Source organism: Sinohyriopsis cumingii, chromosome 7, assembly GCF_028554795.1.
Source record: "Sinohyriopsis cumingii isolate HCF-2022 chromosome 7, ASM2855479v2, whole genome shotgun sequence".
Taxonomy (NCBI): domain Eukaryota; kingdom Metazoa; phylum Mollusca; class Bivalvia; order Unionida; family Unionidae; genus Sinohyriopsis; species Sinohyriopsis cumingii.
In genome coordinates this window covers 107702273-107774361 of record NC_142967.1, presented here as the reverse complement: position 1 = coordinate 107774361, position 72089 = coordinate 107702273, and the positions used below count along the sequence as shown (strand labels likewise).

The 72089-nt window shown below is 35.7% G+C and overlaps 1 protein-coding gene across 3 annotated transcripts; it reads right to left on the bottom strand.

Annotated features, from left to right (window-relative positions):
- Positions 1-16091: 16091 nt before the first annotated feature.
- Positions 16092-56469, bottom strand: LOC149795906 (uncharacterized). 3 transcript variants are annotated; one of them, XM_089965821.1, is made up of 9 exons: positions 56313-56469; positions 49432-49490; positions 38607-38909; positions 37279-37581; positions 35889-36191; positions 34561-34863; positions 24516-24551; positions 19950-20060; positions 16092-19656 (listed from the first exon to the last, which is right to left on the bottom strand). In XM_089965821.1, exons 2-8 carry the CDS (start codon positions 49475-49477, stop codon positions 19954-19956), a joined length of 1401 nt encoding a protein of 466 aa, XP_089821947.1. In that variant the 5' UTR covers positions 49478-49490; positions 56313-56469; the 3' UTR covers positions 16092-19656; positions 19950-19953. The 3 variants fall into 3 exon arrangements, with proteins under 3 accessions (XP_089821947.1, XP_089821948.1, XP_089821950.1); XM_089965822.1 differs by lacking the exon at positions 56313-56469 and adding an exon at positions 56229-56299; XM_089965824.1 differs by lacking the exon at positions 24516-24551 and having other exon boundaries at positions 56313-56466.
- Between the last annotated feature and the right edge of the window lie 15620 nt (positions 56470-72089).

Genomic DNA, 72089 nt, shown 5'->3' with positions numbered 1-72089 from the left:
GGAGTTAATGAAGTTTCCTTACGGATAAATGGACATCAAGAACCAACAGAAAATATACAACTAAATTTTGATCAAAATCATGTAGCGCGCGCATATCATCGTTTAATGTCATTCATGGGACGTGATCAAAATATAGATACCGGTTTGCAAATATCACAATTAGATTTTACAGGTCTATATCCGATTTATTATTTTTCACTAGAACATCTTGATTTATCCAAACAATCTGTTGTTGATATACACTTTCGAGCTCATGTTACTAACCCACCACCTGGTGGTGCCTTTTACAGAGCGATCGCGGTCGTACTTAGCGACAAGGCCATGTTACTTGAAGGTGGTAGTGGTCGAATGAGGGTCGTTGATGCACCGGTGGAAAATATTTAATCGTGTTATTTAGAAAAATATTATTTATATAAAAATGTCGTATAGTCATGTTAATGTTACTCTGACCCCCGGTCAGGTAAAAAAGCTTCAATCAAAAACCGCCAACAAATGCGGAACTAAAATATCACTAAAACGAGATCATATTAGTGGTGGTCCAAACAAATTATCGTTGACAAATAATCAGATTAAACATTTCAATAAAGCTCTGGAATCAAAAACTGGAGTTCAATTCCATCTCTCCCCGAGCGCCATCAAAGACATGTTTAAAACCGGTGGTATATTTCCACTACTCGCGGCCATTCCGGCATTAATAGCTGCTGCTGCTCCAGCCGTAGCAAAAGCAGCCGCGTTAGGTGCTGTTGGAACAGCTGCTGGAATGGCACTAAAGAAAGCAACAGGGCAAGGATACAAATAAAAGGGACGCGGCTTAAGATTGCCAGGATCTCGTTGGGGGAGAGGCCTAAGGCTTCCAGGATCATTTCGTTAGACGTTCCAGCATCAAATTTTGATTTACTTAATGCCGCTAAAAAATTAAAAATATCTGCCTTTAGAGGTGTTTTTTTATGCTAGATCAATTACCGAAACAGCCAAACAAACTAGAAACAGGTATTATTAATCTCGATGAACGTTCTGGACCTGGTACTCATTGGGTATCATACGCGGTTGATCCACGTGGAATTGTTTATTTTGATTCGTACGGGTTAGCTCCACCTGTTGAATTTATCAAGTATGTCGCACCACTTCACGCAGGAACCTCTGGTTCCAGAGTTTGGTATTCAACGCTACCCACACAAACAATGACAGATCCGCCAATATGCGGTCGTGAAGTAATTAATGTACTCGATGCTATATCAAAATCATCCAGGCCGCCACATAAAGTCGTGCACGATTATACAAGCAACCGATATGTTGCGCGTAAGGCGTTTTAAACAACGGGTCTTATTATAATGGTTGATATTTACGGAAGATCTTCTACTAGTAAGAAAATAAAATCCGACGTTGATCTGTCGAAGTATGCGACTAAGGATGACCTTGCTGATATCATGAACCTGGCTGGAGTTGACCCAGATGAAGTTGTTATTTTTCAAGATCGATATGGTAAACTAAAAACCAGCAATATCAAATGGAATGATATAGTTCGACGAGTACTTGGTGCAGTTACGGATAATATTCCCGTGTTTACTGACGGTGGTAGAATCAGAGATTCAAGTATGTCACTTAAAACCATCAGAGATGAAATTGCAAAAAGTGTTGCTAATCGCGTGAGAAACACCGGTGACACAATGACAGGTGAACTTAGCATGAACGGGAACAAAATAGTAGCTGTAACAACTCCAAAATCTGACAACGACGTCGCAAACAAACTATATGTCGACGACGTGGATGGAAAACTATCCACGCTGCGGGCCGAATATGATGTTCACGTAACCGGTTTTACAAGACTTCGAAGAAATTTTCAAAAAATCGATGATGCCATAAATAAGTTCTTTGGAACTCCTTCCGTCATCGATATAAAACTTTCTGATATCAAAACTGACCTCGACACGATCAAACGAACACAGCAAGACATCGTAGCGGGAATTCCTGAGATTGTTAACAAAACAAATTTGATTAAAATTCCAGCTGGAATAACTCCCGGGCACATCACAAACATCGTATGCACGGTATCATCGGGATTTGCAACATGGTCGCAGCAAAATAATACTATCAAACATACCGCAACAGTCACTGGCGTGTACAGGCTGTCTGTGTTTAGTGCTGCAAAATTTGAAATATTTACAACGTTTCCATGGCGTCATTCCACCGACAGGTTTTCCGGGGTTGTATCTGTTGTATGAAATAGCGGAACCGAAGAAATATTTATTCTGGAAGCAGCTGATAAGACATTAACCGCAACGTCTTACTGGTGGTGTTTGGAATTTGTAGCTGAAACACCTCAATTGGTTACTGCATAAAAATATATATGGACGGTGCACAATACAGATACAATCAAGCACGTGAATGGCAGGCGGCGCTAAAAGATCAAGTTGATCAATATACAGTAAAAGTAAAAAAATATCGACGACGATTGGTTATCGTTGATGTGATTGTTTATTCAGTATCCGCTGTTGTTGCTGGAACCGGTGTCATATTATCAGCGTTGACAACGATGGCACCAGTAGCTGTAACTATTTGTATTTCAGCAGCAACAACTATTGCAGGTGTGCTTAATATCATCACAAAAAAAATATGTACTTGCACGAACGAAAAATTATCCGATTACAAAATAAAATTACATACATCGCCGGTAGCATACTCGAAATTATCCTCCTTGTTATCAGCGAGTCTCAGTGATGGAATTATATCTGATTTCGAATTTTCAATGATAACCAAAATATACGACGAAGGTATTAAAGATACAAGTATCAATAATGACAGAATTACTCCAGCAGATCGTGACCAACACAACTCCGCCAAAGATAACGATGATCTCGGTAAGTTCAATTAATCCTGAATTTAGTGTTAATTTTCCCACTGCAATTCCAGTAAAAGAAATAGCACTAGCACAATTACGAGTATATTACAGCTGGCCAAACATCAGATCAAAATCATTTAATGGTACACCAGCAAATAATTCGCTTATATTTGCTAACAACAACAAACCCGATGGAACACCTGACTGGGTTGTTGTTGGAATACCAACTGCCAGTTATGAGATTGAAGAGATCAGCGAGGAATTTGCGCGTAGAATAAAATCAATAACGGGAAAAGAAGCAAAAATATCAATTAATGTTCATGAACCCACCCTGTCCTCGACGATTGAAATAAACTCGCCTGATTATGCCGTTGATATTTATCAATCCACGATAAGATCCGTACTAGGTTGGCCTGAAATATCACCACCGATAACACCGATACCACCAGAACCGAAAAAGTCTGATTATGTCACGGATAGGCAATCATATCATGAAATTAATCCATCATACGGGGAAGAACTACGTATTTTAAAAAATAAATCAATGCTCAGCAAGGTTTTAATTCACGATTTTGATGAGTTATGGGCTTTTAACAATTCCGGGGAAAGAGCAAATAGTTTTGCTATTTATCGTAGTGATATTATTGAATATTTTCAGGAAATCAATCAAGAATGTAAAAAACAACTAGATCAACTAAATCAATATTTTAACGAACATATTTTTGACATATCAGCGTCATCGCGTGAAAAAATCATCACGCGTGTGGAAATATTAAATCAGCTTATATCAGATATGGAATATTTTAATAACCGAATAGTTCAAGCGATGCTTAGTTTAGAATTTTCTGAAGGAACTCATGCAAAAATATGGTTAGATAAATATAAATTAACAGAAGCCGATGTACCAAATTTTAAATTTCCCGGGTATAGTGTAACCGAGTTAAGAAAATCTGTCAGTGATGTCATTGATGAGTTTTTTCCTAAAATACTTGATTCATGGAGAAAATTAATTCCACCAGCAGCTGTTCTTAGACATGATAATGATCCACATGGCGGCGGAAGACACATATCTCCGGGAATCGTTAATATAACACCGACGGTCGCGTTCAATCTGGTTTGTGACGTAATCGATGACAGCTATCAAATAGATCTCGGAAGATCAAGTCAAGCTCAACAAGGATACATCCTGTACACGTTCACACCACAAGTTCTCCCTGGAAGTTTAATCGTGCAAGAACCAACTAATCCTGTGTATCTGCGGTGTCACAATAATATGTTAACACGAATCAATTTTAAACTCACAGACCACCTTAATCGCTTAATTGACATACGTGAAGAAGAGCTTGTAATAAATCTGTATGTAAAGTCGTAAGACTTTATCGTAGATCTTTATGTAATGGAGGGTTTTTACACACGAGGATTTCTTAACAGTTAGAAGAACATTTGTAACAGAGATCAGACTCAAATTCGATCAACTTAAAAAAAATAAATAAAAAAATATTTTATTATTACTGGCACAAATTTGTGTTTGATACAAATTAATCGGCCTAGGCAACTAAAAAAGCTGGTCGATGAAAGTAAAAATTAAAATTTCTATCACAAAAAAAATAAGATTTATTAATTTTCCTGATTTTTATTATTTTTTTACTGAAATTGTACGAATTACTTGATTTTGACTACCAACTACCCCATCAGAAACATAAAAATGCACGAATTACTTGATTTTGACTACCAACTACCCCCTCAGAAACATAAAAATGTACGAATTACTTGATTTTGACTACCAACTACCCGGTCAGAAATAAGAAATTCTAACTTTGTCAAATTGTTCCTAATAAATTTTATTTATTATAAATTAATTTTATTTATTAATAATATTATTTTTACTGAGATTTTTATTTTTTTTTACTAAAATACAACGAAATTGCTCAATTTTTCTGATTTTGACTACCAACTACCCCGTCAGAAATCAAGTAATTCGTGCATTTTTCTTTGATTTTGACTACCAACTACCCCGTCAGAATCAAGTAATTCGTGCATTTTTCTTGATTTTAGTATAAAAAAAAATAAATCTTCAGTAAAAATAATATTATTAATAAATAAAATTAATTTATAATAAATAAAATTTATTAGGAACAATTTGACAAAGTTAGAATTTTCTTGATTTTGACTACCAACTACCCCGTCAGGATCAAGTAATTCGTGCATTTTTCTTGTATTTTGTAAAATAAATATCAATTTTTTCTTATTTCTGAGGGGTAGTTGGTAGTCAAAATCGCGTATTTGTGAAAAAATATTATTTTTCCCCGATTTTTATTTATTTTTTTTTCTGAAAATTTGATCATTTTACACCACACGTGGTCAGCGTTGACATGGACCCCAGTTACCAAAACTTTCATTTTCATCATCACCAGTAACGAAGTTACTTTGGATCGTTTCACCAGTAACGAAGTTACTCTGGATCGTTTCACCAGTAACGAAGTTACTCTGGATCGTTTCACCAGTAACGAAGTTACTCTCTGACATAATTTTTCTTAATAGTCTTATGCGAGTACTAATCGTTTTCTTTGCCTCATACTCGTGGGATAATAACGATTTAATTCTTTCTACGGCGGCAGAGAGAAGAACGAACTCCTTCACATGATCATCTTCTACGGTAGCTAGCGACTGAAACATTGCCGCCTGAATCCGCTTCATGAGCCTGTATTCAGATGATAGTGTGTGTGTCCCCTGGGTTTTACGTTCTTGTAAAATCTCAAAGTCAGAAACTATTTTTTCAGGATTAAGTTCATCAGATATATTAATTCCATCTTTTTTCAATTTTTTAATAGCAACAATTACATCATTGATATTTTCATGGTTCATTATATAATATATAAATCTTTAAAATAAAAAAAATATCCCTAGAACCCCTATCGAGTGTTTAGCGAGTTCGTCGGGATGTTTCAGGGACAGCACAACCAAGAACTCGTAGCTTGCCACCGCAATCTACCAAGTTCATTAGGCAAATATTCCCTCTACGAGAGCCCCTAACCCGCCAAACAACGGTCTAGAAGGCCCAAGAGGGAGGACGGCACAATCCTCATTAAACTCGTAGCTTGCCACCGCAATCTACCAAGTTTAGAGGATATACACATAACATATAACTAACTAAGGACGGCACAAGGACAGCACAATCCTCATTAAACTCGTAGCTTGCCACCGCAATCTACCAAGCTTAGAGGATATACACATAACATATAACTAACTAAGGACGGCACAATCCTCATTAAACTCGTAGCTTGCCACCGCAATCTACCAAGTTTAGAGGATATACACATAACATATAACTAATTAAGGACGGCACAATCCTCATTAAACTCGTAGCTTGCCACCGCAATCTACCAAGTTTAGAGGATATACACATAACATATATACAATGAAATGGATATATGCAATGAATGAAGAGCCCCTATCGAGTGTATTAGCGAGCTCAGATTATAAATGAAGAGCCCCTATCGAGTGCATTAGCGAGCTCGGATTATGCATTGGACGGCACAAACATATAACTAACTAAGGACAGTACAAACATATACGCTCAGCAAAATCCCACCCACAATAATTAATCCAGTGGGTGATACGAAAATATGTATCAACCACAAGTCAATATTGTGGTTGAATTTTGCTGAGCGGGGGGGGGGGGTTTGCGGTTCCCCCACTATTATAAAAATCGCAATTATGCGCACACCACCGACAAATTGTCAGCCATGGGGGTTCGATCCTGGACCGCGAGCGTCACAGTCCAATACCATACTGATTGAGCTATCAAACCTTGTTACGAACATGTTTCGGAAGTTAGTATATAGTTAAGCTATATAGCTAAGGAACCAATATTTACACTAAAACAGCGGTTTCTGAACAATAACAGTTTCTGTATTTAACAACAGTTTCTGAATAATAACAGTTTCTGAATAATAACAGTTTCTGAATATAAAACAACAGTTTCTGAATAACAACAGTTTCTGAATATAAAACAGTATTTTTCCTAAGCAGACTGCGAATCAATAATAACAGTGGCATGAACACACCTGCAGATCGATTACCATGACAACGGTTTCTGTTCTGTACCTACACAGCTTCCTTGCGGATCAATAACATTATCATGATCTCTCGTAATGTTGTATGATGGGAAATATTTAAAAACCATAAATAATACTTCTACGAGTAATTAATTACGATGTAATTAGTTAAACTGACTAATTACGATCATAAAAAATCAAAAATCTACGAAGAAAACTATATATTACAAAGTAATCTCCCTTTTATATAATCAAAAATTCAGTAGTGTATGGAGGACCTACTGTGACATAAATTAAAAAAATTAATTCAATGTGGTGATGATAGTTAATAATGTGGTGATGATAATTATTGATACTGAAAGGTAATTTTCTGTTTATATTTTTTCGAGAAGGCGGTTTTATATATATTTTCTGCCACTCTTTGTACTGATTGCGAGTGAATATCAAAATATTTCGCAGCTGAATGCATTGAACGAAATATTATTTCTTCACCAGTTTCTATGTTTGTGGACTTTACTACCCTTCTAGAAACTGTTTTACATCTTCCTGTATTTCCACGTGTATTATTCTCGCTGTGAGAGATAGCTTGTAAATTGGATAAATTATTGTTTTGAGTATCCCCGTCAATATGATCAATAACAAGACCGTCATTGATCATCCCATTATGACATTCATACGTAAATCTATGACATAGATAATGTTTTCTCCCCCCAACAGTAAACATTAGATAACCAAAATTATTAATATAACCAACTGATCTCTTCAACTTGCAGTGTCTGATGATACCATTAATATTTGATTCATAGTTTGTTATGACAGGATGTGGGACAAATATATTTTGCTCCATTATAATAATATTATTCGTTTAAATCATTGTTTGTCTGAAATCTTGATATATAATCCTCTACGGATTTTATAGCGTTTTCACCGCTATTATTTTTTTTGTCATAATATCTTTTAAGTTCTCTGAACCGTTTTCCGCCGCACTTTCCACATAATTCTGTTTTTCCTCGCACTCCAATACCACACCACAGACATGATATTGGTCCTAGACTTCCTCGTCGTATGTTTTGTGAGTGCATCCAACAAAATTGATTTCTGCAGGATTTGTTGCATCGATTTACTGAGCCGATCATCAACCATCTGCATTGAGACATTGTATATATATATATATATATATATATATATATATATATATATATATATATATATATATATATATATATAATTTTCTTTATTTAAATATTTGTTTTAATTATATGAACGAGTTTGAGAGATTATCCCAAACTAGGCCTGTTAAATATAAATTCAACCTTGACAGATTATCTTCTGACTTGCCAGTACGAGATTTGGTTGATCCGAAAAATAAAAGTTTGATCTCGAAAATTCACGACGCCAAGAAAGAATTTTACACGGATGGTGCATCTCATACATGGTCAACGTTCAAGATTATACGCCTTGACAAAGTCACGGACGCCACAATGAACGACAAGCGAGCGGCAACTATCATTAACTACATCGCTGAATACGAGGGCAATCAAAAATATTTCTTCAGAGTAAAATTTATTGTATTAACAGAAACAGGTAGTTGGATTATCCGTGACAAATATGATCCTGTCCTTGGCAATAATAAAACTGTCATATTAAGTAAAAATTCCAGTCCGGGTCTACTGACGGGTATTGACAAACCGTATTATGAACGAGCGTATCCTGTAACAGCGGTTATTTATGGAATCTATGAGATAAATAAAAAACCCAACGTTGATAAACTAGCGCCGATGAAATTTTCAAGGTTAAATTGTGTAGCCGAACGAGTAATAGAACACTTTACAAACGCGATGCGTGGAAATGGATTAACTGATTTAAGGCGTGAAAAAATAAACTCGTGGGCTGATTCAGTTAAGGATACCGGTGCTACAATAAAAGATGTTGCTGAGTTAGGAAAAATATTAAAATTTCCAATAACCGTAGCAACAATAACGGGAGAAGTACTGTACCAATCGAAATATAAATCGAAAGGAGCTCCAATAAATATTATCGATCATAACGCGCACGCATGGACTAACGCAGTAACAATATTTCCACGTGATCGAACTGTTAGATTTTACCCCACAGATATGTTTGATTTTATCAACGAAATAAGTAAAACCGATCCTGTATCGGTATGGTTATTTAAAATTAATGAAGAAGGTGAATTTGATCAGTTTGTCACACCAAACGGTGAAATATATCGAACAGAATCCCTCCATGACGAGATGAAAAATCTCGCGAAGTTTTTACAGTGCAAGCACGCGGAAAATACTGACAAATTACTAACTAATTGTTTTACCGTTCCAGCTGTTGCGGCTCATTTCGCCAGAGAACGAAATTCATGGAAACCAACACGATTTGATTTACTCGAGGACGTACGCGCAAGTTGCGTCGAATATGGACATGGCGGATTATGGAATACCAAATATAATTACAATGATGTTATTTCGGTTGATATGGTTGCATGTTATCCAGGAAGTTTTCTGGGATACGGAGATTGTTCTGTGTACTTTGAAAGATTTGGTCACCCAACAAACGAGATGACGCGAGTGGCAATTCATGGACCATTACCTGATTTTGATCTGACTGGATTCGCCTGTATTGAATCGTTCGAGTTTAACGAAAATCTTCACAAGATTTGTTATGTTTGGTTTGGTAGACATTTTTGTGAAAAACGTTGGGCACCTATAGTTTTCTTGCGATATATGCTAGATTGTATGATACTGACATCGTTGGTGGTCAGTGAGGCAATTATATCATATCATGCACAGACCAAAGTTTGGTTGCCCATGTCAGATTCTGAAGTTATCAGCGAGTTTAAGGAAAAATGTCCTGATGTTTCCGAAGATGATATTCCTAATAAACTCAAAACCGCAAAAGATCTCGGTAGAAAAATTATAGGTAAATTTACTCAAGGTGGTGCATATGATTATAAAAGACATCACGCACGATTAATTCTAGATGATGCCGAGTACGATTTTATAATCGCTGACACAACAGCGAAAAATATATTTGTAAATCGAGAAAGTGTTTATTTATCCGACGGAACAAAATTGGGTACGATCGTTAGTTACATAAATGATGTATCCCCGCAATATACTCATCTAAGATCTTCCATGTTGGCTTATGTTTCTATAAATTTATTATCGATGATTAATAGATTTCCTGAGACCGCAGTCAGAGTCGCAACCGATTCGTTTTATATTTCGAGTAAATATTTAGAACCTGTTATGAAATTTACAAGTAATGATGAACGATGGGGTGCGTGGAGAATAAAAAAGGAACTATTACACAATTACACAGAATCAGCAGATGTTCCAATGAGAGATTTTTATCGTAGGGGTAATAAAATATCAGAAATGTCGAAAGCACCATCGTTGAGTGATCCAATAACTAGATATAAGACAGTATATCTCAATGGACCTGGTGGATGCGGCAAAACAACTCGAACGATTAATGTTTTTAGAAATTCAGATATAATCGTGCTGACACCCACACATAGACTCGCACGTGAGATGAAACAGCGGCAAGTACAATCGTGTACGTATCATAGTTTCTTTCGGTGGCGCGGAGATACATGGACTCCTGAACGGATGGGAGAAAAATATATACCTAAAATAATTATTTGGGATGAGATATGCACGGTGTCATTGGATACATTAAAAATGTTTCTTGATTGGTTGTTGACGAAAAATACCGCTATAATAATGTGTGGCGATCATGGTCAACCGCCGCCCTTTGTTGGACCATCTCCACATGATTGGTTAAAAAATTTCGTTGATTATTACGAAGAAATAGATGATGATCATAGAGCTCTTGATGCAAATTTGAGGGAGTTTAAAAAATTAATCAGATTACAATCAAACAAAATTCAGTGTGAAATAATACGTGGAGTGATCTCGGAGACATCAATAAGTGATTTTTTGAAATTATGGAGACCCACCGATTTGATCGTAGCAAGTAGAAAAATAATCAGAGACGCTTTACAACAACAGTTATTTCAGCTGCATAAAGAAAAACACTCAGAATTACCCGTACCGTTGTGTTATAGACCATCAGATACACGAAAACAGAATATTAATGTTGATATTCTAGGACAGACTGAGAATCAAAATCTCGTATTAAATGATATTGTCGCCGTTGATATCAGTGTGGTCGAAGATGCAATACACGCTGACAAATCTCCATGGGTGTTGGGATACGCCATGACAATCCACTCGTCTCAGGGATTAACTATTTCTGACACACGAGTCTGGATTGTAGACGATCGCATCGAGTGGTCAAATTTAGTTTATTTGGCGGTATCGAGGGTCAGAAATATATCTCAATTACGTAGAATTATAATTCCTGAAATCGTTGATAAATTTAACATCATCGATGATGATATAATAAGAAAAAATTAATCGGATACAAACAATCTGATAAAAAAAATAAACACGACTTTGATCTTGATGTTGAATTTATTATTGAGTTAAAACAGCAGCAGAATAATCATTGCGCCAGTTGTAATTGTATAATGTTATGGCGGTATTCGAGTAATGATTCAAGATAATTTACCGTAGATAGAAAAGATAATAGTCGCGGTCATACACGAGAAAATACCATGTTAACCTGTCTTGAGTGGAATCCACGTAGAGGCGCTAGCGCCTTGAGTGCAGGCACCCTTGGCGCTAGTGCTAGTTAAGTGATCGAAATCACTGAAGTGATCGCGGTGGTAGTTGTGTATCCGCGGGAATTATTTGTAGTTGTTCACGTGTAAATCCACGCTGAGGAGCAGCTGAATCTAATCTGTAGATTGCAGGTCTGGAAACGCCTACGTTTCTCCCAGTGGATCTTGTCACGGTAGATATTTTGTGTGTGGTAACACTCCAAATAGGATCAGTTGCTCTCGCTTTACCACCTTCAAGTTCACCAGGCTCATATAAATATCTGACTGTAACATCACCTAATATTTTTTGTTTTCCAACATCTTTTCGTTGTGTTGGTATATTTTTTTTTGTGACCGCGCTAATGGGTTTCATGTTGGTTGTTCGTGTGATCTCATTATTTAATGCAGCTATCACGCCTGGTAATCTTGCAACCCATTCGCGAGATCTTTTATCCTGAATAAATTCCCTCGCGTATTGATATCCAAATAACCGCTCAGCAAGTGTTCGATTAAATCGTTCAACAATTGCTTGATCACGGTGAATTGCAGTATGACCTCGTCATATTTTGGTATTATGTCGTTTCATCAGCGATGATACTGGACCAAGAAATTCCTTACCAGGATCAACCTGTAGTAGCTGTGGCCATCGCAGACCACCTTGTGGTCCGAGTCCTCGTTGATAAATTCGTTCAAACGCATCAGCTACTTCAGATGATGTTTTCGCTGATAGCGGCTCTGCTTCTTTATATCTACTTGCACATCAACTACGGTTAACGCGTATTTGTACGTTTTTCCACGCACAGTATCATGCGGTAAAAACAGAATATCAGCTTGATGAACTTCATTAGGAACACTGACATCGAAATACGCGTACTGAATTTGTTTAGGACGTGGTAGATAAATTTGCCATATTGCTTGTTTGGATAACCACGCTTTAGCAGTAGAATGTTTAACCGCTGCTGCATCAGCGAGTTTACCAATTGCTGCTTTGCCTCTCCAGTATCCAACTGGTGAATAATAAATTAATTCCATTATTAATTACCAGCTCCAAGCGCTAATTTACCTTTCATCGAGGATCTTACTAACCAACTAGCTAATGATTCTCTAATATTTTTATTTTTTACAGAATTTAATGCATGAATTAATTTCACATCTGCAATATGCCTATCTTGTAGATTTTTACTCTTATAAGCTACATCATGAGCATGACAAGCTCGATCAATAGCGTTTATTGGTTCCTCGCCTGGTTTTGGTTGATCTTGATTATCGAGCCTGATATCGAGTCGAGTACCAGGACCGCAATAATTATATCCTGGTAGATGTTTTTCCCCACTGTATTTAGCCCATGGAGCACCTGGAAACTTTGACATCAAATTAGCAATATCACCACCGCGCTTATTAGGTAAAAACGAAAATTTCTTTCTACCGCATATAGAACATTTTCCACCGTACGCTATTTTTTTGTTTTTTGTTGTAACCGTAGCTAAATCAGTAGTTGGAGTTTTAACTTTACAGCATAAACAATATAGATTCGTGTTATAATATATATGGATATAATTGATTTCTCAGCAACTCGGCAACGAGAGCCAGTTAAACACCATCCTGCGCTACCGAACTCCATCAGAATGATTATCATAGGACCATCTGGATCGGGTAAGATGCAATTATTACTTAATCTGATAATGAGATGGTTGAAATGGGATAAATTATATTTAGTAGCACCATCCGTTGATGATCAGCGATGTTATGATGTACTTAAAGATTTCAATGAAAACGCGCGATTACTGGATGAGGATAATGATGTTATAGAGTTTATAACCGATATTGATGAAGCACCATCCGTAGATTCCATAGACGGATTTATTAATAATTTAGTTGTATATGACGATGTGATGCTAGATAAACAATCAAATCCAGCCAGAATATTTTCCCGAGGTAGACACAAAAATACAGACGTGATCTATGTTACTCAACGATATACACAAATTCCGAAGGTGAACTGCAACATTTTAGTTGTGTTTAATGGCGTAGACACACACACGTTGCGAAATATTCATCAAACTTGGTGTGGTGGTGACATGGATATAATTAAATTCAAAAATTTCTTCTCACGAGCGCAAGCTACCCCACATGGATTTATAACAATAAATTTACATGATCCAAGAACAAGATATTGTGTGGGTCTTGATAAAATATTTGGGTAGCAGGGGTGATGATAAAATTAAATTTAATTAAACAGATATCATTAATATAATGAACAACTGTGCGTGGCTGCATCAAGGAACAACAGATAAATGTAATAAAAAATGCCGTGGAGAATATTGCAAGAAACATAATTATCTTATAAAGAAAAACCTTCATGCTGGTCCACGAAGTTGTGTTGGATGTAACAACGGCGTTAGAGGATTATATCAGATTTGTAAAAATTGCGGTGGAGATCGATACAGAAGTTTGATGAACTATTACAGAAAAAGAAAGAACATAAATCCAAAAATAGAAAAACCACCATCAGAACTTGAATATTACTTGGAACATAGAACAAATAAAGATGAAACAGATGAAGATGAAACAGATGAGGAAAAACGACAGCGAGAACGCGTTGAAAAATATTCATCAAACTTGGTATGGTGGTAAATTAATAGCAGCAGAGAGGGTACCTACCAACGTTGGTCGTCAAAAAAATAAACAAGAATAAATAAACACGTAGAGTACTTTATTTTTTCAGATACTATTTCGAACTGAGGTTTTATTAGTACAATCGGTCATTACAGAAATAAAACATCTCAAGGAAAAGTTCATTTGTAAAATCTTGACCTTTCTACGAGATGATTTTATTTGTTTGTTTTATTTGTTTTGTCGGAATTCTATGGTCTGTTCACCCTCTCTGCTGCTGAAGTAAAATCTGCTGCATTTTGAAACAGTTAATACAATTCCTTTTTATCTTTACTGAAAAAGGATTACTACACATATTTTATCTACTTTCTTTAAACTAAGTATACTCATTGTTTTACATCCTGAAATTGTTCGTATTAAATAAGGCAAGATACAATCAATGTAATAAGTACGTCAATGTTAAGAAAAATGGGATGTCATTAATTCGCTTTTGTTGTTATTGCAATCATTGTAATGTGACCATCATCATTCTGGGAAAATCTGTTCTTACAGTAATCCCATCATTACTGAATTTTACACATGACTGAATAGAGTTTTGCACTAAATGAGATGCTTCCAATATTTTATGTCCATCTCAGTCGAATTTTAAGCAAAAAACAAAAATCTAAAATAACTGAATGATACAATTTCTTTTGAAAAATGCAATTAACTGGTCACCATACCTGAAACAGATTCAAAATCTAGATACTGAAAATAACAGAGGTAACAACATGCATCTTGGAATGCTTTCTTAAATTCACAGGTACACATACCCTGACAAGTTATTTTATTTGAAAAGAAATCAGGTTTGGGATTGGATTTACAAAATGCCTCATTCTTAAGTACAAGTCATACAGGCCTTGTAGACATACAGTACCGATTATTTTAGCTATAGGTTTCGCTCTTGTGAATTTGATATCACTTGCCTTTAAAAAGAAATTATTCAATGTTGCTGTTTGTTGATCAATATTCCTTGCAAGATTGCTACATAATTACCCCAGGAATGACAGAACATTGTTAAAGTATGTGGACATTTGCAGAGACCAAGTAATAGGTGTGATCCAGTTTAAACTGGATTGAATGACCTGTTATGATGCCACAATGACAGTGGTTTATACCGGGGAATTTTGTTTATATTTAACCCTGCACTGTTACACCTGAGGCTTTTATTTACCCTGTACAGTGAACAGATGCCATTGTAAAACTCCACAGCAAGCAATGTTCATCTGATGTTTTGTAATGACATTCAACTTAGAAGCAGATTACTCAACATAACCTAGTTTGGTATATATTAGATATGATCAGTAATTAATTATATAATATTAGTAATATTTCAGATAACAACAACAGTAGCACCTATATGACCACATTTACTAACACTGTTGTGTCAGATTGTGTCACTATTGTCAGTTTTTGGTGTCAAAATGACAAGCTAATCCTGTACAACTTAGACCACTATACCACATGTCTATTGTTGACTCTTATTAAGTAATTAAAACTAGCAATTCTTATACAATTTTAGTAGTCACAATATCAGTCCTATGAAATAAAATGCTTTACGACTGGACACATGCTGTTGCAAAAGACCATAATGGAAAAAACTGTCTTCTTTTACATTTTTCCCATGCATCTCAACCTTTTCTTTCATTAGTCATTAATCAATTATTTTATAGACAGTAACAGGGTATATTTTTCCCATACGTTTCTATGTACTTACCCTTACTTGTGGATAGATATTCAACTAAGATTGGCAATGGCATTCTTTATACATACATTATGTCACATGCATGCATTCAAATAAGTTATAAAGGATAAAGGTTACATACCTAGCTCACATTTTTTCCACAAATGACAAGTCGATGAATATTTTAAATAAAATTTATTCCAGACTAAAAAATGAGCAAAAAGCAATGATTTATTTTTAAATTCACAAAGACATTGTTCCTTTCTTCAGAAATTTTGAAATAAAGTCAAGCTTGGACTAAATTTCACAAAGAAGCAAGTGTAAACAGTCAAAACCTACCCAATCAACAGTCACATAATTAAAAAAAATTGTGATCTTGTATTGTTTTAAAGACAAATTAATGAGCAATTGGATGTTTTAGTACCTAATAATAGTATATTTTATTCATGGTTTATAACTTCTAGACAGATAGAAAAAAGTGCTTATGTTGTAACCGAATTGTACAATTACTCTTAGCTATATCCCTAAGAGCCCTAATGTTTCAATTCAAAGCAGACAATCAGAATGGTGCAAGTTAGCATATGCTTTCCATGTTTTGAAGTGAGAAGTGATGGAGAAATGCTGATTTCGCATACACGTTAAGCTGTTGTATTGTAATTTCATTGTGAACTAAGGAACTGGTGAATAATAGGTATGTAAAAAGTATATAGAAGGACCTTAAACTGCCAGGTCAGTTAAGATCATAATGTAATGGAATTATTGCCGATATTTCCATGATCATCTCCCATGTGCCAAAGAATCATGAACCCAGTGCACAAGGTTTTGCTGTTCTGATTCTTGCTTACACCATTATAAATCTGTTTTATTTACTGATAATCTTTATAAAACAACAATTCTCCCTGAAATGGTTTCGAAATGTTATCATGGTTTTCAAGTAAAATCTGAAGAATGTGCTGTCTCTCAAAGCAAATGACACAGAAGCATGGTTGTGAAATGAGTCTTTTCTGATCAAAATACCACAAATCCAAACGTTGAAAATGGGTTGACAAGACCTGATACTATCATGAGGATGTTTTATTTACTTTCCCTGAGAAAAATTATAAAAAGCTTCGTTGTGTGTTCCTGAATAAACATCAGTGTCACATATATAATCTATATTAAGAAAGTGATATCATAACTTCGAAGAACATCTGATATGATTTATGTTATAAATACTTTCAAATCAAGTTAGACACATAAATATGAAAAAGCGAAACTTCCCGATAATCAGACCTCAATACTGGATTACCTCAACAACACTGGTCAATATATTTTGGTCACCACAATTAATACAAAAGCTACTTATGTCTTATAATATTGCTCAACTCTGTAAAGTGGCTAAAATGTTTTGTTCCCATAAAGTCCAGTTAAGAAAACATAAAAATAAAAAAGAGCTGCAGATCTTTAAAAGTCTATTAAAATGTGTAAATATGTTTAGCATAACCCAAAACTGTTTACAAAGTTTTGATAATTACACTAAGAATACAATATGGTTGACTAGCCAAAAAATTAAAAGCAAAATTTCATAATCATAACAAGGTATAAACAATCATTAAAATCTCCTACTAAGTAACAAAAATTAGTCACAGCAATGCAAACCTAACCTACTGGTATTCTGTGTTAACCTGAGTATTGTCAAGAAACTCGAGTGGACCTAATATCACTTGCCTGATTTAAATAACTTAAGGGTTAACTACTTCACCAAGCAGTATTGTAAAAGTACATCCTATGTAAAATCTCCTCAAAAGTTAATAGATGTACAAAACTGATTTTATGTAATTCACTTCATCTTGAAAAAAATTATTTCAGAAGAGAAAGAAATAAAAAATATGGACTGTCTTGGGATCATAATCAAAGTCATCCAAGATCTTGAGGATAATAAACTTTACAATCAATCAGATCCAAGATGTGCATTCCATTGCAACTGCCCAAGAATTTAATGATATAAACTCATATTTATATTTGGATCAAAACTGAGACAGAATTAAGGCTTTTGCACAGGTAAACCTCTTCTAACCATGTGAAAAATCAGCCTCAAATATAAAAGGATCTTACTCATCTTTTAAGAAAAGTCAAAGATCTTTAAGATAAATGCAATCTTTCAATGTTCGAGCAATATCAGATCATAAATATGACTTCTAGAGTCTTAACAAGCTCAGCAATTAAGATGCAAGATTGCATCATTAATATACACCTCTCCCTCAATAAATCAAGCACAAGGTAAAAGAAAACACAGACTGCACTTTAAGTGTGAAAGTTACCAAGGGAGTTCAGCAAATTCTGATGGTGCTGCCATCAGTGCTGGACATAGAAAAACCAGGGAGGTGGGGGGTGGGCAGTGCTCTTTAATGGCTGAATACTCATTTGCAATGGTAACAGTTGTCAATATTGAGCCTTTTCTAATAAAGTTGTTTGCTTTTTATTATATAAATTACCTGTATTTTTTATATATCCAACCTCTGAAAGATCATACAAATTTTCTTGTAGGTTTCAACAACCTTCACATAAAGGCAAAAGCATTGCGTATTATACCACTGCAATTTGTTGTTCTTGATTCACAACAAAACATAATTCCCTTGTTTTAAAAACTATGGACAATTGATTGGTGAAACAACCATCAAATTCAAAACTCCATTTTAATTATTTTTTTGTGTTTTTGTTCTATAAACTGTAACTAAATGAAAAACATAGAATTTTGCTTGACAAAACTTCTTTAATTGGTAATTAATTAGTAACTTGTTCCCACCAGTAGGCATTAGTTTCATTCTCATCCATTAGAATTTTGTCAAATATTGTTATTTACAGTGTGCTTACAATGTTATTGAAAAAGAAAATAATTAAGAGAAGATTTGACTTCTTATTAAAAGTTGTGAATTTCATTATGTCAATTCCAATTTCCGGTAATAAACACTGTTTTTGATGATAAAAGGAGTGATATATCAAGGTTTCAGTTAATAATTTTGATTGAGATTTTCTTCACGGTCAACAAGTAGAGGCCAACTTTGGGGGGAATTTCTAATAAGGAAAATGGTATTCATGTCTGAGCCCGTGTTATAAAAGTGGATTTGCAAGTTATCCAGGTGTGATTTATCAAGGGAGTGGTGTATATGGATATCAATCATTATCAAGCCCATACAAGATGATGATGATACAACACCATATTTCAAATTTGATCAAACCAGAAATAAGACTTCCAAAATGGTAAGAAACTCTGCCAATCAGATGCAAGATCTACTAATTATTCTGCATGCATCTGCACTCATTAAAGAACTTCTATAAGATCTTGAAAGTGACAAGAAAATTAAGTCCATAGGACACATACAAGCCTCCAGGGGCTATTCAAAGTGGTACAATTACTGCAACATTCACGTTAATATTTCAAACTTGCGTGAATGCATGAATATAGTCATACTGCTAGTAAATCCTAAAAATTTGTAAATGCCGAAAAACCTGATGACCACAACAAAGCTAGGGGTATAGCATAATCTCCCCTGTACTTTTGGCAGGATAATTAAAATCTATCATCTACTAGGAGATAAAAGCATAAGTATAGTTATTTGTTAAAGATACATAGTTTACTTTGCAACATGAAAAAATAAGTTTTAATTTGAATGCAAGCTGATGAGTTTGATAAATAATTGTCCAGCAGATCATAAAACCAAGGCTGCAGAGAATGTGTTTCTCATCTCCTCAATCAGGTTCTTTCCTGGAAAAGAGAACATATTATGCAGTTATTTCAAATAAGTATAAAAAAAATTAATTAGCTACAAACAGCTAGCTTAAACTTTGCCAAATGTTTTTTTTAATTTACTTTAAGTTAGCTTTGTAAATGTTTCATAGTGAATTCATAATTGGTTTTACATCAAGGAAAGTGTTTGCTAAGCTCAAATCTGTATGCCATTAAACTTTGTTCTAACACCACTAAATTTGTCACAGCGATAATATAGATCTAAGGCAAAATATTTGTAAGAAATAAATAAGAAGCCAATGATAACTCACCTTTTTATCCATAAAGCAGATGCAGAAAGAGCATACCCAACATGAAAATGGCAATCCCACATGGGACGGCTTCTCCTAGGGCAAGTCCTGGGCCAATGGAAGATGAACTACCTGTAATATCAAATTTGTCTTAACTCACAATATGATGAAGTAAAATATTATGTTGCCATAACTATTGCTTTATACTTAAGTGTTACATATAGAAACTTATTGCCAAAATATTTTTTCATATTTTTCATTCCGACATTTTCATATGTAATAAATGTATCTTTACATTTTCACATGAAAAAATATAAATTTCCCATCATGCCGTGTGACACTTGATTGTGTATGCCTATATAAGTTATACCTGCAGCAAGAAAAATGAGCACTTTTTGAGCTATTATAAACAAATTAAAACTGCATTACCTTTACATTATGAATATTATATTTTGCTGAAGAAATTTAAGTTAATGTCATTCATGTCTTAACTATATTATTTTCCCTGTAGCAAAATTTTATTAAAAACTGCGAACTATTTTAAAAAAAACCTCGTGTGATGCATTTATTGAAACAGACTCGCTTTGTAGCCAGATAAGGTAAAATAGTTTGTAAAATATAAAAAAGGGCTCCCATTCCAGCAATCCTAAGATGTAATTGATTTGGGGGGGGGATTACTGGAGTAAGATGCAAGCTGAGAATGTTAAAAGTAGCATTTTCACACAGTATGCTTGGATGGGGGCCCATTATTTTTGTAAACCTTTGACTTTGTATGTAAAAAGTAGCATGTTTCAAGAAAGAAATCAACAACATGTAAATTCAACAATCATTTATTTTCTAGAACTGCTCTTACAAAATTCATATTGGAATATCTCCTATGCAGAATTTGTGAAAACTCAATCAAGCCAGAAGGCCAGCCAGTTGTTTTTAGAATTTCCTGAAGTGAACAGCCTCCCCTATAGGCAGTGGATATTTAAACTGAACAATACGAATGAGCTTTAAAATACTGGATATCAATGTCTAACAGCTGTAGTATGGTTTTCAATCACAGTGCCAATGTACTACTTGCAAATGCATTAAAAGTATGGAATGACACAAGGAATTGATAACATTTTCTAAGACTGAGTTCTATCAAGATAACGTAAAACTGTTTGCATAGGGTAAACTCTTTCCTGTGAAAATTAAAGGTTTCTTTTTAAATTAAACCTCCTCCCTTGTCTGGACATTTAAGTAAAGAAATAAAAATGAACCTCCATTTTTGATATACACATATTATGAATATTCATGGCAATCACTGTTTGTGGCTTTGCTGCTGTGGAAATGCTAGAAAAGGCACTGTTTTAAACGACAGCATCTTATGTTCTACATTCTGCAGAGGAAAGAAGTTACTTAAATATTTGAGAACTTGTCCAACATCCCAAGTGAATGCATATTTTGCTTGAGGTGGATTCACAATGAAAATACCTCTATAAATATTGCAATTGTAAGTGGTCCAGTCCTGACCTAGTAATTGTAGATTTTGTAACAACATAGACCTGTGTTTACAACACTATAGGATTTACCAAGGGATACAAAACAACTTCACTGTGTCACAACTATTTCTTCAGATGTACTATAGGGATTGTTTTTCCAACAGAACATCAAATGTTCCACCTCCTCTATGTAAGGTTTTTGTGTGCCTTTTCCCCTAGAATTACAGAGGCGTCCAAGAGCTTTCTCTGGAAGTCTTCTACTTTGGTGGATTGGTTACAACCACATCTACAAGGTTCATTTTTTTTCCTTTAGAGGATGAATCTGTCTGGAGTGGGGAAGTAAAACCAGCTCCTTGTGTCAAGGCAAACTGGCAAGAATATCAACAATACAAGCCATCATTAAAGAAAACCAAGGTTGAGATAGCCAATATGGAAATTTTATCATTAGCGTCAACTTTGTTGCTATATAATTGCTCTTGTTCACAATTCTTCCTTTTAAGTGAAAATGTGGAACAATGTAGGGTCAAAATTCATGCCAGGAAATGGAAAATGTCAACTTTAAATGCTCCTCACTCTATATTCCATAAAACAAATATCTCAGTTTGAAAATTTAATCTAGAAGTAAATAAATCACTGTCTGGTTGAAAAAAGTGAATGCAAAGCTTTCTAAAAATGTTCCTTTTCAACATCCACTCAGTCCAGTCTGAAAATGTTTAGGATTCAGCAGAAATATTATCAACTCCTGGTAAGCATATGATTGAAATGTAGATATCTCTTTTGTCTGTAGATTGAATTCCTCCCAAACTATTAATGTACAACATGAATTATCCATTTCAAAACCAACATGTTCTTTCATAACTTGTTCAAAAAAATGATCTCAAGGCATGGAAGATGACAAAAAGTTCTAAATAATTGGATTCTTCATTTGACCAATGACCACCAACAGACTACATGGAGTCTGTTGAAACCGCACCACACCCTCGTGTGGATGCATCTGGAGAAAAAATAAATCAACTGGCTATTTTTACCATTACTTCTGTGAAAAAATGTCATTTTTCTGTATTTGTTCCAAAACATATGAAAAACATTCTTGCTTAAATTGCTGATTGGTGACAAAATCCACCACTCCCTCGATAACTTGTGCCCTGATAACTCACGAACCCACTTATGACGTGGGGTCAGGTATGGATCCCACTTTTTTAACCAGACAATACCCCAAAAATGGATCCCTATTTCTTGAACTTGAAGAAAACCGTGACCAAAATTGGTAACTGAAACAATGAGATGTCGCTAGTTTTATGGTCGAAAACGGTTGATAGGACCTGGAAATTTTAATCAACATTTAAATTATCAACTTTTAATTATAAGTCATATAACTGGTTACATTTAATTTCCAAATGACATTCTTAGTATACCGTAATTAAAGATATTCAAGGAAATTTTGATTAATGAAAATAATTTTTATTAAGTGAAATTTGTTTTAATTCTGTCTTGTAGTTCCTCTTAAGTGTAATCATAAATGCAACGTGTATTTAAATGTAAAATGTGTCAATCTACCATAACAACTATGTCTGCACATGTTTCTCTGAGAACCTAATTAAGTGCCAACTGTGTTTTGATAACTTGTGGAAGTATTTGTCATATTGTTGCACTGAATTAAAAGATGGCCTCCTTTGTATTATCACGTTAATTGCATCTTCTGAATCAAACAAAGAAGGTGGAATTTAAAAAAAGTTAAAGTTAAAAGGCATGCAAATCATACATACTTAAAATCTAGCAACCATGATCATATGTCGACTGACCACATTTCAGTTGATCAATCGAACACTGTTACAAATGTTATTGTGTATGTAACATAATTAAACTTCCTTAAACTAACCCGCTCATTCATAACTGTGAAACGAATACTTCATGAAATTAAAATAAAGAGCTTGGTTTCACAGATGCAGACCATTGTTGGTAAGTGAGTTTCAGAGAATTCCTGAACTAGCAATTAGAGATATCCTCAAGGATGATAAGAAGTTTCATGATTACTTCCAATGAAATTGCAACATCAATATTGTACTAATTGAACAACACAAAAATTGAGTTTTGATGTAGACGATTGTCTTACAAAATAAATGTTGCTGTTGTTTTAAAAAAATGAATCTTGTTTGGCGGTGTATCAACAGTTTGTCAAGTTACTGCTGCTTTGACTCCCGACTTGGCACTATACGATTAAATACCACTCCAGGACCAGACTAATCAACAAAACAAAAAGCAGTGACATAATACACAGATGTTTTTGCATACATTTGATGGTTGTTGAAACCAGCAGAAACAATCTTTCACATGTTGGATATTTTGAAAATAAATGTTATTTATGCAGAATAATGAACAAATGTATGCAACTCCCATGCCTCATCTACTAAATTGTTGTGTATATGATCAACTGCTTTTTCATCACATCCAGTATCAAAAAGGACTTCATTCAGGTTTCGTGCTACTGATGTGATTGAAACAACTCCAAGTGAAGTGTGGGATTTTGATAGTGAATTTTCAGGGATAATTCATGCAAATGTGTGATATTATGGAGGTTTAATTTATTCAAGTGGAATAAATTCTGTCATATCGATCTTTTTAAGTTCACTATCCCCGCCTTGCTAGTGGACAGGCCATCAACAACATAATTCTTGGAAGAATTATGTCCCTTTAAGGACTGGCTTTGTCGGTCTGACAAAAATGGATTTGCCTTAGAAGCCTGTTTTGTATTTTTTGGGGCATTTTTTTCTTCCTCCCATTCCCAATTCTTTGAGTTTTCTTTTCTCACTGCTCCAGTGGCCTAATCATCTGCCTCAGATGCGGGAGGTCATGGGTTCAAATCACAGCTGAATCATACCAAAGACTTACAAAAATGGTACTAACAGCTGCCATGATTGGTGCTCAGCATTAAAAGGTTAGTGCTAGGACTGGTGGACTGTTGTCACAATAATGGGACTGGGTGGGACATCATGCTACATGGCTGGTATAATGCCCCAGTACTAGACATCACTATAAACTGCTACAGTGCAAACATTGTAGCAATATGACTGAAAATTTACTAAAGCTACATTAAAACTGCAAATCAAACACATACCCATTTCTTTCCTCATTAAGGATCCTTCCATGTTTGCTACAATATAAATAAAACCTGTAATGTCAGAAGAAAAAAGGTGGAGAACAACTTGGTCTAGTTGGCAGCTATAAACCTGTCTGAAATTCTAAAATGTGGGTAATTTGACTTGAACAGCATGCATGGTTGACTGCTTAATTATTATTTAAAAAGTTATGAATTTAACTGCAAAACTGTCAATAAATATACAGTTATTTCAATGCACTTATACACTTTACAACTCTTGTCTAGTGCAAAGTGCAACGATGACTTATGAAGAGAAAAACGGCATGTTTTAAATGACTATGTGATTTTGTTTATCTTTAAAGAGTGCCTCTCCAGTAAGTGCTGTGTGAAAATGCTACTTTATACATGTGAAGCCAAAAGCTTCGGAACAAAAATTAATTTTTTGTGCAACATGGTGGTTCTGGGTGAAATGCTACTTTATATAAGCAAAGGCTTACAAGAAAATAATTTGCTGCAACATAATAGATCATCCCAAGCTGACTGCTCCCTCAAAATCTGATATTTTTTGATCGGAAATGAATACAGATGAAAGTGAGGTGAAATTAAGAAAGGAGGGTAGGGGTAATGTGCTTTAGAGTGAAATTAATCTTCTATGCCTTTTGATTTCTTTTCCTATGTTAATACAAAAGAACACAATGCCGGTCAAAATGACTTAAAGCACACTCAGAAGGCAACTTTAAGCTAAGCAAACAGGGCCCTATCACAGCTAACAAAGAAAATGGAACTTACACCAGTGGCTACACATGCTGACACCAGAGTATTTTTGAAACATTTAGTTTACCTGAATAATTAGGATTCCAAGAAGACTGAAAGATATGCTATCATCAGTGATCAGGTTCATACTAGTATGACTGAAAAGGTAGTAAAATTAATGTGCCAGTGTATGCACTAAGTGATCTCTATCCTGTCTGTACTACTAAACATGCCCCAAAACTATTTGAATTACCTTTACATTGAAATAGGATACAGGGATGTTACACTGCTTGATAGGAAGAGTTCTTAAATGATGACATCTGCATAACCCTACCCCTCGGTTAGCAATATACAACATAACTGATGTCAACACAGCCTTAGACACATAGGATCAGTTATTAAATAAATAAATTCCTTTGTATAAGGGCCTCAAGGTAGATTAGTTCTTAGATGATTGTGTTACCCTCTTTAAATAAGGTCATTATTATTATTATTATTATTATTAAAGACTGTCTTAGACAAACATCCCCAATTACAGATTATAGGTTTGATTAATCTTCTTTAAACTCATTTAGATCACACCTCAAGCAGAGGTTTCAATAACCACTGGCAATATTATCTGAAAACATTGCACTAATCATTCAGGGTCTCTCAAGGCCCTGTTTGAGGCCCTCTTTCTTATTTATGTAAATGATCTTCCAGACGTTTTTAGATCTATTGATTTTCATCAAAAACACTGTTTACAGGACTAAAGTAGTTTACAATATATGAAAGGATAGATTTTCACAAGGCAGTTCTTGCATATAAATGTCTACTTGGAGCTGCATGGATTTATTCAGGCCTTTTTCAACACATTACCAGCTGAGATCAAGACCACGTGGAAACTTTAATCCACCAAAATTAAGAGCATGGCAATGTAAGAAAGTTTCCAGTACTCTTGTACAGTTTCTGTGGAACAAGCTACCCCTTCAAGAAAAATGGGCAGTTTAGTGGGCCATGATGGGGCATGAATTTTGTACATAAAAGCAGCAACCAAGTACTGCAATGTAAAGGGGATGACAAACTACCCTTTACATTGTCTAGTGGCATCTTGATCCTTACAACACCCTGAAGAAAGCTCCTTGATCAAATGAAGAAGTAATACGATCTGGTTGAGAGTTTGACCCAGAAGTTCTTCAAACTAACAAGAATTCTGTAGTCACCAGAACCTCAATGTTAGGGACACTTGTCACTTGACAAGAGGTGGTAAACCTCATTTACTGCTTTATGAAAGGACCAGCTCTCCTTCTACTCTGCCTCCATAATGGGAGATAGGTGTTAGGGGACCTGATGGGATGGGGTACCAAATATGCCAAATTTGTCAAACTCTTGCACATCAACAACGAAAGAAAGGATGTTTTCACCTGCTCTCTCCTGGATGACCCAATCAATCTCTTCTGCAAAGGAGACTTAGTGGAAGCAAAACTCGAACTAGTAACTCCTCCCCTGGAGCTAAAAGCTTCTTCTTAACAGTGGACTTGTCAGGTGGGATAGGGCAACTCTCCACCCACCTTGAGCATTTGGGGAAGGCAGATCTACCCTCCTCCCTCTTTTTTTTTGCCAAGCTCACTAATATGGTGCAGGTACATGGACTGGAGTTGTGAAAGGTCTGGCAGTCAGTGGTAGTACGTAGGAATAGGGCCAATCATTTCACTGTGGAAGAAGGCCCTACATCCCAATGGGATGTAGAGAGACAACATTGGGAATGCCAAGCCTATCCCTTTCCCTAATCTGGCTTCTATAATCTGAGTCCCAGTCCCTAGTGGGATGAAATGGCAGTTTGGAGAAATGGGGGAACATGACCTGATCCCTATCCACAGATCAGGAGTTTCAAAGACCTGCTCTCATTGACTGAACAAAGAATTGTCATGTGAATCAGATCTGTGGGAAGACCCTTTCCCAGTCTGGACAGACTTAGATGTGAGTTTTCCCTTTACTCGGGAGAGGGGGGAGTGGAGCTCAATCCTGTAGCCAACAACAGGCCTTGGGAACTAAATGGGAGCTGCTCATCCCTTATGGAGGGGTGCATATTCATGCATTACCAAGCTGTTGGACAGTAGAGTGTGCTGCTTCCACACTCAAAGAAGTGGGGGATGGACTCATTTGGTCTTCCTGGATGAGAAAGGGTACTGCTCTTCCTAGAGGGGAGGGGCAACTTGCTCTCTGACCTAGTGGAAAAGTGAGGGTGCTGCTCCTTCATTTTACAGTAAAAGGCATACAGGTCATGTATTCAATCAGTACCATTTCAGAAACAGGTGTCAATATTTAGAATTAGATTGCACATACCTTTAAATGGCAGTTGTTCACTTTAATATGGATCCTCCTACAACCTTGATCATTTGGAATGTCATTATTTACACGCTCCAATAAACAAATATGGCAAAACTCTATGTTAAAGTACTTGGACATCCTTGGATAAGGTCAAACTAAAGGTGTGATTCTGTACAAACCAAACTGAATGTTACATGCTGTGATGTCACATTGAAAGCGATGCATGTACAAAAATGTTTGTACTACACAATATTATGCCAATTTTTTTCACCCAGTTTAGTCCCTAGCCACCATTGTAAAAGCCCACAGCAATACAACTATTTTGTCTGGAAGTCTCTTAAAGGCAGTAAATTAGGGTACAAAGCATTAAGGGTACAAAGCATTAAGTAGCTAGGACTGAAAAGACTTTGTTTAAACTGTAATAGTATTAATTTTTAGGACAAAAAGTTATCTTTAATTTAAGATGAGTAAGTGCACCTGTATGACCACATTGACATACACTACTGGAGGGTGTTACTTACTCTCTGCCCTCATAGACTGGAGAGGGTGCCACTTACTTTCACCACTGTGTTTATAACCACCCTTGGAAGGGGCTCACTAACCCTTTTCATCTCTGCAATGACTTGGGTAGTCCTTCTCTGAAAAATGCCTGTCTCCAATTTAAACAGAGATGTTAATCCCTCTACAAGTTGTAGAGCATGTAATTGGTATAAACAAAACAAGTACTTGATCTTTCCTATAAAAAGTTCTACTTGGGAGGTCTGTATCAGATTTAATAATTTATATTATCTGGTATTTAACACATTCTACATTGTGATCAGATAAATTGAAATATTCAGACACCAGGGAACCTTTATGATTATGGATATCCATCAAGTGTTTTTTAGTTCTCACATGGAATTCCCATTTAGTCTCACCTACATATTGTTTGCACCTTTTAATACAGGTAAGTAAATAGACAATATTATGTTTGATACAATGTCCATTAGTTTTGGTATTTGATGTAACTGTACTTCTAATGATTTTAGATTAATCAATTTTCATGCAAAAGCAGCGATTAATGGTTTCACAATCTAACACTTTATTTACAAACGTTTTATCCATTGCATGGATATTTCCTAGAAAACTTTGCTATTATTAGCTGGTTAGTAAGTTTATAACCAATCCCCTGTGCAAATATCTGGTGATCTTTTAAAATCTCTGGTAGAGTCAGTGTGACAATTGGCCAGAGAGTTTAAATTGCATGTTGGAGAAAATAATTACTGTATCTTTATCATATGTGAAGATAACCAGTATTACACTGCTATTTTTTGAAACTTTTTAACTGGTTTACATTTAGCTCTGAAAGATTAATCCAGCTTGCTTTGTGAAAAGCTTATGTTAGAATCATAGTCAGATAGAATTTTAAGGAGAGTGGATGTAAGTTTTTCACAAAGTCCAATTGTCTAGTACATATTGATCTAACTCCTAATAGCTGACTTAACAGATCTGAATTTTAAAAGTGATATGGATGTAGATGACAATGTCTATCTGTAGGTTTATAGTATAAATCAAATGTTATTGTGTTATTTTCATAATTAACTGCAGTATCAAGGAATGTGATTTTTTTCCTTAGTGTATTCCACTGTAAATGTAATGGCTTTATGGTAACTATTACAGTATTGGTGGAATTTATTTAGTTCCAACTCTGAACCAATCCATATTATAAAAATATCATCTATAAACCTTATATGAATGTAAAGTTTATATGGTGCAGATTTTAGCACTTTAGCACATTCCATTCTAGATCAGCTGAACAAATGAATCAACCAGAACAATTCCCTCTAACTTGTTACAAAAGTAATAAAACCAGTCAGGGACCTGTGCTGACTAGACAACTTTAATAGATGGGAGGAAATGCCTCCACATCAGTTCAGTCATCATCTTCTTTATTCCTTCTCTGAGACCACAAAATATGAGAGATTCCAGCTAGGCATTAGCAAGTCATTGCAGCATGGAATGTAGAGTACAATGTCACCCACTGCACTCATGCAGGGACAGCAAGGATTAACACTGCACCTACTGCATGAATTACAAAGGATCCTACACTTGGCTATATAGACTTTGGAATGAATGATACACTTGGAAACTTTTCCAGGCAGTGAGATTATTGATGTGAACCAAGAGTGGTGGTGGAGAATGTGAGGGCTGTTGTGAAGGAGAAATCCATTGCCATGTGACAGAAGTGTCTACACCAGGGTAAAGTCCTAGGCCATTGAGAAAGTCATTGAAGACACAGAGGGGCACTTAAAATGAGCCATTGGTTTAAGTGAATGGATGTTCTCACTTCAGGTTGAAAGCATCCACTGACCAGGCTGTCAGGTCTGGAGCTGGTGAAATGTAAAAAGGGAGCTTGTTGTTTAGTTTGTTGCAAACCTGTCCATCAAGGGTCTCCTCAAAGAATGAACAGAGAATCTGCTGCAGGCTGGTGCACAGTCCATTTCATCAGGTCTTTCTTGCTCCACCTAGAGAGAATATTTGCCTAAATATTCTTTTTGCCAGGAATGTAACAAACTCCAAGGGTAGTTTCTTTCAAGATTGACCTCCATGCAGAGAGATGGGGCATGTGTGCCTCCTGGTCACTTGAAGTTCACTACCACTGACACATTGTCTTGGATGACCATGATGCTGTGACTTATTCTGTCAATGCACCAATGAAAGGCTAAGAAAACACTGTCCTCATTTCCAAATTGTTGGTGTGGAGGTAAGATTCTTCCCAAGACCATGAAACTTGAAGAATTAGCCTTTCCAGCTCCAGATGAGCTCCCACCCACAAGCTGATGCATCTGACAAGAGACAGGAGTGATGTCCCAGACCTGAAACCTGTCATGATATGTCAACCAAAATCAGACAAAAATGCAGACCGTGATATACCTGAACAATGTGAGTCCTTCTGTAGTGTCAGATTTGGAGAAATTTAAGAGAATGCAAGTGCAATCTGCATAAGGGAGTCAGGTCCACTGCAGAGTTCAAGGTTCCGAGCTGAGACAGAAATTTACAAGCTGATATGCTCAGCACCTCCAACAGGATCAGAATCTTGTATACCATCACATGGGACATGGACTAATCGTCTGTTCGTGAGAAAATCTATCCCCATACCTTCTTAAATAATATATTTAAAATAACTGAAGCCTGGAATCTAAGCACACACATGATTTTTACATCACTTTTAATAAATCCAGGAAAGTACATGCTAATCAGTGACAGTTTTAGTGTGACAAAAATTCGTTCTAAAATGTACTCCCATTGTAAATCTGTCAGTGAGTTAAGCAGTATAGGGATGTTATTTCTGGAATGGGGCTGGTGGGACCTGGAGAGATGTAAAGATGCTAGAAAAGGTGAACTCCTCTGCCCACTTAATTAAGTACAGGACTAGAATAATAATAAATGCATACAGCAACTTCCTTATATGCATTTTTTCTTTCCTTTCATTCATAATTAAAAAAAGCTTATTGTTTGGCCCAAAATGTATTTATACAGCAAACAATGATTTTTCTTAAATTTTGAAGATTAAATATGTTCTATGTAAGCAGACAGTTTGATCAGTTAAATTTATCCCCACCCTACTGTGAGTACAGGATGCATTCATATAACAATGACCTTTAACTTTGACCTTGAGACAAAGTCATCAAGATAAATATTTGAAAAGAAAGATGTAACTCAAACAGTTATATACAATGTACCCTGGGACAGTGACCTTTATGCAAACAAAGTTTTTACTTCTTCCTCAAAAGATCTGAAAGTTACAGACCAGGAAATTTCTGCAAACGGAAGAAAAAAGGAGCAGAGGAGGATCTTTGAGAGGCAAAGATACAAATGTAACACTTTACCTGATGTGGCAACTGTAGTTGAGGAAAAACTTGTTTTAAAAAAGCAAAGATTTGTTGTAGACAAATGTTACAGCATGCATTTATTGTTTCCCATGATAAAACTATGTAGCAGTTAAAGGATATATATGCTAAGGCATGATATATATCCGTATTATACCTCATACTGGAGTGTAATGAATGACCATACAGCTTGCCTCTACTTTTACTATTCTACAGTAGCCATTGTAAACATTATGATCAAAAATAAATTTAGGTTGAGCTAAATGCAAGAAGTCAACAAGGTATAACTATTTATATAGTACATAATCCAGTGTCACAAAAGAATTATGTTTGCAAACAATGGCAGTATTTCCTAGAATTGTCAACAAAACTTAAGTCTGGTGCTTGTATCATTTAAGCAAACAACAGGAAGACAAGATGGATATAAATTTAATTGACTATTACAAAGTAAAAACTAAACTTTTCAAGCAAAATGTAAAGAAAATTTCAAAGTTTTATCATGTCAGTAATGAGGATGTCATGATTAAATGCATTCATAATGCAAAGCTGTTCAGTAAGAGAGCATTTTATTTACTAAGAAAGCATAACTATATACATCTGAAATCATGCCGAGTTCTTCAAAATTAATAAAGTATTAAATTATTCTTCACCGTTAACATTTGATCATTCATTTTTCAGCAATGGAATGTAGTCCGGGATCTTCTTTGCAACCCAATATATTTGTTTTATTTACCTTAAGATAATTAATTTTCATTTCAACTAATATTATGGATACAGGTTCCTTTCCTTTACAATTCAGGGCAAGGAAACTTTTCAATCCATCTGGGGACCAGAAAATATTGTAAAACAAAACTTCCAGATATCCATCCCACCTCCACCCTTGGAAAATTAAATGGTCAATCCTGAAAAATTGCCACCTGAAGAAGCTTATTTTCGTTCACTTTTTTTCAAAGGCCTCTCACATAAGAAGACTCTTGATCTCTGCAAACTGAGCAACTAGTTAATGCAGATGTTGTTTGAATAGCAAAATGGCTGTTCTGAAAGCTAATTATAAACATTTGCCAAACAAAGAGCCAGTTCTGTTTCCCAATCAGTATGTATGCTGTCAATTAGCAGTAAAAATGTTTTTTATGTCATGGTGCATAATACAAACTAAAACCTGTGCATTATTTTTAATTTAGAATGGATTAAAGTGAGCAGGATGCAGTGACATTGTGTAGAAAAAAACTTTAGCAGAGAAAAACATTTTAAAAATTTTTTTATTTTGTTTAAATAGTGCACTAAATTAAAACTTGATAAAAACGATAATAATAACTAGTAGTATCATCACTAGTATTATTATTTAGTTAATAATAACAACAATAATAATAATAATAATAACACAATGTTATTCAGTGGATGGTATTTGTTCAAAAACCAGATCTGAAAGATGAACTTGCATATAGAGGTTTACAAAGCTCAGTCTGATTTTTTTCTCAAGGGTGATCACTACTGACAAGTCTGTTAAAATATTGACATTATGACTGGGTGTTTAAATTTAAGGTAATTTAACAGGCTCGAAGATGTTCCTCTGAAACTCATTCAAGGTTGCACTGTTTATATTTCTCCTTGTGTCTCTTGTACAAAAATGTTGCTAAATTCACCAGGTGAACAAACAAATATTCAACTACAGTCAAACCTGTAAACAGCAGCCATCCATAGGGCATGGCAAAACGGGCCATTGTACACAAGTGACCTCTGTATTCATGTTCAGCTTTTAATGCTGGTTTTTTTAAAATACCATGCACTGAAGATTTTTATTGTTATTATCATTATTATTGTATTCAAGATTGTATTTTGTGCACTACACAACAAAGTCATAAAATTCATGTTTATATTGTTCTACCATATGACATTAATGTATCCTGCTCACCTTAATCCATCCTATAAATGAAATCATCAGTGGCTCTCAATAATAAGTTTTAAATAATGAAATAACTCCTGGCCATAATGAAAGGGGGATTCATGGGCAAGTACAGGTAGATGAAGATACTGAACTATACTGTCACAAAGTGATAAGTCTACTTCCATTTCTGATGTGGTAACTCAGCTACTTTTCCCATCATCTAGTAAACAAATTGCTTAGCCCCTTTACCCTAATGATAAAAACTGCCTTGCTTTAGAATTGAACATATTCACACCATTGAGTGACACTATCACACTGAGTGGGGGTATGGTGATTACAAGTGAGACAAGGAATGTCTGCATACCAATTCATGTAAAATATCTTTATCTTAACAATTTCCTCATGAAGCAAACATTTAGTCTGCATACACAGAGTGGTCTCTGTAGATACATGCCTATGACCATTTAAAACAGGGAGAAACTGGGTTAGGAAAACACCTGGCTATGGAAGGCAAGTGAGTGTTACATACAGGATATTTATATCAGAAACCCAAGGGGGTGGGGGTGGAGCCATAATTAGAATGATCATTATTGAACAGGCAACCACTAAATAAAGGTGACTGTTAGGACTGTATCAAGTTTCTATTTGAATAACTGGAGAAGTAGTCTGATTCGAATGTTTGGCTGTTTGTTTCGAGACTGTTGATTGGTTTTCAACATCATTTTCAACACACTGGTTATATTATGATAAGAAAACGGAAGCTAAGTGCCATCCCCCAACCTGACTCCTGCTGGTACTGAAACCATGATCACTGGATTACAAGCCCAATGCTTTACCAATAAGCGACATTGACTCCACAGACAAGATTGATGTCAAATCAAGATTTGGTCTATACTGTTCTATGCAAATCAAGATTTGGTCTATACTGTTCAACACAAATCAAGATTTGGTCTATACTGTTCTATACAAATCAAGATTTGGTCAATACTGTTCAATACAAATCAAGATTTGGTCTATACTGTTCAATACAAATCAAGATTTGGTCTATACTGTTCTATGCAAATCAAGATTTGGTCTATACTGTTCAATACAAATCAAGATTTGGTCTATATGGTTCTATACAAATCAAGATTTGGTCTATACTGTTCAATACAAATCAAGATTTGGTCTATACCATTCAATACAAATCAAGATTTGGTCTATACTGTTCAATACAACATAGTCTAAATCAATATTGCATACTTACGTGCAGACTGAAAGGTGAAGAGATCTCTATCACCATCATATTCACACATCCATGGGAAATTATCAGTGCTTGAATTGAAGGATGAAATTGAAACATTAACTCCATCGATGTTGGAACTTAAGGAATATGAATCTGAATACCCAGAACATTCCCCATCTGGATTGCAAGCTCCCAATGGGATAGAATTGTTTTTAATGCTTATGTGAGCAAATGTTCCTGGTTTAAAGGAATTAATCTGACACACAAGTACAACTTTATCTCCATCTTTGGGGGACTTACAGTCTGCAATCAGCTTGATTGGCACTGAAATAAAACAGAATACATACATGTACTATTGTTCATATCAGTAACTCATGAAAAACAACAAATATGTCCAATGAACAATCATGGAGGACCAGCACGGTCTTGTCCCACTCCCCAGCCTCACTTTTTCACTCTCTCTTCCTGTTTGAATCAGCGATACATGCAGAAAGTTTAACCAACTTTTGAAAAACATGTGCATATATATAAAGACTATTTCATGCTCACCTTGAGTAATGGTACAGTTCTGGACATTTTGTATCTAGTGAAGCTTTCCAGGGGAAATCTTATTTATATAATTTTTAACTTGCTTGTGGGCAAAATACAGCAACATATAAAATATGGTTTAAACCAGGCATCTCAAACATGCAGCCGATGGAGTTATTTCCTGTAGCCTGCAGTGACACCCACAATTTATAAAATAATTAATAATGCAAATTTTTTTTCACCACCTGCCAGTTTTTGATAAAACTTTTATTATTACAGTGTTTACTTCTTGTTTCAATGATTTCAACTGGCTACCTTTTATGTGAGCCCCTTTCACTATACGAAATGGTTTCAGAGATGCAGCCCTTGGGCCAATGTGCTAGTACTCATGTGGTTTAAGTTTGAGACCCCTGGTTTACACATTATCTGTTCCTTGTGATGCTTCACAATCTTCAGTGTGAATGTATTATGATGCATCACCATTTAAAACGATAATTTGCAGATACATGTAAATGAAATCATCAGTGGCTCTCAATAATAAGTTTTAAATAATGAAATAACTCCTGGCCATAATGAAAGGGGATTCATGGGTAAGTACAGGTAGATATCAAGACTTGGTCTATACTGTTCAATACAAATCAAGATTTGGTCTATACGGTTCTATACAAATCAAGATTTGGTCTATACTGTTCTATACAAATCAAGATTTGGTCTATACTGTTCAATACAAATCAAGATTTGGTCTATACCATTCAATACAAATCAAGATTTGGTCTATACTGTTCAATACAACATAGTCTAAATCAATATTGCATACTTACGTGCAGACTGAAAGGTGAAGAGATCTCTATCACCATCATATTCACACATCCATGGGAAATTATCAGTGCTTGAATTGAAGGATGAAATTGAAACATTAACTCCATCGATGTTGGAACTTAAGGAATATGAATCTGAATACCCAGAACATTCCCCATCTGGATTGCAAGCTCCCAATGGGATAGAATTGTTTTTAATGCTTATGTGAGCAAATGTTCCTGGTTTAAAGGAATTAATCTGACACACAAGTACAACTTTATCTCCATCTTTGGGGGACTTACAGTCTGCAATCAGCTTGATTGGCACTGAAATAAAACAGAATACATACATGTACTATTGTTCATATCAGTAACGCATGAAAAACAACAAATATGTCCAATGAACAATCATGGAGGACCAGCACGGTCTTGTCCCACTCCCCAGCCTCACTTTTTCACTCTCTCTTCCTGTTTGAATCAGCGATACATGCAGAAAGTTTAACCAACTTTTGAAAAACATATGCATATATATAAAGACTATTTCATGCTCACCTTGAGTAATGGTACAGTTCTGGACATTTTGTATCTAGTGAAGCTTTCCAGGGGAAATCTTATTTATATAATTTTTAGCTTGCTTGTGGGCAAAATACAGCAACATATAAAATATGGTTTAAACCAGGCATCTCAAACATGCAGCCGATGGAGTTATTTCCTGTAGCCTGCAATGACACCCACAATTTATAAAATAATTAATAATGCAAATTTTTTTTCACCACCTGCCAGTTTTTGATAAAACTTTTATTATTACAGTGTTTACTTCTTGTTTCAATGATTTCAACTGGCTACCTTTTATGTGAGCCCCTTTCACTATACGAAATGGTTTCAGAGATGCAGCCCTTGGGCCAATGTGCTAGTACTCATGTGGTTTAAGTTTGAGACCCCTGGTTTACACATTATCTGTTCCTTGTGATGCTTTACAATCTTCAGTGTGAATGTATTATGATGCATCACCATTTAAAACGATAATTTGCAGATACATGTAAATGAAATCATCAGTGGCTCTCAATAATAAGTTTTAAATAATGAAATAACTCCTGGCCATAATGAAAGGGGATTCATGGGCAAGTACAGGTAGATATCAAGATTTGGTCTATACTGTTCAATACAAATCAAGATTTGGTCTATACGGTTCTATACAAATCAAGATTTGGTCTATACTGTTCAATACAAATCAAGATTTGGTCTATACTGTTCTATACAAATCAAGATTTGGTCTATACTGTTCTATACAAATCAAGATTTGGTCTATACTGTTCAATACAAATCAAGATTTGGTCTATACCATTCAATACAAATCAAGATTTGGTCTATACTGTTCAATACAACATAGTCTAAATCAATATTGCATACTTACGTGCAGACTGAAAGGTGAAGAGATCTCTATCACCATCATATTCACACATCCATGGGAAATTATCAGTGCTTGAATTGAAGGATGAAATTGAAACATTAACTCCATCGATGTTGGAACTTAAGGAATATGAATCTGAATACCCAGAACATTCCCCATCTGGATTGCAAGCTCCCAATGGGATAGAATTGTTTTTAATGCTTATGTGAGCAAATGTTCCTGGTTTAAAGGAATTAATCTGACACACAAGTACAACTTTATCTCCATCTTTGGGGGACTTACAGTCTGCAATCAGCTTGATTGGCACTGAAATAAAACAGAATACATACATGTACTATTGTTCATATCAGTAACGCATGAAAAACAACAAATATGTCCAATGAACAATCATGGAGGACCAGCACGGTCTTGTCCCACTCCCCAGCCTCACTTTTTCACTCTCTCTTCCTGTTTGAATCAGCAATACATGCAGAAAGTTTAACCAACTTTTGAAAAACATGTGCATATATATAAAGACTATTTCATGCTCACCTTGAGTAATGGTACAGTTCTGGACATTTTGTATCTAGTGAAGCTTTCCAGGGGAAATCTTATTTATATAATTTTTAACTTGCTTGTGGGCAAAATACAGCAACATATAAAATATGGTTTAAACCAGGCATCTCAAACATGCAGCCGATGGAGTTATTTCCTGTAGCCTGCAATGACACCCACAATTTATAAAATAATTAATAATGCAAATTTTTTTTCACCACCTGCCAGTTTTTGATAAAACTTTTATTATTACAGTGTTTACTTCTTGTTTCAATGATTTCAACTGGCTACCTTTTATGTGAGCCCCTTTCACTATACGAAATGGTTTCAGAGATGCAGCCCTTGGGCCAATGTGCTAGTACTCATGTGGTTTAAGTTTGAGACCCCTGGTTTACACATTATCTGTTCCTTGTGATGCTTTACAATCTTCAGTGTGAATGTATTATGATGCATCACCATTTAAAACGATAATTTGCAGATACATGTAAATGAAATCATCAGTGGCTCTCAATAATAAGTTTTAAATAATGAAATAACTCCTGGCCATAATGAAAGGGGATTCATGGGTAAGTACAGGTAGATATCAAGATTTGGTCTATACTGTTCAATACAAATCAAGATTTGGTCTATACGGTTCTATACAAATCAAGATTTGGTCTATACTGTTCTACACAAATCAAGATTTGGTCTATACTGTTCAATACAAATCAAGATTTGGTCTATACTGTTCAATACAAATCAAGATTTGGTCTATACTGTTCAATACAACATAGTCTAAATCAATATTGCATACTTACGTGCAGACTGAAAGGTGAAGAGATCTCTATCACCATCATATTCACACATCCATGGGAAATTATCAGTGCTTGAATTGAAGGATGAAATTGAAACATTAACTCCATCGATGTTGGAACTTAAGGAATATGAATCTGAATACCCAGAACATTCCCCATCTGGACTGCAAGCTCCCAATGGGATAGAATTGTTTTTAATGCTTATGTGAGCAAATGTTCCTGGTTTAAAGGAATTAATTTGACACACAAGTACAACTTTATTTCCATCTTTGAGGGACTTACGGTCTGCAATCAGCTTGACTGGCACTGAAATAAAACAGAATACATACATGTACTATTGTTCATATCAGTAACTCATGAAAAACAACAAATATGACCAATGAACAATTAAAACGATAATTTGCAGATACATGTAAACCTATTCAAATTCACAGATTATGAATGTGTTTTGCCGTTTATAATACTAGAAAGAATTTAGATACAAACACAAAAATGAAATGCACACATATTTACTGCTGTATCAAGAACAGATCAGTCAATGAATGTTGCTGATATAACATTTTTGAAGAACCTCACGTGATATGCACTGCATATGATATATGTAGATTTTAGGTGACTTCCAATAAGAATCTACTTATCAAATCCACCTTTTTTATATAAATTAATCATTATTTGCATGGATGGATTGATACAAGACCAGACTTATTTGTGCTACATCTCCAACCAATGTTATTCTGAGCAATAATAAACACCACTGCTTAATTCTACATGCTCACACTTTATTCATCATAACATCAAACTTGCAGGCCTGAGAAAAATATTGCCAAATGGAATACATCAAGAATCAATACCTCATACCTCAAATATTCTGTACATGCCACCAAAGAAAACCTTCAGCCAACGGTATTTCAAAAAGTGTGGACTACTATACTTGTGTCTAAAATGTGCTCCAATATGTGTTTCAGAAGACATCTGTCTCTAAACATGTTTATTCAACATTTGTATCAATAGGTGACATCAGACCCTCAATTCATCTATCAGTATAGTGAATCAACACAGGTTGAGAGGGTGTGTGATTTATTTGACCAGTAGCTATAAAAATTGGTTTGCTGACTAGTTAATCATGAAGCAGACTATGTATCAAAAAGCACAGTCCATTATGGGAATAAAGTATGGAGACTGAATCTGACTAGATACATGAAAAATCCATCTCAAAATCTCACGACCAATTCTCAGTAGCATACATAATAGTATTACACCAGGCATTTATTTAATAGAAATCACTTGACTCTGGTTATTAATAACACATAAACAACAACACTAATTGATAGAGAAGCAGTACTTTCATGCATTTCATGTAATCAGCTGCAATGTTTGGACAGCAATTTAAAAACTGGAACCACCCAAAATTCTTTCATCTTTGGTGTTATTGGGAATCAACAACAATTTTCTTGAACTCGTAACATTGGACCTAAACATTTGCAGATTCACAATTGCAAACAGTTTGCATCTTTTTAAATATACACATTGTGACCCTATACTGGATATGGACTTCCTGGAATACAAGAAATATAAAATAAACTTGAATGTAGGGTGGATAAACAGTGTCAGTCTTAAAAAGTGAACACTCCAACTGGACTTGCTCAGTTAGTTCTTAATTATAGGCTTATTATCTTTATTTTGCTATAATTTCCTATAAAACTTGTCCTTCCATATCGTTTTTATACCTCTTCTTTCCTATGGCATAGCATAACAGGAGTATAAAGCACATTCTTGGACTATTGTCAGCTGTGTTGGATATGAAATAAATTTCATTATTGTTGTACCTTAGTAACACTGCACTATGTAATGTCAATTATATTAACAGAATTAGATTTTGTAGGTTTACAGTGTCAAGGATATGTCGAAGAATACTAACATCATTTAAATGACCATTAACTACCAGTACATGTTCTTTAATAAAATTTGGGGACACAAATTTTGCTAGGTCAGAGGGACATATAAATTACAGTACCAGATTTAATTATTTCAGATGGAATTGTAGTTATCTATGTCTTTTTTATGTAATTCTCTAAATTTTTGTCATAAATTTAATTATCGTTTGGTTATGACAGTGGGGAATAACTGTATTTAATGTTAATTCTAGTACATGTAGCAGTGATTCCAGGTAAACATGGTGTTAGCTGTAGCCACTCTAGCTCAGTGGGGGAATATGTTACAATCAGACTATCAAGCCAGTGAAACAAAGAAACCTACATATTCATGTGTATTGAATTTTTTCGACTAGAAGAAATCATTGATAGCAAGTTTCCATTTATAGCCAAACATTTAGTTTTGTGACTATCTGTTGCAATATTTAAGTAGATGTAAAATGTTTAAAATAGAGAAAAGTAGTTAGTGTTAAGTTGGAATAAATTACAGCTGTAGCTTATAAGGAAATGTTTTGCAAATAATTTCCAACCAAACACAACATTTTTGCACATTCAATCTTAAGGAGTGTGAATAAATAGTGGATATATGGCAATAGTGTGGTTATTTAATATAGGTTTTGTGCATTTTGATTTGTATGCTTGAGTTAGATAAATGCCTGCAGTTAACACAATCTGACCACAAGTCTAGAAAGGTACTAAGTGAATGCTGCTCTGAGGGCTGTTTGGATCATTTATAAGTTTATGTAAAGCCAGTCTCCATTTAGAACTACATACAGTAGCCTCCATACTGAATTAAATGTGTACAAGAAATACCTCTGGACTGTCTAATTCCCCAAGAGAACAGTTACAACAGAATAGCACTACAGCAAATACCCCCATTTTTCCAGATTTTAAAAAGTTCAACAGTAAATTCTTACCTTAACTAACTAAGTTTGAAAATTCCTGTTAAGTATTTTTACCTTCTTTGTGACATTATTAGTAAGTTTATATGCATTTGTATACTATATTCTATAAAAAAGACATAGATAACTTCCATTTGAAGATGACACTATACTTCATCTTCAAGTTCTCTCTCTGAAACCCTGTATGGGGATAACATATTTAACAGGACAGCAATGCCTATGGACATCAAATCATTAATCATGTGCTAATAATATCAGGGAGTTAGGGAAAATTCCAGGCCAACAGATAAGAACTTTGCATCAGAGTAACATTGCATCAAGCACTGCAAAAGGTTTATTTGACTGTGAAGGACTGCTGTCAACATGTTGATGTACCAATATGGCTGTTTATCAGACAAACAGAACTTGGTTTTCCTACACAACAAACTGGTCAGGAGTTTAGCGATCACTGAAAAATTAAAAATTGCTAATATCCAGCCATAACCCAAAATTGCATGAGCTGATTTTTACTGATATGCACTGGGAATTCAGAGATAGTCTTGACCTTCTATTGGTTTAACTTGTAATTTTTAACTAAAAAAATGTAACATAAGCACAGTAAAACTCACTTTAGCTTAAATCATTTGTTAAATTTGCATACTGACTCAATCAATGATCTTTCCAGGTGTTGTTTTAGATTATAAGAATGAACAATGTAAGCATCAGTTATCTGTATCAGATGTTACTGTTTTCATTAAATGCTGGAAAGTTGAAGGCAAACATTCCATAACAAATGGCATCACTTTATATGGATAAAGTCCATCTGGAGTTACAAATGCCTAAATTTCCTTTGCTCTTTCTGTGAGTGGAATTTGCCAAAATCCTTTCAATTGATAAAACTTGGTGACATATTTGCATTTCCAAATTTGCCAATCCATAGATTATTGACACTGGAAATGCTCTGTTTTGGTGACACTGTTCACTTTTCTATAGTCAGTATACCTATGGAAAGTATTATCTGGTTTTGGCACTTTTATTTGGTTAAACGAAACCGTTCTCCAGCAATTACTGAATTTCCTTTTTCAAACATTTGTGTTTTAGAGCATTCATCTTGTAATGATGCATCACAGTTGTAGAATCTACAATTTTAACATATGGTAGATTTTATCTGTGTTGGAACATTTGGAAACAAGTGCTCATATTCATGTAATAGCTTTTTACTTCACTCTTGTCTCATGGCTGCATACGAAAAAGTTTCTGACCCAGACTGTTCAATATTTCTGATTGCTTAAACCAAAGTCACTACAGTCAGATTGCATGTCATTATTTACATCCTGATGATGTGAGACAGATACAACAAAACTGATCGACTGATTAACTGGGTTATCCCTATTAACATACTCCTTTAATGTATTTATATGGCTGAGTTGTTTCTGTTTTTGCCTCCCAAGAATAGTAATGATATTATTTAAGTCACTTATTTTCTTTTCTACCTTATAAGGACTATAGCGCTTGCCATGAAGTGGATTTTGAGGTATGGATAAGAGAGCCAGAACTCCTTTCCTTTTCATTATGTTATACCTTAATTTTATTTCTGACTGAGTAGAGTGAAGATTATTTCTTGCTACTTAACAAACCTTTGACAACTTGTATGTCAAAACAGAAGCACAGTCATGATGATTAATCTCTCAATCTTTGGTTTAAAGAAGTTTTAATAACTTCAATGATTCATGGACAGTATGTCCAAAAACTAGTTCAAAAGGACTAAAACTAATGATTCTTGAACTGATTTCCTAACAGCAAAGAAGAGAAAATGAACACCCTCGTCCCAATCTTTTCCTATATCAAAGCAACATGACCAAATCATATTCTTCGATGTTTGACGAAATCTTTTTAAATTCCCTTGACTTTTAGGGTGATAGGCAAAAGACTTAAACAATTGGATGCCTAATTCATGCAAAACTTGCTGGAGCATTCCAGACATACAATTTGACCCTCAATCAGATTGACATACTTGGGAAGGCCAAAAAGTGTTTAGAAAAAGATTAAATGAGACTTTATCAAAGTTTTTACTATGGTGATAGTTTTAATTACAAAGGAACTGCTTCTGGAAATCTTTTGGACACACACATAATGGTCTACAAGTGCTGTATATGCAAGCCCAAGTCATTATTGAACACTTTTTGATGGCTCCAGGGCAAAATCTCCCCAGAAGCCATTAAAAGGTTGTTGCTTATTGTACCAGTCTTCAGATTTGTGATTCCATCCACTCTTGGGAAAACTGAAGGGTTGGCACCTTTGAAACCCTTTCTTCCTCCATTTGAAGTTGACCAAATGTAACTGTCACAGTAGGCATTTTAGATTCTGGTGGGGACCACTATGGTGTCTTCTACTACACTGGCAACTGAGGCATATTTGGATGAAGACCCAACAACTGAGACTTCACAAATCTCTCTTTACTCTTTAGACTTTTCCACAACACAATGGATGTCATCCATGCTTGAACTGCAGAATTTACATATATTGCACTTTGACATTCTAGATGAGTAGAAGATATCTTTCAATTTCGGGAGGCGTTGACTGTACAGAGTGAAAACTTAAACCGGTACATATTACCTCACAGTGAAGGTAATGGGGTAAGAGATTCTTCACTTTGTTTTTATGCAATGTAAAAAAGAAAGCTAAAGTTGCATTTTTCTTGGACCACTTGACTTGAGGGGTAGCAGAGTTTATTTTCTATTGTTAATGTGATTGGGAAATGTATTCAATGGAGAAATAAAACACATGATGGTAGTTGACCCGGGCTAATCTGACCTATATTAACTTTAATAGAAAGAAATTCATTATTTCCATGAAAGGCAAGAGATTTCAGAGTCATCCTTTCTTCCTAAAATAAGGGGCATTTCCTATTACTGCCATCACTCACCAAATTTCCCTCATACTCTAACTTATCATTAAAAAATCATGGAACTGACATTTTCTCTGGGGTTTTCTTTACACCCTGGTTCCAGTGAACATGTCCTGTAAAGACATCCTGTGATCAAAAGGCTGAGCAAGATACTTCAGTTACTAATTCAACAGACTCTATCCTATAATTAATCATTAGATAATACTAGGTGAGATTAGTAGTAATTTGGAAAGACATTAATGGCTTATAATTGGATTAGACATTACTTAAGAGTTTGGGTGACATAAAACAGCCTGTTATCGATTTTCAAAGTTGATTGATGTGAAAGTATATGTAACCTCTCAATGTGAAAACATGAAACTCTATAAAATCAAAATATTAAAAAAATTTAAAAACTGAATTTCATGTGTTGGAATCAAGTTAAAAGGACATAAATATGTATCCTGTCATTCCTATAAAGTCAATTTTAAGTTCCCACATTTGACGCAAACAGTACCAAGCTTGAGTAGTTCTTGTAGGTAACTGACAACCGGATCCTACCCAAAATGGAATGCTAAAAGATGCTTATGGTACAGGACAGTATGAATAACAGCAATTTAGTATGAAAGGAATGATGAAATGAGATGATGTGCATATTTTAATATTTAAAAAAAATGGAAATTTGTTGAATATTTTTAATTTTTCTCCATTTGCATGCTACACTGGTTTGATGAAAATCCACCCTCTTTTGAAGTCAAAATTCCTTACCAAATTGTGCAAATCTCCTGATCTCCTGATCTATTTTTAGCCGACCTCTCTATTCTGTCATATGCACTAAATAAAATATGTAAATTTCCATCTGTCAGGCTGCCAACCAAACATTTTAGTCTGTAGTGGAGTTTCCAGCCTTAATTAAGATAAGCCATTGTGTGAATGACATGACTATTATAAGAATATAAGGTTGCTAGGATTAGATATAATATTAATAATAATTAATGACTTTATTTTGAAAGGGTGACAAAATTAGTTGCATGGAACCAGGGCCACTGAAAGCAATCACAGGCCCTGGGGTAAGAAACACCCAGGCCTCTCTAGTTCTTGTTCAAACAAAAATTTTCTTGTATAAAATTTAAAAGTGTTGTTCGGCCAAGGCCCCCTTACGGGCCCCGGCTCCAGGGATATATCCCCGATTGCCCCCCCCTCTTGTCAGCCCTGCATGGAACTAGTCCTATGTGACCCTGTACAGTGTACATGTACATGGATGCACACAGGATTTAAAAAAATAGCATTAATAATAAGCTACATGTATATACAGTCATAAACTGAAACCGCTCCGGTGGCCTGGTGGTTAGAGCGTCTGCCTCGGATGCAGGAGGTCGTGGGTTCGATCCCCGGCCGAGTCATACCAAAGACTTACAAAAACGGTACTAACAGCTGCCTCGCTTGGTGCTCAGCATTAAGAGGTTAGTGTTAGGACTGGTTGGCCCAGTGTCAGGATAATGTGACTGGGTGGGACATCATGCTACATGTCTGCGGCATGATGCCCCAGTGCTAGACATCACTATAAACTGCCACATTGCAGACATCGTAGCAATATGACTGAAAAATTGTTAAAGCTACGTTAAAAATCCAAATCACATCACATCACATAAACTGAAATGTTTGTAACAACATGCTCCAACTAGGTCCATGGTGCATGTACAGTACAGGTGGGTCCATGGTACATGTACAGTACAGGTGGGTGCATGGTGCATGTACAGTACAGTTGGGTCCATGGTGCATGTACAGTACAGGTGGGTCCATGGTGTATGTACAGTACAGGTGGGTCCATGGTGTATGTACAGTACAGGTGGGTCCATGGTGTATGTACAGTACAGGTGGGTCCATGGTGTATGTACAGTACAGGTGCAAAAGAGTTCCCCATTGACTCAGCCATATAGTGTTGTATATGACTTGCAATTCAGAACGAGTTATTTTTGTAAGGCATTCTGATTTCAACTTACATGGAATACATTATCAAGCTGTTGGACAAATTGAAAAATTGTGAGGTGATCTTGCATCTTATTAGCCAAGCTTGATACCATCTTGTAAGGCGTAGTTCTGATCCTGTTTTGATAGACTTGGAAAATATACCACTCTCATCACAATCTTTGGTAAAATTGATTGTAAATGAGATCCACACATATGAAAAAAGATGGTCTCGTGTCTGATTGGCTGAGCTTTTTAGCACTCTTTCAAAAAAGTTTTTAAATTTTCTATCTTTGCAGTATTAGAATTTACATTTTACATGGCACCATGAAGACTGCTGATGCGTGATTAAACACTATACATACGTGAATACTTCAAAACTTGGAACATATGATTATATTAATATAATCTAGGACATGTTCTAAAATAAGGAAGAGCCATGCATCGCAATGAAGTACACTTTAGAGGCCATATATTTGACAGACATTTGATCAAACTTGGAATATTGTGTACAAGTAGACAAACAAGAAAAATGTCAGTATATGCAAAATGTAAGTTGCAATTTGATGCAATTGTGAATATTTAATTTATGCTGGATACCTGACCTCTGTCTTGTTGAGGATGAGCCTACCTGATTTCTGTCTTTTTTTAAAGATATTTACGAAACTTTCTGTTTAATCAATGTAGACTGTTCTGGAATTTTCCAGGTGCCCTTCCCCCATAAGTGTGCAGTGGTTTTAGAATTACGATTTTGTAAAAATCAGGCAGATTGTTAAACAATATATAACGAGGCTTTCTGGGGTTTTTTCTCCATGTGGGAAAAAAGTGCCAGGGTTGGCAGTAAGAAACAGGGATGACTGGCAAGCTGGGAACAAACACGTTTTGGGGCCTTAGAAACAACCTACATCTTGGGAATTCCAGAAGAGCCTTTTTGAATCATAGGTCTGATGACAGTTTGTATATATTAAGTAGAGGTTTTGTAAACAAAGTCTTCATTTCTGTTGTAAGATCAGTCGGTGAAATCATTTTCAGTTTTCACCAGATATAATTTGTGAGGGATCATTTAAATTATTCACTGGAAATACAAAGTGCTCATTAGCTTTTTGAACTAAAACACTACTTGAGGATCATTGAAAAAATTTTCAAACACATTCTGGATCGTACCAGTGGGGTACATCAACAGTCAAGACCATTGGTACATTATCACATTCAAGATTATTGATACAACAGCACAATCAAGATTACTGGAATATATTTTGAACATTCTATAATTTTGGACTTGTGATAGGACATTTAGGATTTTCTGGGATTTAATTCACAGTATTTTTGTTTTATGACTTAGAGAAATAAAGTATTTGTTGAATTTTACTCATGGTTGTTGCAAACCTGCCAACCCTAACAAGACTTTCTTAGTAAAGCAATTTATTTTTTTCCATAAGTTTGAACAGTGTTCAGTAATGAGTAACAAAATATCATCTGCTGCTACTGTTAAGTTGGGAAAACATGTAATTTAAAATGTTCAGTATTTAAAACTGATACATTGATGGTAAACATTATGTTCAACTGAAAACTTTGTGACTGTCAATAAATTGCCTGGTTAGTTAGCTTTTAGGTTTGCATTGTCTCTTCATGCAACAACCACAAGAAATTTGCTTTCTCATGTTTTTATTACCTATTTTTAATCCTGTAATTGAATGTCTGAAAAAATATTCATTATGTTACTGTCATGCATGGGGTAACAATTGGAATTTGTGTAGTTTTTTCAATTTTGTCAGATATAAATGTAATTTTGTTGGAAAACATTTTGACGTTTATATTTTGTTATCATTCTTTTCAATGCAGGGAGTATATTATCACTGACTTTCATATCATAATTGAAAGTCTATTTTACAATTGCAACAGAAATAAGGAAATGCATATGTCTGTACATTCCAATCACACAGTATTGCGAAGAAGCAGAAAAATAAGATCCATTGCACAAAATGCAGTATTAAAACATTGGCACTGTCATGATGTTAATATTATCTATTTAATATTTGAATTATCAAGTTTTTTCAGTAACAGAAAGCAAGCAACTTGCTCCCAAAAGTGACAACGATCTAGATAAATTGGTGCTTCTCTCTCACTCCATTAAACCTCTTTGAGCATGCTTGCTGGGGCCATGCAAACTAAATGACCATTTGACTGAAGCCATGCCCATTCCACAGTGGTCATCTGTTATGTCTCTGAGAAATTGCAGTGTAAAGAGCAGCTGCAGAACTACATCAAGACATGCTGTGAAATAGTGGAGGTATTTTCTAAATCCTCTCCACCCCTCAGCAGTGCATGGGGTTTCAAAAAATCATGCGAGTTGTACTGAAACTGTGGATATAAACATGCTACTTACCCAATTTAAGAATAATAATCCGATAAAACTGCAAAAATAACAATATGCTAAATTTATGCACACTGTAATGATTCAATGTGATAATCATTCAACTGGAAAGTTATCAAATATACCTACACAACCATTTGTGAAGCAGCTGATCTAACATCCTGCAACAACTGCAACACATTACTGGCTACAGTTTTCATATACTGATTATGTACCTTGAATATAAACAAGATTTATTCCTTGCATTCTTTATTATTTCATAATCACAACATTTGGGCATTTTCTAATAATGATGCTGAAATTACGGGATAAACTTTTAATTTTGGGTATACAATACACAAAAGGAACTATGAAATTTCATATAAAAATAATAACCCACTATCATGGTGTTTTAATTGTCAGCAACTTATGATAACTTTGAATTTTGTGGAAAAGTTTGAGATAAAAAAAAAATTTTATGGCATCAAATTCTGTACTATATGCAGCCTGGTGTATTTGTTGAGTAAATTTAATAAAAACAGACTCAATAAAATTTGAGAATTGCCAATGATGTAAACCTGCAGCAAATGTTGAAGGATGCAAAATGAACATATGGACCAGACACTGTAAAAGTCTGAACTTGAATTGTGTTTACCTTTCTAGCCATTAAAAAAATGACAATATAAAAGTAAAATCCCTCATGGATGCCTGACATAAAATCTCTATAAGGTAAAAATGTCTTCACAATTAAAAGCTAAAAGTGATATACATCTAGCGATAATTTTCATGAATACACGTATATACTTACATACACTTGGCAGAAATACCAACAAAACAGTTAGGACACAGTTCATTCTTTATTTTTCTCTGAAAATAAAAAGAAACATTTAATACATCTATATTTAGTAATAACAAATGGTGCTCTGCATCAAGCATTGTGTATTCCTGAGTTAAAAGTTACCGAGCATTATGATATTACCTGTATATTTGATATACAGGTAATACCTGCACATACATTAACAAGTATGTGGGTTTGAGTCTTGAGTTACATGTCATTTTAAGCAAACTCAAATTTGACATTTTTGGAAAACTGCAGAATTTTTAAGGGCAATCTTGGATTTAAATAATGCAGACATTCACAATTCAAGCACTTTGAGTTCCTTCTACACAAGTGTTACTCAGTAGATATAATAACATATCAACAAACTTTTGGGACTGCCATCTGGCGGGTTGTCTGCCATATGTAATTTGTATTGACATTTCATTCTGGTAATTATAAAGTGTACATTCATCTTTGGATCAATGAAAGGCAAAAAGAATTTCATTCAACTGGAAGTGTCAATAATGGCTTGAAGATAAGTAAAACTTAATTTTCTTTAACTCTGAAATTGTTGCTCGTATTGAGTTTGGTTCATGTGACCAGTTACTAACCATGGGGCCTCTAATGGGAACAGATCAACAATCTGGAGAGTTTAGGTCAACTGTAATATGTTTTACAAGGTATTATAAGTAATAAAGGGAAGAAAAGTGGTCTATTACGGTTTTTGGGTCAGAAATCGACAGTCCTTTAACACAGGTGAGGTAAAAATGCAATTGAAATGTTATGTGACAAGTAATATTTTTTAAGAAAAGTGGAACAATTTTGGACATGTGGAAAATGAAGTCAGGACTTGTGATTGCTTTTAAAGTCACTAGCCCTGGGCCTGTGTATTTTGAGAGCACCAGCTATTACACTGCCAGACCATAGAGCAGTGTATAATGCTAGATGCGCATGTCCGTAGCCGGGGGGGGTAAGCCACATGCAGACAAGGGGGGCTAGGAAAATAGGAAAACAGGTATTTACTGTGGATGTCCTTTATGGACAACCCCTGTGCCAACTTTAAGCTTCACTGAACGAATAAAAAAGCAAAGTATAATGAATTTTTTGCAAGCAGACACCTCTATAAAAATCAACGAGTACACCAGGCATACCCTAAGGGCTTAGCATGAAATGTGGAAAATATATGTTGTTAATATAGATCTAGGTTATAGCTAATATAAGTACAATTTTCCTGCTTGAAAACTACTGTAGTCAGAGGTCAAGGACTGAAATCTTTAGACCAGCGTTATCGAAGCAGCACTAGTGGTTAGTTTAACATTTCTTATTTGTTTCTATAAACTTAAAAGTTTGCTTATTAACCCTTACAACATCTGAAAAGAGTCATAAAATTACTGATGCAAGTGAAGTCGATTGATAGTGTAAAATTTGACACGAAATCTGCAAATTTTGCATGCAATATGCTGATCACCAGTCTTAGCATCATCTTCATCAAGCAAACTATTGTCTGTTCTCATCCACAGCTAAAACTAAGCATCAATAGTATCTGTTATCGGATTGCCATATGTTCCAGGTTCTGGGACCTTGCTATGGTGTAAGGCAAGAATCAAACAGAGAATTTGCTACAACATGTGTTGCGCTGAAGCGCTTGAAACATATCAGGTTCCAAAAGGATGGAAATTATGATAAAAATAAATGTATTCCGACTTTCCTGGATCACTGGATAAAGGCTTGGATATGGGCTGAGTATGGTGACAAGAGGTTGTTTATGTTTTGTTCGTAATGTACAGCATACACAGAGTCAGCTAATCATGCACGTGCCTTATTCAAAGACACAATCAATTTCATAATTAATCCATTGACAGATAATGAAACAAGCAAAGCGTATATTACTTGTACCAGAAAGGCTATTGACAGAGTGTAAATATATCCCTCTCAATCATCAAGACTGATTTCTTGTACCTTTACAAAGCTGAGAGCACAACGAATTAATCATATCAGAGGGACCAGAACTAGTTTAATTCTTTCCTGATGAGATTTTACCCACTAACTACTTTCTGTCTGCAAAAGCGCATTTGTCACAAACACTTGAGAACCAAGGCAAAGTTTATCTGAGCATGAGCAATCTGTCATTTAGTCTGAGTTTTCTCTGACCTTTCCCACCACATTTTAGATATTTTGAACACAAAAAAGAAAAATCTAATGGGTGGGAAAGGTGAGAGGAAACTTGGAATTTCTGTCATGTGAATCGTTACATTTGGGGCTACTGACTGCATATAAACTAACTTTATGGGTGACTTCACTATCTGTTTCACTGAATGAGCTTTGAATGGCAAATGTGTTTTGTTTTATTTGAGTGTTTGATATATTTTATTTTGAGAACATTTAGACTATACTTTTATTTAATTACAGCATTGCTATTCTGATAAGATCCACCAACAGAATGTATGCTCACATGGTTTAAAAATCTGAAAATGTCTGAATTATGAGTCTGCAATAATTTTGTTATTTTTCCTGTCTTTCATTTATGGTAAGCCACTGTAGTAAGTATCTGCATGTCAGACTTAGCTTTTGTACCAGTCTGTGGCAAAAATGCAGATGTGGGCAATTTTGGATCCTACAGCATTGGTCCTGCAAGTCAAAAAGTGAAATTCTCAAGCCCTGATGTACAGTCAAAAACCTGTTGCTCAGGGGAAAAGGCAAAACTGGCTGTTACACACTGGTGACCACTGTGCACTGGTTAACCTTTTAATAGTCCTACAATGTTAGACATCTCCCCTGATATTTAATGTTTTTAGGGAGATGTGCTGCATTGTATGTCTAACCTTTTAAAATCGAGTTTTCAGCAAATACCATGCACCGAATATCGTTGTTGCTGTTATTATTATCATTATTGCTAAGATGAATGTATGTGTTCTGCAAAAGAAAATCATAATTATTGCTATATGTTGTTAGCTGCCAAATTTATGCTCCACGCGAGATTACACCAACTTAAAAAATATACACCAATCTTAGTTTGTTCATGCTATAAAAGACTAACTGTAGCATATTCATATCCACATCCCGACAAAAATGTCAAATATCGACAATGGGGTGGGTTTGGACAGGAATCTCTGATCAGGGCACTTACCAACTTAGCTCTCATAACATTGGCATGATATTGCCAATAAAGTGCAAGAAATGTTATTAAAACCTAAAAAAAAAAAAATACATATCCTCTGTTCCTTACCCAACAGGAATTCTTTAACCATTACAGTCTTTAGACCTACTACCCCTTCAATTTACCTGTAAGTCTTCACAACTTGTTTGTAACTGGTAAACTAGATGGTTCTAACACATGCTGAGCAATAGGTCATGGTTCAAATAAGTCACCTGTATGAGGGTCTCACTAAACACCCCAAGACTCTCCAAGAACACATTAAGACTTTACAAAATACCTACTTTAAATTTCAACAACAAAGAAACAAAAAGTTTGAATATTTAGCAATTGTTTATGTAACAGGAAAAGTAGCGAGGTCAAAGCATTGCCAAGGGAAATAACACCCATTCTAACGAAGAGTGTTCGGGTGCAGTAACGTGAATATTGATCAACATTTATCAATAAGTAGCAATACCACTTGCTTTAGATTTGTACAAAAGGGCCGAAATTTTCATTAAATGCCAGTTTTTATCCTAAGCTTTAATAAAGGTGTTTGGTATACTTTTGTGTAAATATTTGATTAATTTATAGTAAATACAATTATACTGTGACATTTCGATCAGATATATTTTGGTATAATATGAACTGAGCTGTGTTAATTGTGACAGGCCTTGCCAGCTTGCTTTGTCTTGTAACAGATGCGGGAAATGGTAGCATCACATCTGCGATACATGTTAGTGGAACTATTCATTATCTGTCAGTCTTTCTCTCTTAAATATTTATTTCAGAATTTTTTAGTTGAACTTACCGAGCAGCATAGATGTTGCTTGTATATTCATACATTATATATAACTTTATTCCTTCAAGCTTACCAACTTCATACAGTTCTAGAATTTCTTTATTTTTAGAACATGTAAATAATTAAATATTGAATTAGTTAACGATTAGCAAAACAATCTTACTAATTTCAATATTTCATACTGACCCCAACATTATCTGTAGTAATTACGAAGTATTACATGTCTGACTTTAAATACCAATATATTATATTCTGTAACTTCAAAGGTATTTTATTTCTAAATTAATTATTACTGAGCATGAGGTTAGTAGTGAAATCTTCTTTACAATAAATCAATGCTACAATTACAGATATATGTAAATTCTTAATAATATTTAATTTTCCAAAACACAATATATATTTTATGATTAGTAGTATATAATAATAATAGCCTTACTGATCACAGTGTATTTTCCATTTTGTGATTTTATGAACTTTGATTTCTGTATACGTTTAATGTCCTTGAAGTTTGCGAAAATCTGTCTTTTGCTTTTCAGATTTGTACCTCCAGACGCTGTCATGTATGTGGCAAATGTGGTTTTATGTTAACTGGTAATTCCCACTGTCGTGAAGAGCACTTCTATCATCCATGAAATGGAGCTGTGACACTGAAAAGTTGATGTATTAGGTCTTGCGCATGTTGTGGTTTCCAGTCAACGGAGAATTGTAGAATGTTATTGATGGACTCTGCATTGTCATTAGTCAAATTCATGCATTCAATATTTCAGCAGCTAGGTTTTTGAAAAAATATTTCTGTGGTCTTGGTTTCTAGTTATTAATAAAGCATGGTGCAAATGTTGGATACTGTTCATTGATGATCGTTTCCAAAAGTTCCAATAGGCTTTCAAAATCTATTGTAGTATTTGTGTCTGTGATGCCACCAGTACCAAATATTTGGGCCATTATTATATCACATTCACCCTTTTTCATCCATATTTTATTCTGAAGGAAGTGCCTGACATTATCCTTCAGATGTATAGTGCAAAGATAGCATGTAACCAAGGGGAATACAGGTTCTATTGGCTTGCTTATACCCTTCTCATCATCACTTGCGAAAACATTAATAACTTCTTAAATAAACCTGGTATGTGTGTTTTACCATTTGTATTTCTTCTTTTAATCAGTCTGTAATTTGAGACGAATCAGCCCATAATTTGCACTGAATAAGCATGGTCCCAATCAGCCATGGTCCCAATCAGCCATGATCTGAATCAGCCTAATAGAGTGGCAAAACAAGAGGGAGGCAAATTTTAAACAAAATGTCATAATAAAATGCTGCTTTTGATACGAACAGTGATGGGGACTTGTATATGACTCTAAACAGAAAAATAATCTTTATAAATTGGATTCATACTATGTCTATGAGCTACAACATCTGCATCACCTAGGACATCTTTTGATAAAGAGACAAACGCCCTTTCAGTCAATGTGGACCAGCACCTTTTAAAAACCCTTTTAAATAATTCAGTTTTCAACCAGTGTTCCTGTGATCCGTATCACGCGATGATATAATCGACATATCTGCCGAAAAAAGGGCAAGGTAAATTTAATTGTAAGAGGTGAGTTTGATGAATCCACCTGAAAAAACAATTTGCTGTTCATGTCCACGTATTATCTTATAAGTTATATTCCTAAGGATACATTTATGTAATTATATCCCACCCGAAGGAATATATATAAATTCCAGCCCAAAACAAATACTGAATACAACAATAAGATTCTGACTAAAGATGTTAAAGCATGAATAACTAATTTCTCATGTAAACAAGATTATAAAGCCCTCTAATTGACCTAGGTCAAAGTTAGCATTTTCTGGAAATAATACAACTCAGTGGAATTTTCCATTCTAGAACATTTTGGGTTCTCATCAAGATAAAATTGGTTATAAAATTATAATACAAATTAAAGTGTAAGCAAAACAGTCATTTTTTTTTTTCTTTAACATGTGAATATTAGAGTATACAAATGAATATTTATCCAATATTAATGCTTGATTAATGGAAAGAACATGTATTATGTACTTATTATATGTTAGTGTTGTTAACTGATGTGAGATCATTAGATACACTTTCAATGGAACAGATGGGATGATTAAAGTGTATCTGAATTAAACAACTTGGTGGTTTGTGAGTTGTTGTTGATAATTAATTGTCTATCATTTCTAAGTGACTGTACCAATCATTAAATGACATATATTCACACAGTTTAGATAAATTACATCTGATATATCAAGCATGACATTGATGTAAAATCAAGGGAATTACAGAGCGATTTCCTTCACGGTTACTTAAAATCATGGGAAAAACTCCGGTGGAGTTTGTAACAATCTTTGGACATGTATTCTAAACGTCTGTCAAACTTTTGATGCCCGATTTAGAATGAAAATCTGTATAGAAACAGTTTATAACAAAATAAATGAGAGAAGTATGATGCATTGCCATTGAATGAGGAAACTGTTTTAAAAAAATATAAAATTAAACAGATTTGATGCATACAAGTTAGTTTCTCTAGGTTATCGGAAATAGGGCCATCAACCAATACTATCAATCATTGATAGTAACAATGTCCGTATGAGTTTTTGAAAAATCTAACAATAAAATGCACTTATACCAGAAGATACGTAAATGTATTTTTGTAAAATTTAACAATTACGCTAACTTTTATTTATGGCAGGGAGCGTACGAAGCAGGGAACCAATCATTCATATAATTTTTACCACAGGTGCTCGACGAGAGTTTAATGTTAAGAAAAACAAAACACTAATTTGAACGAAAAAAAATCATACAGAGTGACAAATTACGTCAGATTTACCTCCAAGACCCGTTCTGACACCGGACCCTGTCTATCATAGTATAAAAGATCACGCTCGCGTCGAGCACCTGTTATTTCACTTACAATGGCTCCAAAACCTTGCTGTTGACTTCGTACAATTCTCAGTAATCTTTCAGGAATAATAAATTCTTCAAGCGTCCTGTACGAACAACTGACCATTTTGCGACGAAATGAGTGCTTTATATAGGTAATTAAATGCGGGATTTCGAAATCAAAAGGTCTAAATTTGGAAACAAGATTTCGGTTCATCCTTCGAAATTGCGTCACCTACGGCAACTGAAGGATAGACTGGTATCCTGATCGTAACTACATTTTTTACAGCTCTATCCGTTAACATACGTAGATTCTTTATCTAAAGTCTCCATGGCAACATATATAATGATGACTTCTATATTTAATGTATTTTTTTATGCCATTATTGTACACATAGTGGAAATAAAATGATTTAAATTTAAACAAGGTAAAATGTAAATAAGGTTTAGGCTACCAGACTATAAAAAGAACGGAAAGGCCCTGCAGTATTTTTAGAATGTTACTATTTGCGGTAAAGCTGGGAGCGTTGTGACAAAATAAAGATGTGCTGCCCTAACTAATTTGGGGACTGGGATTGTGTTTAAAGAATAAACCGGAACACAGAAAATATGTTTGAGATATTTATTTAAATACATGTTTGCAATTGTTTCATTTCATAATGACATGTCAAAATACATTATAATAGAAGTTTAAATATAATCCATGACAAATATTTTTACATGTATATTGTGAAAAATATACTTGTATCAGACACATACATTATGGAAATATATTTTAATGAAATGTTATTATCATTTTTATCATTAAACACAATTCACATTTTGTCAATACATTAATCATGTTGAATACATTGAAATACATTGACAACGAGATTGAAAGTGTTGAAAACATTTGAGCTGTACAGTTAACATTATTTACATGCATCACAGTTGTCTTCATTGTTACTAAACAACCTTCATATTAAAATGCCGTCTGTTTCATTTTTCACCAATTTACTGCATTCTCCACAATACCAAGTTTTTGAAGTTGACAGACACTTTAGTCCTATGCATTTGATATGAAACCATTCATCACAATGATCACGACCGACCATATTATCTAACTTGGTGTTTGTTTCACATACACAATAGGATTTGATACTGTCAGAAGGCGTGTTCTCTTTGTCAGTTTTAGTACTGCATTCAGCTTGAACATTAAGTTCAAATCTCTTGTGACTAGTTCAGGAAGGATATGTTTCTTCCAGAACACCTGCAGTGTTTGTACCATTTCATGTATGAAGTCACTGACCCGATTCACTCTTACAATAATGCAGTCAACGGGCGTCCACACTACTAAATATGCAAAGCCTACATTATATACATGCATTTGTATATGCACTTTTGCTAAATACTCGTGTGTCTTCTTTAGATGAAAGTTCTTGTCAAGATAAAATCCAGTGTCACTTAAGGCATCAATTAGTGGTGTTTCACGGTACTTATAGGGGCATTTAATTTCTAGTACACCGGCTCCACAACAGTTGCATTGCACCCGACCATCTGGAGAGGCTACCATGAATGGACTGTCTTTACAAATAAAAAGGCTGATTTCTGGAACTTACCTTCTAAATGCTCAGTTGGAATTGTAAGATACACATTACGACATGGAACGTGATCTGGAGTTGGTCCTAATTGAGTGTAAATGTTGGTGTACATTTCAAAAGCGTCTTCTTCATGTTGTATACCCCAAGTTATAGCAGGAACTCGTTTTTGACCGTTGTAAGTCTCACAATTTTTTTAAATTATAGATGATGATGGATTTGACAAGCTGGTTCTTAAACAATCGCCAGCTGTTGACTCCGTAATACGGCCAACTCTCTGAGGCAACTGTTAGTACCATTTTTATAAGTCTTTGGTATGACTCAGTTTGGGTTTGAACCCGCAACCTCCCGCGTCCGAGGCGGACGCTCTAACCAACGGAGCGGTCAACACCAATGTAACAAGATAACCAGGTGGGATTTCGGATTTACAACAGAACCCTTTTCATGGTGATACAAATACAACGTTTAATAACGAATGACTTGAATGAGCAATTAATTATGATAAATATGTCCGTGTATACGATCCAATTATTGGATCAGTTAACATAAAACACACAGACTTAATAATGAAAATACAAACAAATGACCTTACACAGTACAAGGGCAAGGGGTGAATAATTCACAGTAATTTCACAACGAAAAGAATGATATGTTTTACTCATAATAGTTAAGAATATGTAGTATTTTACTCACATAGTAAAATGCATTCACTCAAAGAGTGAAATTATGTAAACAAAATGGACAGATGTACAAATACTCTTTACAATCCCAAAAACACACTGGATTTTACAAAATCCACAAATTAGCCCACGGCTAAAAGATTACATGTACGGAGTTACTCCATCACCAGCACACTCGGCTACAAGTCACAATGGCCAATCAAGCAGTCAGTATTCCAGGTTGGTCATTCAAGCAGTCAGCGCCCACCAATCTCGGTCAGCAATGCCCGATCACCTGCTATTTGACCAGCAACACTGTTTTATTAAGCTCTACGGCTGCTATGGTTCAGCTTCACAACTGCTATGGTCGACTTCTATGGTTAGCTCTGCAACTAGTATCACGTCGACTCCGATCACTCCAATAAGTCTGATCGCTCTGGTCAGATCTATAGCTGATCACTCCGGTCACTCTGGTCAGTCCAACCACTCCGATCACTCTGATCATCCTGATCACTCTGGTCAGCTGAAAATACATCTTAACACCGTGTACTATATATGACACGGGCATATACGATAAAACGTAATGACGTTATATACGGTAAGTTATACAGATGACATTATCGGCACAATAATTACAAAACAACAAACAAGTTCAGAAGTAAACCTAACCTTGCCCGACAAGAATCCAATGGTATTAAACGTTTAAAGATGCAGCTTTATTTTGCTAATATTAATCCCTTGCGAAGTCACAAACATGAATAGAAAATATTTGCATTATACTACGTAAACCGAAGCTATCTAGCAAACATAAAAAATAAACGTGGTAGTACAATAGTTATAACTTATACATAAGAAATTCATAATTCACATACCTCTACAGCTGAAGATGTGAAAGTCCTTAAAGTAGACCGCTCACTGACAAGACGTTCCGTGATGTGTAGATTTAATCTTACGGTGAGGCATTTATACACAGACGAAGTCGTCATACATCGCCTGTGCGCTGGAAGCATTCGGTTTTTCCCATTGAAAGCACTTCGCACGTGTGGCATAGGATGTACCGAACTCACTATTTCGAAATATTGTACAATATACATAAATCACCCTGGGGCATCGTTGTACACAAAAAAAATAATAATCCGAGTATATGTGTTTAATAAATAAAAAGATTTTTACAATTCCGTGACAACCAAAGCAAACCAATGTTCGTAGAAGCAGCCGCAGCTGCTATGCTGACCATCGTAACAGATGATTTGGTATTCTATTTATAAAACTGCGATCTTCAAATTATATACCTTTTAATGAGTTTTCATATCATTGATCATTTGTCTAATAGGAACAGTATATCTTCCTATGGCTTTCCGCTTTTTTTAGTCAGTTTAGGAAAGTGCCGAAATAATGATATACTAGTCCGATAAATCAAATCTATGTTGATACTGATGGACAATGTGTAAAGATCGTTACAGATGTGGGGCTGATTTATTGGCCTAATGATATACATGAGCTCCCAAGCACGTAGATAACCATATTTATTTCTTTAACGCAAACATTACAGATAACAATACACAGTGCTAAGACGTGAGGAGTAGAATTGATCCAATTTTAAGTATTAACTGACATTTTCTTTAAAAATAACAAATCACCATACTTCACATATATAATCATACATGCTTTAAAACTAAATGCTCGATATGAATGACGTTGATTAAATATGTAAAATATGTGGATAGTGTGGCGAGGTTATCCAAAGCTAATCATAGAGATAGTTTCTCGCGTGATAACCTGAAGTTTGTAATATTGGCATGGTATAATAGGCTGCAGCATCTGCTTCTTCGCAGATCAACTAAAATGTGACACACAGCAGGTCGGCACTTGTTCTCCAGAGGCGAAGGTACCGCTAACAGTAATAGTTAAGTGGGACACTCTAGGGACTAGGGGACTTCCATGTTAAAAAGGGTATATCCACTCTGGGGACTATGTAAAATTTAACATAGGAGAAAAAAATATCCACTCTGGGAACTATGTAATTTAACATGGGAGAAAAAAATATCCATTCTAGGGACAAGGGGAATTTAACATGGGAGTAGAGTTTGGGCCTGTCTAGGGACAAGGGGAATGGAACATGGGAATAATGTGTAGGCCTATCTAGGAACAAGGGGAAATGGAACAGGGTCGGGATCCTATTTTGATACGGTTCCGACCTGATCTGATGGGTCTAGGGAAAGGGAACAGGGGAGAGGGATAAAACACACACACACACTCAGAGGAATTTAACATGATGGGCCTGTCTAGGGACAATGATGGTAGAGGGCCAAACACAACAGAGACAGAGACAGACATACACTAGTAAAAGCCTGAGATTTATATATAAAGCATTACTGAGACCTGAAATTTTGCTGGGGTGTTCAAAAATTTGCATAATTGTAATGATGCTATAAATAGCTATAATCAAGGAAAAGCTCAACGACAAAATGGATTTGACTAAAAGTAATGCTATAATGACGAAATCGTCCCATAATTTAAAACATATCCCCGAAAATTAAGTTACAATGGTTTAGACTAAAATGGATAAAATTAGTAACTACTTACAATATCAACTTGTGTGACGATCGTGGATAAACACCCATGAATCTATAATCAGCTTAAATTCCTATGAAATCTCACTATTTATTTATACTACAACTTGTGGGTTATTCCTTTGGAAAATCCCACTATCTTTTTATAGCATCAGCTTGAGTGACGTTCCTGTTTATGAACTCTAATACATATGTATAGCTACAACCTGTGGAAATCCCCAAGTCCATATTTATAGTCTCAAAATTTCCAGCGTCAGTGACGTCACTGTACTGAACACTAGGGGATAAATGTCAACAGTGTTGCAAGTGGCTGACCTGAATACGCGCTACTGTACGTAGGTAGGTAGAGTGTATTTGATAGGGATAAAGTGAGTTTTATAGGGACCAACAGACACCAATACACACACACACACACACACACACAGATCGAAGAATAGAACCAAAATTAAAATATACTATTCATACATACGTACGCGAATGCATACAAACCATAAATATACTATCCACACAACATCGCTAACGCTTACAAACCCCAAATATACTATCCACACAACGTCGCTAACGCGTACAAACCCCAAATATACTATCCACACGGAAGGGAGGGAAACCAAACCCAAAATATGCTATCCACACGGAAGGGAGGGAAAACAAAACCAAATATACTATCCATACAAGCGTACGCGAACGCATACAAATCCAAAATATACTATCCACACAACGTCGCTAACGAGTACTAGCCCCCAATATCCTATCCACACAACGTCGCTAACGCATAAAAACCCCAAATATACTATCCACACAAACGTACGAGAACGCATACAAACCCAATTATACTATCCATACAAACTTACGCAAACGCATACAAACCCCAAATATACTATCCACACAACGTCGCTAACGCGCACAAACCCCAAATATACTATCCACACGAAAGGGAGGGAAACCAAACCCAAAATATGCTATCCACACGGAAGGGAGGGAAAACAAAACCAAATATACTATCCATACAAGCGTACGCGAACGCATACAAACCCCAAATATACTATCCACACAACGTCGCTAACGAGTACTAGCCCCCAATATCCTATCCACACAACGTCGCTAACGCATAAAAACCCCAAATATACTATCCACACAAACGTACGAGAACGCATACAAACCCAAATATACTATCCATACAAACTTACGCAAACGCATACAAACCCCAAATATACTATCCACACAACGTCGCTAACGCGTACAAACCCCAAATATACTATCCACACGGAAGGGAGGGAAACCAACCCAAAATATGCTATCCACACGGAAGGGAGGGAAAACAAAACCAAATATACTATCCATACAAGCGTACGCGAACGCATACAAACCCCAAATATACTATCCACACAACGTCGCTAACGAGTACTAGCCCCCAATATCCTATCCACACAACGTCGCTAACGCATAAAAACCCCAAATATACTATCCACACAAACGTACGAGAACGCATACAAACCCAAATATACTATCCATACAAACTTACGCAAACGCATACAAACCCCAAATATAATATCTACACAACGTCGCTAACGCGTACAAACCCCAAATATACTATCCACACGAAAGGGAGGGAAACCAAACCCAAAATATGCTATCCACACGGAAGGGAGGGAAAACAAAACCAAATATACTATCCATACAAGCGTACGCGAACGCATACAAACCCCCAATATACTATCCACACAACGTCGCTAACGCATAAAAACCCCAAATATACTATCCACACTCGGGAGGAAGAAGAAAAAAAAACAACCAAATATACGATCTAAACAACGTAAGCGAACACAGACACACACACACACACACACACACACACACACACACACACAGGGAATAGGAAAAAACAAATCCCAAATATACTATCAACACAGAAGGGAGATAATACAAACCCCAAATATACTATCTTCACATGGAAGAGGAAGAATACAAATACACCTACTATCCACACGTAGGTGAGATGTAAAATAATAAACCCCATATCTACAATCCACGCAGAGGGAAGAAGAAATAAATAACCCAATATACACTATCCTCAAAGAGGGAAGAGGAAAAAGCCATAATATACTAACCACACAGAGGGAAGAAATAACCCTTTATATATACTATCAACAGAGAGTGAAGAAAATAACCCATTATATTCCATCAACACAGAGTGAAAAAGAAGAAGTTTTTTGAAAGCACCTAAGCCCTCACCGGCAATGACCAACTCTGCCAAACACCTACACCCCAACCCCAACACTACAAAACTCATTTGACCCGTTATTTTATGGCATCAGTGTGTGATTTAGGAAACATCAAGACACAAAATGATGGATGAATAGACCGACTATTGTTTACCGACTTGCATGCCTAAAGAGCGTGCGTGAAGGAAAACATCCTTCCATTTCAATTCTAACTAAAACATGATCCAGAGGGATAGAGAGAGGTGAAAGAGGACAATTTCATAAGGTGTGAGTAAAAACAAAACACGCCATCCTTATTATACAATGTCAAGACCAAGAGACACTTACGTTTTCTTTTTGGTCTATTCTCTTTTGGAAGGTAGTATGAAATTTCACATCAGGGCCAACGCATCGGCTCACATTGTCAATTTTTCCATTTCCATGTCTTCGTCTTGTTTCTGTTTCTTCTCTTTTCTCTTAGGGCACTCTGAATCCCAGTGTCCTTTCTCCCGACAACGATATTAGGTATCTTGACTTTTGTCTCTCTTTCTTAGACGAAGCAGGTATTCTGGAGACAAATACCCATTTCCCTTTCGCAGATATAGCAAACTCCATCAGCACTTACACACTTTCGTATGACTCTCATCAAATCAACGACCAAAAGAGTAAGTTTTGTTGCCACTTTTGCCTGTGAATTATGCTTTCGTATGACTTTTAGCAAATATTTGACCAGCAGGTCGATCTGTGCTGACTCTTCCATCTTCTTGATCATTTGAGAGTGGAATGAATACTCTGGTGCTAAGACACTCTCCCTATATACAGGGACCTGCTACGTATGAAACCTAGTCAAATGTAATTTTGCAATAAGATGAAACATCTGAGAAACGCAAAAACGAACTTCCAGAAAACTGAGAACGACGGCTTACAACTACAACGTAAATTTATGAGTTCAAGTAGCGCGTAAAACTTAGTCAAATTAAATTTTTATAGTCAAGACCAAACGATCTCTTTTCGAAGAAGAAAGCAGACACCAAGCGACAACGGCGATCCGTGTCACACAACACTTTTCAAAATGTATATTATCAGAAGTTTGTTCTAGCGATCTGCACGGTTAAATTAAATTTTGATGTATTTTGCAATAAGACGGACACAATTTCCATGGGATAGCCCATGGTACGATTGTTCGTGCATTAGTTTAATTTTTTTAAATATTTTTTTTAATATAAATCGCCAATAGGATAGACCCAGTAAAGCATGGCCATTCTCGTCACTGTGTGAATAGCTACTCAAGTCAATTCGAAGTGAACGCGGTAAGAAAATAAGTATAGCCAATGAAATGGCTTACAACGGGTGATGCATTGTTTTGATCTAGGACTTTGTGGCATAATAATCCCTACGCTCTTGCGTTGTTACCATTACAGTGCAGACAGACTGGAATGTGAACTTACAAGCCCTCTTTGTGTATTGTACCATTTCTTCTTACCACATCAAAATACTGAGCGTGACAGTATTGGTTCGCGTTTTCAAGCTGACCATTTTTTTTATATCTCACTTAAACATTTTAACATAAACACTCACACTCACATCGGTAGAGTCAGAACAGACGTGTTACAGTATTGAGGGGATTGTTATCTTGTTTCCTTCAAACTAATAAATTTGGGGTTTGTATGAAGTAAAGAACCGAAAGTTCAGTGAACCTCAAGGATAATGACCCAATCTGTCTGTCTATTGATGCGTGTATTTGCTTAAGAAGAAATATGACCTCTAAAACACAAAGAGATACGGCAAGCATGATTAGAATGAACACAACGATGTTTACCTTCACGCGCGTGTAATTTAGAGTTTCAATCCTCTTTCAAGACAAACTTGGTCTCCTTTTGTTGGGCTTGAAATAATAAAAAAACCTGAAACATCTTAAGCACTTTGCTATAGATAATTTCATCAACAGACTAAACAACATAAATGCCGTTACAACACTAGAAAGCCTTAAATCTTCTATCAAAAAGAAATGCATCAAAAAATTAAAGATTAACGATAACTAACCAATGAAACCGAATTTAACAAAGGCAATGACATGTGAAGAAACGTCTCTCACTTTGGAAAGGTAGGCTAATGTAATCTGTTATGCACCATCAACTTGAAAAGATTATAAACAGAGAGAAATCTGAATTCAAAATTCAGTTGTTTTTTTTCAAAATTGTTTCGTTTCTTTTTTCTCTTTTGGAACAAATCTAAGCACTAATATAGAGTGGAAAAGGGAAAATGCACATAAAAGCTTTGATATTTCTGAACGTTCATAACTACCTATATATGCTTGGACTTGTCTGTGACTTATCCACAAAACAAGATGTACATATTTCTGGTCAAGCTGCAAGTGTGTGCGTGTTTTGGAAAATAGTAAAAATTGGATATACAATTTTCTCGTGACACTTATAAAGTGAAGAGTCTGTGCAAGTGTCAAAAGCCAAAGTCATATAAGTTTTGTATTTTGTACGGCTTGTAAAGATTTCCACTTTAGAAAATGTGAAGTATCACAAGTTATTATCACAAACAGAAGTGGAACATAGGGGCTTGCAAGAAAGAAAATAACCCAGACAGTTGATGTCATCAAGAGTGCTAGAGACGGTACCCGAACTTGCTTGCTTGCTTACTTGAATTAAAGTGATTTTCGCTCCAATGGAGCATGTATCACTGGTTTAATCACGCACCGCGTGATTTTTGATTACTCCTGGGGAAGGAAAGAGAGCCTGATCCCCCAGGCTCTTATGTACTCATAGACTACTTTTAAATTTAGCCACTCAGGTATAGGACTAACTAGTCCTTAACAACCTGACGGAAAGGATTTAAACATGAGTGGGAATAGTCTCACCACACACTCATTTTTCTGTCCGAGCGTGGTAAAGGAGGAAAAAGGTGCTCAGCAAGCCAGCCATGGATGTTAAGTACTCACCAAAATGCTAGCCCGTACTTATTTCAAATCAAGTCGTGTCCACAAAAAAGAAGACGTGTACGACATCGAAGGCATTCTCGAACGTAGAACCCGTAAAGTGGATAAATGAGGTGTCAAAGAAGTCAAAGTACGTTGGAAAGGATATCCACCCAGTTTTGATTCTTGGATCGACGCTTCGCAAGTCATCGACTATAAAAAGAAGTGACCATCATGTCCTTTCACACAGACTCAGCTACTGCGATCACTCCTTCACCCAGTTCTTCTCTGCAAGATTTACAGAAACAACCCTTGTGGGTATGGTGTGGAGAACGTGTGCCTAAAACGCAAATCGTCTTTTTGTGCCAGATCTTCGTGGTGTATTGTGTCATCGGGTCAGCCATCGCCAATTTGAGTTTGCAACAAGGAGACAAAGAATTGTGGACCATTTTATTGAACAGTTGCATCGGTTACCTGCTTCCCAATCCCTCCCTGAAATTTTCCTCGAACGGGAAGAACGGGAATCTTGCGTCCAGTGTCAGTCACCACTCCAACAACAACAACAACGACAACCCCATTTTGGGCGGAGAGACGCCTCTGACGTCCAGTAACCCATCGGACAGTCACAGAACTCTGAAATTATGAACAACAACAACCAATTATACTTAAACTTACCCAGTGACAGTTCTATGGAGGTGTTTCCCAACAACACTTTGTGTTGTTACACGGTCAAGTTACCTCAAACCATCCAATTAGATCACGAAGCCCATTGGGAAGTGGCTTTGGTGGAAATCATTCACCCAACACAAATCAAAAACATCACCGAAAAGCAAAACACTTTCCAGGTGGTAATCCTGAATGCCCAATTGGAAGAAGAAATCAATAAAATCGGGTTTTTAGGGGACACAAGACCAGCCAGCAATCCAGCCTTCATTATCTACACCTTGAAAATTCCTTCAGGTTATTATTTTAGTGGTGAACATTTGGTGGACACTATTGCGGACAGGCTCAACTTATCCTTTGGCAAAGCACTGAACAGAGCCAAAAAAGTGTGAAGATTGAGTACCATAAAGTGGCTCATCGTCTCATGATCAAATTTCAAGATACGGACACATTGTCTCTCAGGTTCAATGGTAGTTTGTTTGAAATTTTGGGTGGACATGCAGAAATGGTCGCAAACAATTTGAGCCCCAAGATCAACAGTAATATGGAGTTTTACAGAGCTTTTGAAAACCCGGTAGAACTGAACCAAGGACTGAATTTGATCTTTGTGTATTCCGATGTGGTGGAGTACAACGTGGTGGGACACACCTCTGTGCCGTTACTGCGTGTCATTCCTTTCAAAGTGGATAGTACCACGAACAATGACCAGGAAGGTGCAAACACCTATCACGTACACCGTGAATTTGTACATCCTCACTATTTGACCGTCAGTAAGTCGTATTTGGACACTGTCAACATTGCTATAAAAGGAGATCTGGGACAAAATATTCCATTCTACAAAGAGAATATTACAGTGAAACTCCATTTTCGAAAACGGTTCTATAACGAATTGTAAGTGAAGACAGCGACGAGGGACATTTCCACCCTATAAAATCCGGCCAGATTCGTGTGGAAATTCAGTTTGCAGAAAATCTAAGCGCAGATAATATGGTGAACGTCATTCTGTATGCTGAAGTTGACAATACGATAGAAATCAACAGTTTGAGAGAAGTCATTCTAGACTATTAGAAGTCATGGAAAACTTTTATCAATGTTTATATATTAGGGATTCGTTGGACATGGAATGTGAAGATCCCGAGGAAGGAAAACCCCAAGACAAAGACGAAGAAGTCACCATGATGAAGTCTAGATGGCCAGAACAAGAAGCAAATTTAGTTTCCTGTTATGCTATAGTCTTGGCAGAAAAAAAATGAAGGAATTGATCAAGAAAGATTGCTATGGATGTCATAACGATCATCCCAGTCAAATTCAACACGATAAATGCCTGATGTTGAGTCAAGAAGAAAAATTGGACGAATATCTAGACGAAGCTTGGAGTCTCATCTCGGAAGAAGACGTTTTGCAACAGTGGTATAAAGATTTGCGTGAACATTCTTTTCCTCCATTAACAACTCAAGAGATCCATCGCATCGATGCTATCTTGGATCAGAGTTGGGAGACGAGGCGAAGAAACGGTTACTTTTCAGACATTTTTAAGCAAAAAGTCAGGATCGAATTGATCACTTATCATTACCTGAGAAGAAAAAACCTCACAAATAATTGGATACCTAGGAACTTTGTTATCTTTGGAACCACAGTTCGTACACTGCTTCTTGGAATCCTGTCGTCTGTGCTAAAGATGAACTCCCTCATCGCAAACCTCAAGACCATCAAGCTTATGTGATCAACACGTACGACAGTCATCTCCCAGGAACCCACTGGGTAGCCGTCTACTTTCTTCAAGAAGGATGTGTGGAATATTTCGATTCGTATGGATTGCCCCCTTTGGAAGACGATATCATCGACTTTATGAAAAGAAATGCTCAGACCACCCGATTCAATAATGTGAAATTACAAGGCACATATTCCTTGGTGTGTGGAGAATATTGTGTGTATTTTCTGCATCATCGTAGTCTGGGCTATTCTTTAGAACATTTAGTGACTCATTTTGATCGTCATTCTTCTAGAAACGATGAGAAAGTAGATCGATGGTTTTGTGACCAGTATGCTTATCTTTTGTCTCTAGCTAGGAAACTTAGTGTCCATCAATGGCCTAATGACTTTTACAGTGGAAATCACAATTTCATCCACAACGTTGTCAGCCCTGTCCAAAAAATTGTTAGTGAGTTGAAAAAAATGTTTGATGTTATATTGTTGGATTATTGTTAAAAATGTTATAGTTGTCTGCTAGTGTTAAGTGATTTTGAATAAAAAATGTTGTTTTGAAGAAAGAAAAAATGCCTTTGTGATTTGTTTGGCTATAGGTATCCTGATTCATGCTCTTTGACTTCTTACTATCCCTCTCATGACACTCATTGAACGCTCCGACTCGAAAACCGTGTAGGGATGTTTTCCTTCGCGTCTGCGCGTTGACCATAAAAACGGGACAGTCTTCAGTCTGCCCATCCATTGTCGACTCATCTTCCTACGAAGATGTGCTCCAGACTAGCTAAGTTGAACGAAGCCTACGTGAATTTGCATAGGATCATGACAAGTCTGATACCGAGACCTGAAGAGATAGACAATGTTAGAATGTTGAAAGTCACTGAAGACCTGAAAGAAGAGCTCTTCAAGGAGGAAATCAAGAAGGAGAAAGAAGAATGGACGGAGAAGTAGACTTCATAAACAGCAGAGAGATCAGCAACAGTAGCAACAGCAGCAGCAGCATGAACCTGACAGAGGCTTTGTCGACTGTCGTATTGATACCAAAGAGTTCTTCTCTTTCCGAAGAAGCAGACCTTATCCTGTGAGAAAGCCTGTCGTCAGAGGAGGCCGCCATCTTATAACCTAAAAGATTTCAGGGCTACCCCATACTCTCGAAAAGAAATAACATTCCATTGTCTATGATATGTTAGTCAGTTAGAAAAAAAAAAAACAGAAGTGAGTTTATAAGCACATGATTTCCTTATCTTGGTTAGGAAGTGTGACTCTAAGCCCTTCGTTTCCGTCGCTTATCAAAATTTTTAAAATAGTGATGGTCAGTAAAAAGTGAGTGAGTGTTTCTTTTAGGTCTGTGCGTTTTTCTTGTTGGTGATAATATGGATAATGTAAGTTCGGGTACAACGAAATTAAAATAATTAGACCCAGAACTCTGTGTGGAGGGAAGTAATATACGCAACAGCAGCGGGAGCAAGAAATGCAGACCCAGCCGGTTAGCACTCCACCCACCTCGAGACCACAAATAACATCTAGTCAACAGCCGACTATACGTAACAAACAACCCACCCCGGAAAGAGTGGTGGCAGAAGAAAGGGCCAATTATGTTAGACAAACTGTATGGCAAACTCAGACTCAATTATCGGAGGCACTACGTTCTTTTCTCACTCCGATACTACAGGCAATCCCAGCTGAAAGAACAACCACAACAACAATAACAGCGACAGACACCATAGAAGCGGATTTGAAACTATCTACCTCAACTGAAGAATTAGTATGAGAACAAGAAGATGAAATAGAGGCGGTTGAGGAGGAGAAGGGGGACGCTGACCCTCGTTGAGAAGTACACCGAAATGGGACTAGATCAAGCATTGTATCACGTCAACAAAGCAAGGTAGTATATAAGAGCCATACAATACGTTGCCTACAAATCTCTAGACACCTTTAAACCAAGACCTTTTCAAAGGGGATTTGGGGTCAGAGTTCTCTCCCCAATTCTACAGACAAGCCTACACTGGATACCCCCCTCAGTCAACTTGTAGAAGTCGCTGCTTACATTGTCGCCCATCATGGCTACGCATTTCCTGATATCAAGAAAAATGAGACTAGGAGTGCGGGAAAGATCGTGAGGGAGAAATAGAGACGTGGTACCTTCTAGCAGAAAAACAGCCCTTTCAAGGGCTCCAAAAGATTGCCTTTTATTAAATTGGGAACCATATTTGGCTTGGTGTCCCTCTTTGACTAAACTATTCTCGAAAAAATACTTGACACATTGGAACACCACAACAAATTTAACTTGTTAAACCTAACAGTGACCAAACTTGTATATGTCGCTTAGACATATTAATTTAAATAAGACCAGTATGGCTATTTTTATGTACACTAAGTACTAATATTAGATAGATACGTTAGAAAGTAGGAAATTTAACAGACTCGTTAGATTTGAACTAATTGCAATGGTGGTTAACACATTATTGGTACTCTTTATTGTCCATTAGCAAAAACGGGACTTGATTTGAAATAAGTACGGGCTAGCGTTTTGGTGAGTACTTAACATCCATGGCTGGCTTGCTGAGCACCTTTTTCCTCCTTTACCACGCTCGGACAGAAAAATGAGTGTGTGGTGAGACTATTCCCACTCATGTTTAAATCCTTTCCGTCAGATTGTTAAGGACTAGTCAGTCCTATACCTGAGTGGCTAAATTTAAAATAGTCTATGAGTACATAAGAGCCTGGGGGATCAGGCTCTCTTTCCTTCCCCAGGAGTAATCAAAAATCACGCGGTGCGTGATTAAACCAGTGATACATGCTCCATTGGAGCGAAAATCACTTTAATTCAAGTAAGCAAGCAAGCAAGTTCGGGTACCGTCTCTAGCACTCTTGATGACATCAACTGTCTGGGTTATTTTCTTTCTTGCAAGCCCCTATGTTCCACTTCTGTTTGTGATAATAACTTGTGATACTTCACATTTTCTAAAGTGGAAATCTTTACAAGCCGTACAAAATACAAAACTTATATGACTTTGGCTTTTGACACTTGCACAGACTCTTCACTTTATAAGTGTCACGAGAAAATCGTATATCCGATTTTTACTATTTTCCAAAACACGCACACACTTGCAGCTTGACCAGAAATATGTACATCTTGTTTTGTGGATAAGTCACAGACAAGTCCAAGCATATATAGGTAGTTATGAATGTTAGGAATATCCCCTCATTTGTTCAGAAATATCAAAGCTTTTATGTGCATTTTCCCTTTTCCACTCTATATTAGTGCTTAGATTTGTTCCAAAAGAGAAAAAAGAAACGAAACAATTTTGAAAAAAACAACTGAATTTTGAATTCAGATTTCTCTCTGTTTATAATCTTTTCAAGTTGATGGTGCATAACAGATTACATTAGCCTACCTTTCCAAAGTGAGAGACGTTTCTTCACATGTCATTGCCTTTGTTAAATTCGGTTTCATTGGTTAGTTATCGTTAATCTTTAATTTTTTGATGCATTTCTTTTTGAT

Excerpts from the sequence above, each read along its gene's own strand:
- LOC149795906 (XM_089965821.1), bottom strand. The coding sequence starts at position 49,477 with ATGAACTGTGTCCTAACTGTTTTGTTGGTATTTCTGCCAAGTGTAT. Across the intron at positions 34,864-35,888 it reads CTTCACCTTTCAGTCTGCAC|TGCCAATCAAGCTGATTGCA; the intron begins GTAAGTATGCAA and ends GTTTTATTTCAG. Across the intron at positions 20,061-24,515 it reads CTTAATGAGGAAAGAAATGG|GTAGTTCATCTTCCATTGGC; the intron begins GTATGTGTTTGA and ends TTGATATTACAG.